Source organism: Mauremys reevesii, linkage group 2 (assembly GCF_016161935.1).
Source record: "Mauremys reevesii isolate NIE-2019 linkage group 2, ASM1616193v1, whole genome shotgun sequence".
NCBI lineage: Eukaryota > Metazoa > Chordata > Testudines > Geoemydidae > Mauremys > Mauremys reevesii.
The window spans coordinates 240,250,902-240,322,990 of record NC_052624.1 but is presented as its reverse complement, the minus strand read 5'-3'; the positions used below and the strand labels follow the sequence as shown (position 1 = coordinate 240,322,990).

The 72,089-nt window shown below is 42.5% G+C and overlaps 1 protein-coding gene across 2 annotated transcripts; it reads right to left on the bottom strand.

Annotated features, from left to right (window-relative positions):
• Positions 1 to 35,098: 35,098 nt before the first annotated feature.
• On the bottom strand, positions 35,099 to 56,564 carry LOC120399209 (carbonic anhydrase 2-like). Of its 2 annotated transcripts, none has more exons than XM_039527242.1 (7): positions 56,391 to 56,564; positions 55,144 to 55,341; positions 41,450 to 41,568; positions 40,758 to 40,850; positions 39,368 to 39,430; positions 38,437 to 38,592; positions 35,099 to 35,950 (listed from the first exon to the last, which is right to left on the bottom strand). In XM_039527242.1, the coding sequence occupies exons 1-7, from the start codon at positions 56,422 to 56,424 to the stop codon at positions 35,831 to 35,833; spliced, it is 783 nt and encodes a 260-aa protein (XP_039383176.1). In that variant the 5' UTR covers positions 56,425 to 56,564; the 3' UTR covers positions 35,099 to 35,830. The 2 variants fall into 2 exon arrangements, with proteins under 2 accessions (XP_039383176.1, XP_039383177.1); XM_039527243.1 differs by lacking the exon at positions 56,391 to 56,564 and adding an exon at positions 55,478 to 55,832.
• Between the last annotated feature and the right edge of the window lie 15,525 nt (positions 56,565 to 72,089).

Sequence of the window (72,089 nt, the reverse complement as noted above, 5' to 3'; positions counted from 1 at the left end):
TCCTTCCACTCATTCAGATGACCTCTTTCCTTGCGTGTAACTTCCATAATATCCGAGAACATTTCATCTCGTGTCTTCTTTTTCCTCCGCCTTACCTGGGCTAGCCTTTGGGATGGAGTAGGGAGGCTTGAAAAATTTGCAGCTGCATGAGGGAGAGAAGTATTTAAAAAGATACATTTTACAGAACAATGGTTATACTCTTTCACAGTGAACAGCACTATTCACCTTACATAGCACATGTGATTTCACTACAAGGTCGCATTTTTCATCTTAATAGTGAGTGCCTGCAGCTCTGGAGTTACAGATCTCACAGACACAGGTCCGGGCATCAGAATTCAGCTTGCATGCGGCCATGGTAAGCCACTGTCTTTCGGCTTCTGCAGTGATTTACCCCTCCCCCCAACGCATGGCTAATACCATGCAAGCTCACTGCTAATCACCACCCTTCCCCCGCCCCCCAATGCGGGGCTAGTAGCTGGGAAGATCACCGCTGACGGAACGCGAAAAAGATCATCGGCATTTCACTCCTCCTCTCCCCCCGCTTGGCTACGTGCAGGAAAGGATTTTTTTTTAAGCTGCTGCAGTCCACAAACCCAGTAGGAAAATGGCCATCCCCCTTACTTAAATTCCTGATTTTCAACCAGGTTACCCTGAACGATATCACTTTGCTGAGGATAACACAGCGAGATAAAGAATGGCTGCTTCTTGAATGCCAGCAATCACCGGGACCATACGCAGCTATGCTTTGCCATGCAATGATACCTGATTACTTGTGTAAGCAGAGTCAGGATGAGATCTACCCTGACATCTGGTGGTACATTATGAGGAGTGGGCAAAGGAATTTTAGGAATGTGCATTTGCATTGGAAAACCCACTCCACTTAGCATAACACACAGCAGCATGGGATGGTTATTTTCACACTGTGGAATCCCCAATTTCTTTGTTATTGGGGCAGGAAGGGAAAAAAGGGGCTGTTACCTTAATTATGTGAATGAGGAACTATGAGACTGCTTTATGACAGAAATGACTCAACCTACATTAAATAGTACTTGCTAGCCAAGGGACATGGGTTCCAAAACCCAGTGAAGGGAGAGAGGGTGGGGACTGGTGTGTGTACCTGATGGTATGGGCCCCTTTTGAGGGCCTGGAACACCAATTGCACTTCCTCCTCTCTCCACTGTTAAAGAGCAGAGCTAATTTTGAATCCTTTAGGAGTCTATCTAGAGGTTGCTGACCTGAATTCACATTGGGCCATGTGGCACTGGGGCTCTCCTACTACAAGTTGAAATCACTAAGAGCTGAAGTCACTAAAAGAACTAAGCTTACTGAGTGCTGTGTTAAGTAGTGGGAGAGCCTGAAGATCTATCACCAAGCAGCTGGCAGAGTGGAGCAGTCTGCAGCATGTTGGAGCAGCCCATGGAACAGTGAGCAGTGTGGAGCGGTTTGTGGGGGACGGCTGACGTGGTTCACGGGTCTGCTGGAGGAGCAGCACAGCTGGTGGTGTGGAGCCAGTCCTGGTGAAGGCTGCAGCAGAACTCCACGGAGAAGCGGGGCAGTCGGCCCTGGCCCACGTAAGGTGTCCCTTAGCACCCTGTGTGTGCGACCCCTCCCCCCATTTCCACCTGGCGGGGGGGGGGAACTCTGCAGATAAACTTTTGAACTCTGGGGTGGCACTGACCAGAGACTGAGACTTTTGGGTTGTTGGACTTTGGGGTGATTGGACTTAAGACCCTAAGGACAGTGCCAAATGTACTTGGAGGGGGGTTTTGCTTCTGGTTTGTTCCTCCTTTATTAAAAGGATTTTGCTACACTCAGACTTCGTGCTTGCGAGTGGGGAAGTATTGCCTCCTGGAGGCGCCCGGGGGGGTGGTAGGTAATTGTCCCAGGTCACTGGGTGGGGGCTCGAGCCGGTTTTGCATTGCGTTATTGAAACGGAACCCCTGGATACTGAACCCGGCCCTTTTTGCTGCCAACTCAGAGGGGCAGAAGGGTTACACTTGCTACATGCATGGCGTGGTAAAGTGTCCTACCATGGAAGATGGAATAAGGCTGCCTTGCCCAGAAACCTTCTGCAAAGGCTTCTGGAGTACCTCCAGGAGCGCTTCATCGAGATTTCCCTGGAGGATTTCCGCTCAATCCCCAGACATGTTAACAAACTTTTCTAAGTAACTATACTGTCTGCGAATGCATCCCAAGTCCTCAGGGCAAATCAATCATTAAAAGACGCTTGCTTAAAAAACAATGCTTGATATTTGCAAAGGTACACTCACCAGAAGTCCCTTCCATGGCGTCATTGTCTGGGATACTGGCTTGGGAGGGTAATTCCATCAGGGTGAGAAAAAGCTCCTGGCTGTTGGGGCTCACAAATTGCTGTGTGCTCTCTGCAAGCTCGTCGTCCTCTTCCTCCTCCTCATCTTCCCCGTCCGCATAATCCTTAGCCATGGCAGAGATTACAACCCCAACCCCCTACTCCTCTCGTCAGGGAGGAGTACAGAAACCGATTTAAACAGCCATTTAAATTGATATAAAGGGCCTCTTAGTGTGGACGGGTGTGGCGTTAAATCAGTTTTATGCTCCTTAAACCGGTTTAAACGCGTAATGTAGACCAGGCCTTAGTAGCTACATGGGGAACAAGTATTAAATAATGGTCTGTTTAATCTATCTGAGAAAGATGTACATGATCCAGTGGCAGGAAGCTGAATGTAGACAAATTCAGAGTGGAATTTTTTAATGGTGAGAGTAATTAACCACTGGAACAATTTACCAGGGATTATGGTGGATTTTCCATCACTGGCAATGTTTAAATCAAGACTGGATTTCTTTCTAAAAGATATGCTTTATGGGTTAGTTCTAGGGCCTGTGTTACACATCAGGTCAGACTAGATGATCACAGTGGTCCCTTCTGGCCTTAGAATCTACGTATCTATAATATTTGTTTAGGGATGGAAACAAAGGCTGTATACTGTTTCTAGTTCTTTTGTGTCACATAACACTGGACCTTATTTTACTTGTTACATACACATGGCAATAGAGTGTGATATTAAAAAGGTAAAAGTCCAGACCCTCTGTATGTATTATACAGAAACATTTCATGTATTCTGCATTTTGAGACACTTTGAGTGATCATATCCATTGGCTAAGTTGTTTGCTGGCTTTTTCCCTATTGTCACTGTAGATAAGTGGGAGAGGCTGATAGTTATAGTCTATTGAGCTTCCAACCCTCTTGTGCTCATGTGAGTTTGCCAGCCACACAGCTTCCATAGCCAGAACTGGGTGACTTCTAATAAAAAATCTAAACATTCCTTTTATCGAAACCTGAATTTCTGTCCATGGTATCTGAAATTTCTTTTATTTGTTTTCTGCTTGCCCTTCATTGAGACTTTTGTTTCCAAATGTGCTTGACAAAATGTGTCATGAATGATTTTGGAAATCTGTATTTGCCTTAGTATTCATCCTGGAAATGTTTGTATGGCTATTTTGAAAGCTCTTTGTGCCTTTGGAAATTATCCAGTCAGAGAGCAGAACCAATACCATGTGACCTAAGTGACCTGTTGGCGTATGAATAGTGAATTATGAACAGAGAATACTTGAAGCAACGGTGGCAAGCAATATTTTTCTGATTTAGTTATCCTGCATACAATGTTGTCCCCATCAGGGAGCTGAAACAAAGCCACCTGCATTGTTGGCGTGCTGTTTTACTTTGTGAAATAGATTTTAATACTTGGGTTTCTTTCCTGGATCTTCTCTGGATGCTGAGTTTGTAGGCATGATATAGGCAGATTCCCAATTGTGCTAGGCGCTGTACAAATACACATGAAGACTTAGTCTCTGCCTCAAAAGGCTTACACTGTAAGAACAAAGTGCCATCTGAAGGGCATGGAGGTAGGGATGTGACCAAACATTTACATTTTGTATATTCATGTGCACACTTGCAATTATTAGGAAAAAAAAAGTAAACCTAAAAAACTGGATCCTGTATAAGCTGCCCCCCCCCTCTTTTTGGTCATAGTTTTGAGTGTATACATCAGTGTGTCTGGTATTTCTGCTGCTCCAGTCCTAGGGCTGCAGAATGGGCTGCAGGCTTTTATGCTCAGGCTGCTCAGCATGCAAACAGCGATGCCATTCTTTGAATGATTTCTTATTTATTGTTTAGCTTCTGGAAGCTTTTCCAGTGGGTCATGGCCTCACAAAGTTCCCATGTACGCGTACATGATTTACAGCGTTAACCTCTTTGGTTGTCCTTATACTGCAGCTGGTAGGTACAAGCCAGGTCGAGCAACCTCTGTGCATTGTGTAAATAAAACAGAAAAGTTCAGTGACTTACAGTTGTGTTTATAGGCTATTTGGCTCCTATTTAAGTGACGCAATAATCAGTGCTTTCAGACAAGACCGGGTTCAGAAACACTGTTCTTCAGTTATCTTGAAGAATAGCATTTCAATGGATTTATAAGCAGCTGAACTTCTATTACACTTCTTGTTGTATAAACTTCATCCCTGCTGTATAAACTTCTTGTTTATAATAATATGGTTACAGGAGGGTCTCCTTGAACTTCCTTCCTGGGAAAATTCTTTTAACACTGTTGAATTTTTAGGGACAAATTTTCACTGCCTCTCTTTAACTGCACTTGCAAAATCAGGAGCATCTCTGGTTCCATGCGCAGAACAGATAGGTGCATCTACAAAACTCACAGGTCCAAATGCAAAGCAGATAACTGGTAATCACCTAAGGAATCCAGGCAACTGGAAAATGGAGGTACTTGTAAATCTTGTGTGCAGACTGACAGGCTGGCTGAAAAAGTAGGTGTTTTTGCATGCAGTGCTGGGGTAAAGCACAAGCAAAGCAGCAGCCACTTGGAGCCTTGATGTCCAGTACCAGCTCCGAAGCTCAGGTGCAGCCTCTGTTCCTTGTTGTCAGAATGAGAGAGATTTCTGCTGCCAGACACCCTACCTCTTTCCTTGGGATCAAAAAGAGAGGCTCTGATTTAGAGGCAGCAAAGAATCCTGTGGCACCTTATAGACTAACAGACGTTTTGCAGCATGAGCTTTCGTGGGTGAATGCCCACTTCATCGGATGCAGATTTAGAGGACTCCCCTGTAACAGAATCATAGGCACAAGCTTTCATGGGCTACAGCCCACTTCATCAGATGCATAGAATGGAACATATAGTAAGAAGATATATAATATATATACAGAGAACATGAAAAAGTGGAAGTAGCCATAACAACTGTAAAAGGCTAATTAATTAAGATGAGCTATTATCAGCAGGAGGAAAAAAAACTTTTGTAGTGATAATCAAGATGGCCCTTTTTAGACAGTTGACAAGAAGGTGTGAGGATACTTAACATGGGGAAATAGATTCAATATGTGTAATGACCCAGCCACTTCCAGTCTCTATTCAGACCCAAGCTAATAGTATCTAGTTTGCATATTAATTCAAGCTCAGCAGTTTCTCGTTGGAGTATGTTTTTGAAGCTTTTCTGTTGCAAAATTGCCACCTTTAAGTCTGTTACTGAGTGACCAGAGAGGTTGAAGTGTTCTCCTACTGGTTTTTGAATGTTATGATTCCTGATGTCAGATTTGTGTCCATTTATTCAGCCCCCCTGTCCCTCAACCTGAAGCAAATACTCACCAGCAACCACACAACAAAAACACTAACCCAGGAACCTATCCTTGCAACAAAGTCATTTTTATTGTTTGTTGATGTTTTCAGGAGGGGATGGGGATAGGACATGGTTGTCAAGAAACAGTGGAATTTCAAAGAAAAGAAAATGTTCACTTTAACTAAAAATAGTTTTTGTTTTTTTTAAAAAGTTTAAACAAAAAACATCTAGCTCTAAACTGAAACGCAATGCTTTAAATTCCTCATGCAATGTACCAGGAGTAATTTGGTTTTGAAAATGTGTCTGAGGGTGATATTATTTTAAATCAGCTGTTCTAAAATTACATTTTCAGACTCGGCCCTAGACTTTGTGAATTATTCAGCCTCACGCAAGTGATTCACTTGCATTATTTACAGCTCTCTTTTTGGCTATAAAACAGCAAATGACTATCTCCTGGGACTCTGTCCCAAAGCAGTCACTATTCTTACTTCTATTGAGAGCCTTAGCTAAAATAAGGAATGCCACATCTGCAACATATAAATTTATTCTGCAGTCCTCCAAAATAAGACTGGATAAATATGGAAAACCTTTGGGGATGGGATGTGGGAGGTGCAGTGAATGAGGACATGCAGGCAAGTGTCTTTAAAAATACCAGTAGGTCAACAATGTATCTGAGGCAGAAACTTTAGTCAACAGAAGAGTTTATGTAGAACTTTTGGTTTCCTGGCAAGATATAGACTAAATATGTGTATTGTAACCAGTGTTGTAAAGACAGAGAGTTTAATACACTGGTAGGGGCACTATTCTGTCATTGTTTCCTTTTAAATCTAATGCACCTTCTTCAATCCTAAAAATTAACATACGAGGGGATTTGAAGTATGAAATATACCATCTATTAAGACAAATAAACTAAAATTAGTTTATAACAAACTGTTTACAGGATTGTAGGAAACATGAAGTATTGGGAATTAATGGAGAAATGGCGGGGGGGGAAGTGGGAAGAGGAGGGGGTGCACAAGTTAACAGTAATTGTGGAAATTGGTGCATTTTATCACTGTTAGGACAATGTGAAATGGGTTAAATACTGTGTACTGATATGTGCCAACCTCAGGTGCATTTCTATATGACTGGCTTTAACCTTGCTGAAGCAAAAGAGTCTTCAGACTAAAGGTGATATAAGGCAACAGACACTGAACATTTCTCCTCAAAGACTCTGGTAAAGGCCTGGAGTCTCTGAAACATGCTGGTTTATGTACTGCTTTCCCCTCAATGACTGGATGAAATGATACATGCTGCTACTTCCGCGAACATGTTGCTTCTTTCTGCTCAGAACTGATGGATTTGGCTCTTCTGCAAAAAGTGTCCTGGCTACGTTAGAAAGGGATGATTCCCAGGCTGGTGTCTGAATATACATTTAATACTATGGGGGAGAGTTACAGGATTCTTGTGTGCCTGAGAAAGAGTCAGCCAATAGCCTTTCTTCCTAAGTTTTATGGAAGGATCTAGCACATCCGTTGGAAGAAGTGCAAAGGGTGTGGGCAATTGAGGTCAAATTCAGGGGTGATGTATGAAGCTGGGCATCAGCAAGTGAGTGTAAACTACACTGCAAGGGCATTTACTGATAGCCACAGCCCTGAGTGAAGCTAAACCATTCCAGGTATCGCTGCCTTTGGAGAGACAGTCTCCCGAGCACTGTGCTGTACATGGGTGTGGCGGGGCAGAGGAAGGAGGGGAGATGGGGGAGAGTACACCCACTGTATCATTGACCCACTCCCTGCAGCTCACCAGCTGTACAGTCTGGTGCAGAATGGATGTAGGGCTATAACAGTGCACTGCTTCTGGGGCGGAGATACATGTCCCTGCATTCTGCTCTGGGAAGCCATCGTCTGACCTTCACCACACCCCATTCCTCTTTGTAGTGACTTGCACTCTTGGGGATGCATGGAGTTAGCAATCCTCATGCTCCCTCAAACACAGGGACAGGAAATATTCCTGACTTGTGCACATGGTGCATGCATTGGGAACAGGGAAATCCCTTGAGCCCTCCCTTCTACACTGGCAGCTGAAGGGTGGGGTTGTAGCTCCTCCATTATCCACTCGAAAGTTTCACTACTCTTTAGCTGTTGTAACATTTTCAAAATGCATGTTTTCAAAGCATTGTGAAGACGCGAAATCCGCTTTTAATCCCACTTTACCAGTGAACTAATTTTCTCCTTTGGAACATTACATGGTTTGAGAGAGGCCAAAGTTTCCGAACATTGCTCCAGCTTTTCAATGTCTCCATTTGTCCATGCCCCCTTTGAGGCACCTTTAAACTGGCCTGTTTTTATCTAGGAGTGAGGCACCCATAGCTCCCACTGAGTACACTGGGGGGAAGGTGATCAGCACTTCAAGTCAAACCCAAAGTCTCTCAGAGCGAAGCATCCAAACATGAAGATAGCCAGACTCGGTCACCTATTTTGAAAAATTTGGCCTAGATAAATGTACTGTTCCATGTCTAAAACTTGAGTCTTCCAGCTGGTAATACAGTAGGCAAATCACTGTTTTTTAATTAGTGGTCTTACCCAGGGAGATCACTGTGCCTTACTGAGCATTTACTCAGTGACAGAGAAAAAGTTCCCGGGAGGATGATAAGCATTGCCCTCATGGGCATTAAATAATCAGGCAAAATCTTCCAGTGCTGCCAACAAACAGTGGTCTGGGAATTCTCACGTAGGCTGGGGAGAAGACACTTTAACCTAGAGAAGTTCATTTTAATGCAGTTGTGCATTTAGCTCTTGGCACTTGCATTGAAAAGAGTCATTCAATAAATCCTCCCATTTATCAACTGCTTCCTGAAAGAGATCTACACTGGAGCTCAAGTCCACTTGGCTTTACCCTAGTTTACTGCTTGATTCCCTAGATTTTATTCTGAGGAAAAACACAGAGCTAAAAACTACTTTGTAACACACTGAAGCTAACGAAAAGCCAAACTTTAAATACCCAAGGGCCACTGGATAACAAAAGTACCACAAATGTTTTAAAAATGCCTCTGGAGATGTACAAAGTGGGGACAAATATATCTTTTGTGGATCAAAATATTGAAAAATTACATGAATAAGTTGTCATGCTGGCTGGAGGAGCTCACAACTGGGAGTGCCAACCACAGGGAAGACTGTCAAGAAATAGGGCATGAACCCCAAAGTGATTGTGTTCTATACTTAGATTTCACCAACCCAGTAACAAGTGTGAGCTCCTAAAACACTATAGCAGCCTTAATAGGAAGTCTCAGACAGTCCCCTTTGGCATTCCAGTCTACCTGGCCACCCAGTAAGCTGGACTTTGTGATAGATGGTCGCTTTGCAGCAAAAATCCCTACAATATTCAGATTACTCCCAATCCCAAAGGACAGTCACTTCCCCAGGTCAGTTGTACTTGGATCTCAAACTAAAGGCAACGCTTGTAGCCAATCCTGTAACAAGTAACTAAAGGCTTATTAACTAGGAAAAAGAAATGAGCTATTTACATGGTTAAAGCAAATGATCATACACACACAAACGAGGTACAATCTTAGCTTCAAAAGGTAATAGAAGTTCTATAATAAGCTTTTATGTGCTTTAGGGCTAACCCAAGACAAGCAGCTTGGGGATCTCTTGCTTATGTTTAGCTTTGCCCCTCAGGGTCCAGACAGCATAGAGATACCAATTTGTCTTTAATAGGCATTTTTATTCCCTTTCCGTAGCATTCACGCTATGATGGGACACAGGCTTGTGCATGTACGCTCTTCAGAGGCATGAGGGAAGCAATCAACAAAGTTATTCATCCACAATGGCTTGTGTGATGTCTGTAGACCAGTGGCTCTCAAACTATTGTACTGGTGATCCCTTTCACATAGCAAGCCTCTGAGTGCGACCCCCACCCTTATAACTTAAAAATACTTTTTTATATATTTAACACCATTATAAATGCTGGAGGCAAAGCGGGGTTTGGGGTGGAGTTTGTCAGCTCGTGACCCCCCATGTAATAACCTCATGACCCCCTGATGGGTCCTGACCCCCAGCTTGAGAACCTCTGCTATAAACCTTCTCTTTTGTGGTAAACTAGCATTTCACACTTGGTAATGTTTCTCCCCTGATTGTAGGGAATTTGCGAGACTTAACAAATATTTTTATAGTTACAAGGCAATCAAACATTACCTTATAACATGAGATACAGATATTAGAAGTAGGATTAATACATGCAGCATCCTACCAGCATTCCAGAAAGTCTAAACATAAGCTTATGACTCCAGTTTAATTAAGTTTAATAGTACGAACACACAGGAAAGCAAGACAGATTTCCAGCTATGCATTTATTAGTGTTCAGTGAGGTCTAGGGGCTTTGGCATGAGCTGTCATCTGATCTGCCAGTGTCACAGATGTGATTGCAATGCAGTGTTATTCCCATGAGAAAATCAACTCAGGTTGCTAATTGTATTTCAGGGAGTACTTTTATTTCTGATCCTGGAGCAGGGGAGCTACTGTCCAGTGATAGGGGCTTTGGCTGGCATGGCTGCACAAAGAAATAAGGAGGTATAAAGCACCCTCTTAGTCCTTTGTGCTGACTACTCAGGTCAAAGGTAATACCTCATGTAGGAAATCAGCTTCTGCAGGATTGCTATATCCCTTACCTGACCAGGAGGGTGGGGAGAGTTAGAAAGTGGATCTCCAAAAATGCCCCCTCCAATGCACTTGTGAGCATAGTTTCTACACTTGGTCAGGTATTGACTCCCTCCCTGGAGCAGGGAAGGCTGAGGTAACATGGCTAGTGAAGCAGGGGATACTGGGACCCAGTCTAAAAGTAGGGTGACCTCCAGGTTCTGCCCTGAAAGGAGGGCAGCTGTAGATCTGTCACTTGGAAAGGGTGCTGATGGGAGAGACTGAGAGAGTGGCCAAAGGTGTGGTACAGCCCAGAACCATAACAATCTAGATGGATGAATAAATCAATGTTTTTTTAAAAAACAGTAACTGAGCTTTTCACTTGGAAAATAAGTGTTAGCTTTGGTCTTACAAATCTATAGTTACCACTTCTCTGTGCCCCCCCTCCCACCACTGCTCTGTCAGCGGGCTTAGTGATTTCCCCAGGAACTGAAATTAGAGGGGGGTGTTTGAATTTACGGGGACGGGGGATCTTTGGGGGAATGTGGGGAGTTGTTTCCTTCTCTCACAGCACTCGCTGAGCCGCCTTCAACACTATTCCTCCCTCCCCCAGCCATAACTGCTTTCTCTGAGCTGACCCATAAAGTCACTCCCCTCTCTTTCTTCACACCCCTCCTTCCATGACACCAGTATGAAACACGCCAGCTCCTACAGGACAATTTGTGCTTATTCAGATGTGCTTATTTTGATGGTACTAAAAGCAAGATCTGCAGTGTATATACAAATGATACAGGTTTGGGCTATAGCCACTCCCCCGACCCAGACTATGCTGCTTGTCCTCCTGGGCTTTAGACTGTGACTAGCTCAAATGCAGCCATAGGAGAGCTTGGGGAAGGGAACAAGAATTCCTCCCATGTGTGGCTGTGTTAAAGCTATGCACGGTCTAGCTCTGAGTGATGAGGGGAGGGCAGGGGCTGTGCCAGATGCTTCTCCTAGGGGGCAAGTGGACAGGATGTGGCAGGGGCTAAAGACCCACGGGCCCATCCTCTCACCCATCACAGGCACACTGCAAATTAGGCCCCAAGTACAATACAGGAGCGCTGAGAGGAACTATACTTCTGTCAGGTGTCTCTGAGGCACAGTAGCTCCCCTAGAGCAGCATTCTGATACATTGCCCGTTACTCAGGGCTGTGCATAAAGGTACAGTCTAGCTCTTAAACTCTAAGCTCTTTGGTGGAGGGACCCTGGCAAAATGGAAGCCTATTGTAGTATAAATAATATAACTGGCCCTCTTCTTCTCTGCCTTGTTCCTAGTATAGTCACTTATAGCTCAGTAAAATGGTTGTGAAACACCCCCAGATCAGACTAGTTGTTTTTCGTGTGTATGTTACACTCACTCTGCAAAATCCAGCCCAGTACGTTTATTTTGGCCAATGCTGAAATTCGTGTCAATAGTTGCAATCAGAGTGTATTATCTTAATGTGTGGGGTTTTAGTCTAAGTTACATACCAGAGCAGACCTACACTAGCAAAAGAATTCTAATGGAATGTAGGTCAGCAAATACTATTAGCCCCTCTTTTAGTGTTCAGTGTATGGTGTCACCAGCCTTTTATCAGTGTGTTTCCCACATCCGGCTTTTCCTTTTTCCCAGAGCTTAATTTGCAGAAAGCAAGAGATCTGATCTTTGTGCAGTGCCTGCTTGCGTTTGTTCTGCCAGCCCTGCTTCTGCAGCAGTGTCATCATTACATATCTCATTAGGTAGTCAAGGTCAACCCTGCACTAAGATCTGCAATATGTGTCACCCTGTGGGTGGCATAATAAAAAGATCTAATTAATGAAGATTTCTGTAAATCTTTTATGTCCTCAAAGAGATGGGAAGAAGCTTTCTTTGTCTCTTATATAAGGTATTAGGCAATCACAGATTTTTAAGGAGACAGCCAGCACACGAACTAGATGGCATGGGTAATCCCTGGCTGGCATTGAGCCAGCAAAGTCATCTATATGCCATCCAATCTGAGCCTACCCCTGAGGTAGCAGACACATGGGGTCATGCCCAGGGGAGGGAGCATGGTTGAAGCACTGCTGTGCTCTCCTAGTCTTTGGCATAATGGTCCCTGAGTGCATTATCAACTGGTGAATATTAGAGCAGCTCTCAGGCTGCTCTAACTTATGCTGTGGATGAAACATGGTGTTAGGGGAGTACAAAGGTGGTAAGTAGCCAATCTGAACACTCCTAGCCTTTTTGGATCTGTGCCAAATATAGTTTGGACCCATAGATAAGAGCCAATGTCAGTGAGTTTTGCCTGCATAAGAACTTAGTAGTGATTTCAAATTAGTCCAAGGTCAGGACTAGAAATTACTTTGTCATATTGTGCTATCAGTGTTGAAGCAGAACACCCTATGTTGGGGTAGACAACCTATGGCATGCGTGCCGAAGGCGGCACGTGAGGTGATTTTCAGTGGCACTCACATAGCCCGGGTCCTGAGGGGCTCTGCATTTTAATTTAATTTTAAATGACACTTCTTAAACGTTTTAAAAACCTTATTTACTTTACATACAACAATAGTTTAGTTATATATTATAAACTTATTCTAAAAACGTTAAAATGTATTACTGGCACGCGAAACCTTAAATTAGAGTGAATAAATGAAGACTTGGCACACCACTTCTGAAAGGTTGCCGACCCCTGCTCTATGTCATTGTTTGTTTTGTTTTGTGTATGTGGGGCATTCTGCTTTAAAATCCATGGCAAGATATGGCCTATAGCATGGATGTGGAAAGCTCAGGACAAGTGAGATAAGAGGAATTCCTACAGAATAGAAAGGTTTCTTTCCTTCCCCCGACTCCCACCCTTCCAAAGACAATGGATTTACAGGGTCTACATTCTGCCTGATGACATAATGTTAGGGTGATATAACTCTGTCTCTTGTGCATGATTGCTTTAGATTGCAATATGTGAAAAAGATGTTAATTTGATTTAATGTGAAGATGACCCTTGTAAAGAAGTCGCTTAATTTTGAAAACACACTTCATAAACTGGTGACAATCAACATTGACGCTCCAGGGGTCTGAAAGTACAAGTCAAACTGTAAAGGGGACAGAAGACTGTTTTAAAAATTCTAGGGCCTATTTTTATGGGAATGCCAACATATTAGAAATTCCAGGGCAAAATAAAATGAACTACATTCAGCCGTGGATTAGCCACTTGGCCAATGGGGCCCATGCCTAGGGTTCCCGGCTAACTGGGGGACCCTGGAAAAATGGACATCCCCACACCCCGACCTGCTCTGCCTGCCCGGCACTCCTGCCAGGGAGCAGGGTCAGGGCACAGGGGCTTGCCCTGCTCCACCCACCTGGTGCTCCTGTCAGGAAGCAGGGGAGGCCACTGGGCAGGATCACTGGGTGAGCAGAGCAGAACAAGCCCCCATACCCTGACCCCATTTCCCCGGCAGGAGAGTAGGGGATGGGGAGACTGCAGGTGGAAGGGCTAGGGAGGGGCCCCCACTTGCTCTGGCCCAGGGCCTACAAAATGGTAATCATTATAAAGATTTGCAATCATTTCACCCATCCTTTATTTTTCAAAGCTGAAAGCTGCAGTGTACTTGCTTTCATTGTATGCTTATTCCAGTGCTAGGAGTACATATTGCATGCAGATTTACTTAGTGCTTGTAATTATATGTTAAGGTACTGTAGGCAGCATGTGCATGAATAACTTTCTATTATGTGCCAGCTCACAGAAGAAGAATTGCATTGACAATATATATATGAAGTAGACTTAAATAGTGGGGAAATGAAGCTGTCTAATAATTGTCAGTTTTGAAACTGATACGATTCTGTAGGCATGATTCTCCTTGAAATTACAAAAGAATCCCTGTTTCATTTTAAACTCAGATAAGAATGGTATCATTAAAAACAAGGGTCCTCTCTCTTTCTCTTCTGGCTGGCAGAAGTAAATTTGTTCTGATGCGGTTTTGAACAAATAATTCAGTGCCTAATCTCCAGACCCAACTCAGGCCTAGTGGCTTCAGTGACAGTTTTGCCTAAGAAAATACTGCAGGTCTGGTCTCTTTAATGGGCAAGAAGAACAAAACATTAGCATTATCTGACCTGTAATCACTGCAAGAATAGTCTCATGTTGACAAAATTCTCTCCATGGATAAAATGCAGCTCTGGTATAAGAAGGTGAAACTCACTGAAATCACTGGGAGGCAAATTTGTTTATGCCACAAATTGGTTCCAAATGTCCCAAATCACCTGTTTCTAGCTCTGTCTTAAGCATCGATATTGTACCCATGTCTAGGTGTCCTAATCCATCTAACAGATATCTCACATTAAAGCAAAAGAGGCACAAGGTGCAAATCTGGGGATGAAGCCCAACTAAACAGTGGGACTATTATTGTTCTTGTGACTGAGAAGAAATGCTGACATCTGTGCTACCTCCAAGTTTATTTCTTTTGAAATCTGCTGGCTATACATCAGTCAATATAGCAAGTAATCTAAAATAATTGCACTAGCACCTGTGCTAGTGGTGGTGTGATCTTAACCTAATGGGAGAGTATTTTGTAAAAGGTAGAAGAACTGGTTCTAGCAGTTTGTTCTCATGATAATTACCTCATTAATGGCAAGTACAGAACTTTAGGTGCCTATTTTTGTCCTTTTGCAACAAAGTATCAGTTAAACCAATCTGTGCCAACACAATAGACACTTTTGATAACCTCTGCATCAGTGTAGTTCTAAGATTTGGAACTCCAGCTCAGGACTTGGGTTTTATTGAATTAAAACTTTTTCAGAGCTTATGTGGTATGTATGCAGTAAAACTGGCTCTGCAAACAAGTGGCTGAATCAGTAACAATATCAGGCAGTTTGTAAAAGACCTTTTAAAAGAAAGATTTCTTGTACCCTTAACCAAACAGTGGAGTAATTGTGAAGATGACTGAAAGGATGCGAGGCTCCCATGAAAGAGCTTTCTTCACACACTCCCCAACCATGCTCAACTGCACAGAAAGTAACTGACTCCCCACCACAGCCTGCTGATACATTTAAAACAAAATTTGAATGTTAATGTTAAGCCAGTGTAGGGCTAGTGAAAAGATACCAGAATGAAGTCTTCTGGATATCTCCAGGAAGATTCCACTAGCAATGCAAGTCTCAGGGAAAAGGTCATTGTACCTCAGTTCTGTCCTGGTTGGCCATCTCTGGAAGTGAGGGTATAGTTCAGCCTCCATACTCATTCAGGGCCTGGTCCAAAGTCCATTGATGTCAATGAAAGACCTTTTTGACTTCAATGGGCTTTGGATAAGAACCTCTACTTTTGTCCTGTTTGTGGAGTTGCCAGCAAAGTAATCAGCCACTGCTAAATGGGATGGTGGAAACTTGTCCATGGGGCCGGCCTAGGGCAGGGCAAACTGGGTCCTTGCCCAGGGCGCCATAGCCAGGTGGGCACCCCGGGCTTCCCCTTGCTGCTTGTGGGGTGCAGCCTGATGTGGCAGGAACACCTACTTCCCTGCTCCTGAGAGCAGAGGCTCCCTGCTCACCACTCCACATGGTATCCCTCCCAGCCTGGCTCCTAGTCCCGCCTCCGCACTCTGCGACTGCAAACCGGCTCTCCTCCTTCCTCCGCCCCCAACTGTCCCAGACCTGCCATTTCCATGGGAGGCCTGAATGAAAGCCATGCCACCTATGGAAGGTGAGTGTGGCATCTCAGCCAGCCAGTGGGAGCTGGAAGTTGCCAGCCTCCTCCAAGACCAGGTTAGGAGGGGGAAGGGAAGGGAAGGGACTGAGAACTAAAACTGCAGGGCAAAGAAGAGACCAGTAAGTCTGAGGGGGTCCTGATCCCGTGCCCCAAATGCCAGCGCCCCCAGCTCCCAGGGGATCCCTCCATGCCCACATAGCTCCCAAGAGGCCCCTCCCTCTGCCCCACGGGTCCCAGTTCTCAGTTCCCATTCTCCTCAGTTCTTTGAGGTCCCCCTCCTGCATGCTGCGCTCTGACCCCACATTTCTCCATGTTCCCCAGATCTCAGGGCCTCTCCCTCTTTTTACTCATCCCAAAGGGAGATGTTAGTGCAGGAGGGGTTAGGGATATTTTGGAAGTGAACCTTCCACCATCACCACTCACCCTAGCTACCTTCAGTGCACTGGAGCATTTTAACCTCTTCCACCCCCAATAATCCACTTTCCTGGGACTGTAGGGCGGGGGCGGGGGGGGGGCACGTGAATACTGAGGATGCTCAGTATTAGGGTGGGGAGAGATCTGCCCTTCTGGAGCCCCCATATCACTATCCTCCCTCTCCCTCTCCCTCCCCTGGTATTCCCACACCAATATGATTCTATCTATATACCTCTGGTTCCCTCCCCCCTTTCTGGGGCTCTCAGATCACCACACGCCCCTGCCACCACAGCCCTCTGATGCCCTCCTGTCATTGCGCCTCCCCTTGGGCTGCTGACCCTCTGGGGCTCTGGCAGAGGATCTGGATGCCATGCTGAGTGGGGAGGTGCAGGAGAGGTACCTCTGCCCCAGTGCCTACTCACCCTGTCAGATTGCGGCAGACTGCTTGCTACATTATTTTGGCTGTCCTGCTCAACGAGTAGATGAGAGTTCCCTGTAGCATTGGCTGGGGGAGTCAAAGTGACTGCTGTGGGGTTCCCTATGATGCCCACCACATGACATCCAGATGTGAGTCACTGCAGGGCAAGACCAGTCCTACAGGTGGGTGACGTGGTCAGAGGGGTGCTGTGGTTAAGAGGCAAGAAGCAGAGTGGGCCTGGAGTGTGAGGTCATGGACAGAAGTTTGGGGTAATGGAGGGAGGGGGGAGAGACAGCAGGGGCGGGATGACAGGGGTGGGGTGGGAAGCCTTGGAAGGCTGCTGGGGCCAGGAGCGCCAAAATACAAGTTTGCCCAAGGTGCTATTTTCCCTAAAGCCAGCCCTGCTTGTCCACTAGGATTAAGTTCACTACTTCATTTCATGTAGGCCCCCAAAGAACCATGAGGTGAATAGAATTCTGGCTAATGTAGACTATTTGCATATAAATTACATTTTCCACCTGGGATGTATAGTTTGTCTTGCATAGACCTCGGCAAATAATTCAAAAGAAATAATTTATCTGATGACTGTAGTCTCTTTTCTGATTTGTGAATTACTGGGGTATCTGAAAACCACTTATGATTTTCACAAATATTTTCATATGTGTGTAAGCAGGGTCTGTATTAATGCTTCCCTGATCGCTAGCTGGGAGGGGAAGAGACTATGGGTGTGTTTATGTAAATACAGTTTGTTCCTGCTTTGTTTACATATTCATAATTTACAGCTGTGTCAAAGGATCAATTTTGGCTGGTGTTGGGTACAAATAACCATAGTATTGAATGCAGGGGTAGTGAAATATGGTTACTAGTGTTGTAATTATTGTAAGATAACAGGAAAGCAGGACTGTGCTTAACCTGTCCCAAGTGAGGAGGGAGAGGGGGCCACCGTCAGTTGAAAGAACCTCACTAAGCAGGGCCTTGAATGTCAGAGCCCTGTGAAAGTGAGGGGATGGGTATTGTTATTTAGGGGATTGCCTGGTTTAACCTGTTCCTTGCCACTGCTCAAAGAATAGAGCTAAATAGGCTTCATTAGGACCCTTTTTGTTATGTTAAAAGTCTACTCAGTGCTGAAATCAGTTGTGGTAGGACTATGTTTTTGCCTTGCCTGCTAAGAGCTGAAAATTATAAAGAGACTGATGTGTAGAAGTCAGAGCAGAGAGGTAGGTGGCAGCAGAAGGAGACTGACAGCTAGCTGGTGAACAAGTGGCTGGTGTGGCAGAGAGGTGCAATGAGCAGTTAGCAGGGTGGCTGGTGGAGAGGTGCAGCAAGAGCAGTGAGCATGTAGCCAGCAGGAGCAGCCAGTGAATGGCCAGCAGGGTGGCTGGCAAAGAGGGGCACAAGCAAGTGGCACAAGCAAGATACCTCTTTACCCCACCTTGTGGGGGAGGTGAACTCTGCAGATGCACCTTTGAACTCTGGGTCTGCACTGACCAAGGACAGCAACTGTGAGTGAGGTGCAGAGGAGGGTTGGGCATGTGAAAAGGACTTTTGGGTTGCTGGACTTAAGAACCTGAGGGGAAAATGACACTGCCCAACTTACTTGGGGGTCAGTCTTTTACTCATGGTTTATGTTTATGAATCCTGTTTGCAGTGGTTTCCCGAATTAATGCCGAGTTACTTCCTTCCTTTAATTAAAAGTTTATTTTCTACACTCCGACTCTGTGCTTGGGAGTGGGGAAGTATTGCTTCTCAGAGGTGCCCTGGGTTGTGTGTAAATTTCCCAGGTTACTGGGTGGGGGCTCAAACCGGTTCAGTGTTGATCAATGGAAAGGAACCCCTAGATATTGAACCTGGCCCTGATTGCTGCTGGCTCCACCTGGCAGAAAGGTTACCTCTGAAATTATCTGCAGCACAATTTCTGCAAGTAATTCTCAAGCTATGTATTCATCATGTAAAGATTCAGTATCTGAAATTCAAATATTGTGGGTTAATTCTGATTGGACACACAGGGCAGCAGGTGGAGCTTGAAGAAATTCATCATAGAATTAAGGAACTAGCTGAAGCAAACTTGGAACTGTTTCCAATTATCTTTGAGAACTCATGGAGAATGGGTGAGGCCCCAGAGCACTGAAGAAGGGCAAACATAATACCTATCTTTAAAAAAATGAAGCAAAAAGGACCCAGGGTCTTATAGACTAGTCAGTGTAACGTCAGTACCTGGAAAGATACTGGAACAAGTTATTAAACAATAAATTTGTAAGCAACTAGAGGATAACAGAGTGATACGGAATAGCCTGAATGGATTTGTTAAAAACAAATCCTGCCCAACCAAACTAATTTCCTTCTTCAACAGGATTACTGGCCTAGTGAATGGGGGGAAACAGTAGATATGATGTATATTGATTTTAGTAAGGTTTCTGAGCGAGGGGAATGTGATCTTGATGAAATTACTATAAGATGGTTGCACAACTGGTTGAAAGACTGTACTCAGAGTAGTTATCAATGGTTTGCTGTCAGACTGGAAAGGTGTGTCTTGTGGTATCCAGAAGGTGTCAGCCCAGGGTCAAGCACTAATAAATAGTTTCATTAAAGATTTGAATAATGGTGTGGTGAGTATGCTTATAAAATTTTCAGAGCTAGGAGGGATTGCAAGCATTAGAATTCCAAATGACCTTGATCAATTCTCCAGTTTGTCTGAAGTCAGCAAGATGAAGGTCAATAAAGACAAGTGCAAAGTACTACACTTAGGAAGGAAAAATCAAATGCACATCTACAAAATGAGGAATAACTGGCTAAGTGTTAGTACTGCTGAAAAGGATCAGTTATCATAGATCACAAATTGAACTTGCATCCACAATGTGATGCAGTTGCAAAAAAGATCATCATCATTCTGGGGTGTATTAACAGCAGTATTGTATGTAAGACACTGGAGGTAGTTGTCCTGCTCTACTCGGCACTGGTGAGGCTTCAGCTTGGATACTGTGTCCATTTCTGGGCACAACACTTTAGGAAAGATGTGAACAAACTGGAGAGACTCCAGAGAAGAGCAGCAAACATGATAAAAGGTTTAGAAAACCTGACCTATGAGAAAAGATTTAAAAAACTGAACATTTAGTCTTCAGAAAAGAATATTTGGGTGGGGGGGACCTGATAAGTCTTCAAATATGTTAAAGCCTGTTAAGAGGATGGTGATCAATTTTTCTACATGCCCACTGAAAGTAGGACAAGAAATAATGGGCTTAATATGCAGCAAAGAAGATTTAGGTTAGTTATTAGGGTAAATTTTCCAATTATAACTGCAGTTAGACTCTGGAATAGTCTTCCAGGGGAAGCTGTGCAATTCCCATCACTGGAGTTTTTTAAGAACCGTGTGGACAAACACCTGTCAGAGATGGTCTAGGTTTACTTGGCCCTGCCTCAGCACAGGGGATTGCACTTGATGACTTCCTGAGGTCCCTTCCAACCCTACATTTCTATGATAGCTCCCATTATGATGCTTTGTAGTGTGAACCAAAGTCAAATAGCAAGCTATGTATAAATCCTATTTGACTACGCCAATGTGATGCTTTGGGGGTTTACCCAGACCAGTAGGGGGTTCTGTCACTGCCTGCTCTGTAACCTTGGGTAATTAGGTGCTGTGCTGCTTTGGCTCAGACCCGTGACACCAGCCACCTGCTCACAGCACAATGGTCTCAGCCTGGATTCCACCAGCCTGGTTTACTCCTTGCAAGGCGACAGCCCTTCCCCCAAAACCATTTCACCTGTGGTGTCCAGTCCCTCTCACTGGATACTCACAAGTTATTAAGTTCAATGCCTCCAAAGAGACAGAGCACACACCAGTCTGTTAGTTTAGCTGAGGACTTCACCCTTCAGTTTAATACACTGCACTGAAATGGTTTTGTAATAAAACAAAAATAAGTTTATTAACAAAGAAAAGATATTTAAGTGATAAGTAAGTAAGCATAGAAGACAGATATGGTGACTTGTAAAACAAAACACATTTTCTAGTGACTAACTTAACTTCAGCAAATTACAATCTTTGTCTAAGCAGGTTTCCCACCTACAGTCACAGTCCCACTTGGTTTTCAGGCCAAGAGGATCCACTTTTCATGAACCCAAAGGGCACTGCTCCCTCTTTGCCTCCTGGGGGATGGATGCCAAAATGGCTTTCTGTTTCTGCTTATAGTTCTCAAGGCCTATTGTCTCTGTTTCAAAAGCCAGGAAGTCTTCCTGGGGGTGTAGGCTCCATCCCCTGTCATGATAATTAAAACAGTCTTCCCTCACACATTTAACTTGATGGCTTTGTTTACCTTATATGTAAATGTACTGTAATTGTCGTCAGAGGTATTACCCGGCTCAATTTACATTGGAGATATAGGAAAACAGGCAAAATAACATTCCTTTGTTTAGGATAGGCTAAGCTTATGCACTACTTGCAAAACTCGATTTTAAGAACAGATTTCCAGCATACCTCTATAATTCTTTATACACCACCTATACATACCTCCCACAATAATCTTAATGACCAGCTAGTTACTGGTTTGTATAGGATGCCTTACATGACACATTTTAGATAGAGTATGACAGCGTTGGGAGAAGTTTGTTAGGCCTGATGTGAGTTATGATATAATGTTCCCTCTGCCAGTTGGCAGTGAGGGACTCCCTGGGTCACACACATGCTATTGTTTTTTGTTCCGACTAATTCTTAGAATCAGGTTTCTGGTATATTTATTAGTTCAACATAAATGAAAATATTCTCTATTTGCTTCTTATTGATAAACCTGGCCACAGCCACAAGCAGAGACAACTTAACATGGTCTTACATAGCATGGCAAATCCTTTATTATAAGCTGATATTTATAACAGAAAGTGAAGTTTAAAATTAGGATACAAATACTTGACAATCTCCCCTAAAATTTATAACATTTTCTACCCTGTTGTCCAAACTGCTTAAAGGAACGTTTACAATATTTTAGCATAAGGCAGAACTAATAGGACAAAAATTTTAAAAGAATCTCATTTGTTAATACATATTCCTGCTAAATTCATAAACAAATGTGAAGTGATAAATCACAGACAATTCTGTTAATTAGGAGTTACAGCATTGCTGAAAAAAAATGAACACTTTACGTTAGCCGCCTGTACTTAACTGTCTCAATATACAGGGAGCCACCTCACGTGTAATGTACCAGTGTATGGCACTCTATATCAAAAATGTATGCAAAGTGAAGAAATACTTTCCTGTCTGTGGCATAACATTTTTTGTCCAGTCACCAGAGCAATGGGTATCTTTGCAAAAATGTGAATTGTTATCTAAGACAAATAAACCCCAATTTTATTTCAGCAACAAAGTCTACTTTACTTGGAGCAAATGATGATAAAGTCTACTTTCTTCTTGCTCCTTGAGAAGCAGGTCTAAGTGCCATACAATGGACCAAATTATTTTTGCATTTACACCAGTCAGAGTAAATCTGTAATAACTATATTGACTTCAGTGAAGTTATTTCAAATTTACTCTAACTAGAATAACTAAGAGCAGAAGCCTGGATCATTCCACACAAAATCACTCCATGATCTCTGCACATAGAGGAGACTCTCTGTGACTGGATTTCCTTGCCTTCCACTTGGGAAGAGAGGTTCAGATGTCTTTGCAGTATCACCCCAGCTCCTCCAGATGAAGAAGGCTGTGTTGGTCTGTGTGGGTCAGGCATCTACACTGGAGAGGGATTGTAGACTGGGTGGGCTGAGTAGAAGAATGGAGAGGTAGGTCATATGGGGTGAGTGGGACTGTGGGAGAAGCACTCACAGTTCCTTCTCTGATTCTGTGGAGCTGAGGTGGAATACAGAGTCTCGGGGCAGTCTAGGGACATTCATAGTTAGGAATCAGCCTTGACCGCACAACTTCTACCAGGAGTTAGAACTGCCACAGAGGCACAGGCCTCTTATGGCTCTCTGGGTATCTGCAAGATCTGGGGGTGCCTCTGACAGCCTTTTCAAACCACGCCCACTGACAAGACAGTATAGGTGGATCTCCATGAGGGGATTGTTTGGATATTACCTCCTCAGAGCCTCCCTCCTGTGGTTTTGAATCATAAGAGGGCCATAAGAGGTTTTGTATCATATTTATGATAAGGTTGACCCTGCGCAGAGAACCCTAAGGGGGTAAGGTGCTGAAAGCAGAAACATTGATTGTGGGTGTGCCTGTTGCTATATATGGTAGAGTGCAGTCTCTGTCCTGGGGTGCAGAATGGGGTTTGATGGGGCAGAGCATTCAGAGGAGGGATGATGTGGGGCTGATGGGTATGTGTAGCAACAAATCCACCTGCCAACCTTCTTCAGCAGAAACATCATTTAAAAAGGCATCTTTCAAGTACTGATGTGGGCCCTGATCCTACAAACACCTGTGAGTTACTTTCTGCACAGCAGTTGTCCCATTGTCACACATGAGTAAGTGTGTGCTATGAAGGGCCTTAGGCTTCTTTATTTGTTCTAAGCACAATAATAGAAATCTCTTCTTTCATTCTTCTTTCTTCTAATATCTTTTTATTAAACTTTGAAATGAAAAAATCTCAAGGCACCGAAATCTTAGATATTTCACATTCTCAAGCTGTGTCATGTATTTAGATTTGCTAAAAGGCAAAAGGAAGTAAATAAAGAGAAATGCCAGCAGGCCGGGCTTTTATCTGCTTAGCTTCCCTTGGGACTAAGTATTTATGGAGGAGTTACAAATCCCTGGAATTAAGGGTTGATAGTGGAAACATTGCAGACACTTAACCCTAGCTCACTGTGCTTCCTCTGCATGCCCTTCTCCCGCTGGGCTTGCTGCATCAGGTTTCACTTCCATCTTCAGCTACTCCAAGACATTTTAAGGTGTCGAGGCTGCTGATATTTTCAGCCCCTTAAGTCTGTGGAGACATTGACTCATATACCTGATGATGTATACAGCTTTACGCACACATGGTGAAAGACCCTACACTGTAAAACTGACTGCTTAGCTGTGAGGCTGGACAAGATGTGCCACTGACTGGCTGTAATCCTGACTCCCCTGACACTGTTTAAAAAGGCCAAGAGTCAGCCTTCTATCAGGAGCCTCTATTTCTCTTTCAATCAGTGGCTCATCCTTTAGTCTGGGACTAAGGTTGGTCTCATGGCTAGCACATAGGACTTGGCCTCCAGAAATCTGGATTTTATTATTGGCTCTGCCACAGACATTCCTGTGTGACTTTGGGCAGGTCACTAATATGTCTCTGCTTCAGTTTCCTCATCTGTAAAATGGCATTTTATTTATTGTTTGCATACCTTTGAGTCATTGTGGTGCTGTTTTCTCAAATTAATGTTGTTACCCCTCCTGTTAATAAAACTTTTATTTTAGTTATACCAGACTCAGTGTTTGTGCGTGGGGAAGTATTGCTTGTCAGAGGCACTCAGAGAAGTATTTGGGTCAGGGCTAGAGCTGGATATGTTTTGTAATGTTAAGAGGAACCCCCAGGTATTGAACCCTGCTCTTCTTGCTGCTGACACCACCTGCCAGAAAGGTTATATATTTGGGCAACATCACACATTAAAAAGAAATCCTTACATAGTAACACCATGAATTACTAAAACTGAAAGAATTTTAAACATCTAATTCACTTTCAATTATTTGTGCTGGTTTTTTATTTCCTTTTATTGGTGTATTACTTTTTTTCACTTCACTCAGTTTGGACACTGTAAATAACTTGGGCCCCGATCCTGCAATGTGGGATGTGTGGGCAGACCCCAGTGTCTCTCTGGAGAGCCTTTGAAGTCAGCTGGACTCCATGCAGGCCTAAGGGTCTGTGTACATCACATTGTAGAACTAGAGTCTGGGTGAGTTTCACTTTGTGTCTAATCAGTTCCTAGCTGTTTTCTCTTTCGCGATCTCATGCCTTATAAAACCTTGTTTTTATAAAATCCTAAATATATGTGCCATTTTCCACCTATGCACTGCTATCTTAAATTCAGACTCAGACAGCCTGCCTGCTTTCATAGACTTCAGATGAGACTTGCTGTCTTACCTAATCAAATTTTCAGTCTGTGAATTTTCTGAGGGTCTTGTTTCATTAGATCTGCAATCATTGGTAATGCACTGAGTAGGAGTGATGGCTGTCAGCTACTACAGCACTACTTCTGACTTAGTCCATTATCTTTCCTGTGCAAACAGCTTCAGCCGAGCCCTCAGAATAAGGTTTTTGTGCCATGGTAAGAAGCTATGTTTCCTGTAAAGAATCAGAGACAAGTTTATATTTTCTGAAATGCACAATATCTTGCTGGAGCACTCAGAATTGTGACTTACATTCATATTTTGTCTTTGCTATTAAAAATTAAAATTGTGGAGGGCACTTTTGGTCAAAGTGCAAAATGTCTACTACAAAGTTATAATAAGCACAACTACTGCTTGATGAAAATGTTACATATCTCTTGACTTCCTATGGATTATTAATTTTTACGGTCTTAAGGTTTATTGGCTTTTTCCTCTATGTCTAGGCTAAATAATAGTTACATGAGGAGGTTGTGAAAGCTAGGACTATAACAATGTTTAAAAGGGGACTGGATAAATTCATGGTGGCTAAGTCCATAAATGGCTATTAGCCAGGATGGGTAAGAATGGTGTCCCTAGCCTCTGTTCGTCAGAGGATGGAGATGGATGGCAGGAGAGAGATCACTTGATCATTGCCTGTTAGGTTCACTCCCTCAGGGGCACCTGGCATTGGCCACTGTCGGTAGACAGATACTGGGCTAGATGGACCTTTGGTCTGACCCGGTACGGCCTTTCTTATGTTCTTATGTTCTTATGTTCTTATGATAAGAACATCGACGTGTTTAAGACACAATGATTGTATCAGAAAGCATAGCATGTAGAAGGACAGGGTTAAAAAACAGACAAGCTAATAAATCACATTTGAGTAAGTCAGATGAATAGGAAGTGGCAGAACAGGCCTGCCAGATCAAGGCTGACAGATATTAGTCCAGGCAGACAGGTGTGAGACAAAAATCTAGTCAAACATTATTAATTTATTATATTATTTTATTACTTTAGGTGCTTTACAAAGCAGGGAGTTATTACATAGAGATGATAATTCCTTAGTATAAAAATCACCCTTACATCCCACAGTCTTAGGAATTTTGCCCGCTATGCTATTTCTCTTAGAGTATGTCTACACTACGGGATTATTCCAATTTTACAGAAACCGGTATGTGGTATTTATATAAAGTCGAGTGCATGCGGCCATACTAAGCACATTAATTCGGTGGTGTGCGTCCATGTACCGAGGCTAGCGTCAATTTCCGAAGCGTTGCACTGTGGGTAGCTATCCCATAGTTCCTGCAGTCTCCCCTACCCATTGGAATTCTGGGTTGAGATCATAATGCATGAGGGGGCAAAAACAGTGTCACGGGTGATTCTGGGTAAATGTCGTCACTCAATCCTTCCTCTGTGAAAGCAACGGCAGACAATCATTTCGCGCCCTTTTTCCCTGGATAGCCCTGGCAGACACCATAGCATGGCAACCATGGAGCCCGTTTAGCCTTTTTTCACTCTCACCGTATGTGTACTGGATGCTGCTGACAGACGCGGTACTGCAGTGCTACATAGCAGCATTCATTTGCCTTTGCAAGGTAGCAGAGACGGTTACCAGCCCTATTGCACTGTCTGCTGCTTTGGAAATTGGCGATGATGGTTACCAGCCCTATTGTACCGTCTGCTGCTGTCATGGGTGCTCCTGGCTGGCCTCACTGAAGTTGTCTGGGGGCGCATGGACAAAAATGGGAATGACTCCCCAGGTCATTCCCTTCTTTACGTTTTGTCTAAAAGTAGAGTCAGTCCTGCCTAGAATATGGGGCAAGCCTACTAAAGAACCAGAGAGGACAGCCACTCCGGGTCAGAGACCCAGACATCCCGCAGAAATGATGAGCTGCATGCCATTCTAGGGGTGCCCCTGCAACAACCCCACCCGTTGCTTCCCTCCTCCCCCACCCCTCCTGGGCTACTGTGGCAGTTATCCCCCCATTTGTGTGATGAAGTAATAAAGAATGCATGAATAAGAAACAATGACTTTTTAGTGAGATAAAATGAGGGGAGGCAACCTCTAGCTGCTATGATAGTCCAGGCAGGACAGAATCTCTATTAGCCATTAAAGGGTGTGGGGGAGAGGAGCGCAGCATCCAGCTGCTATGATATTCCAGGCAGGACTGAATCTCCAGGAGACAAAGCTTAAAGAAGGGAATGACCAGGAATCATTCCCATTTTTGCCCAGCTGACCTCACCGAGGCCAGCCTGGAGCACTCACGGGATGATGAGGACGGTTACCAAGCCTATTGCACCATCTACCATCGGGGAGGGGAGGGGATGCTGCTTTCAGCGCTGCAGCACCGCGTCTACCAGCAGCACCAGTAGACATACGGTGACATTGAAATTGCAGCCACACTAACCCTAATCCGAAATGGCAATACTGATTTCAGCGCTACTCCCCTCGTCGGGGAGGATTACAGATACCGGTATTAAGAGCCCTTTATATCGATATAAAGGGCTCCGTTGTGTGGACGGGTGCCGGGTTAATTCGGTTTAACGCTGCTAAATTCGGTATAAACGCGTAGTGTAGACCAGGCCTTAAAGGCAAAGAAATTTTCATAGACTACTTTCTTCCTGGCTGTAATGTAGATAATTATTTGGTCCTAGTACAATCCCTAATGAAATAGGAATGAATTTTCAAGTGGGAATGAGCTGTCCTTCCTATTCTCTGGGGATTTTCCATGGACTGGGTAACTGTATGGAAATAAGGTGAAATCCATGGAAACTAAGGGCTGGATCCCTCAGACATTTAACAAGCATGAGTAACTTTATTCAAATGTGTAGCTCCATCAGCTCAGATCATTCCCTCCTGTGATAGCACCCACAGGAGCAGACTCTGGAGAGGAAATTATCTGTAGAGAGCCCTTAATGGAGTTTCTCCCTGATTGTTCTACTGGAGTTAGGGCTAACCATAGCCCCTATGCCTCTGCATAGGCTGTGGGGCTGGACCCCAAACATGAAGGCTCTTTTGGCAGTCGGGATCTTCCCCATGGAGGCTCTGTGCCTCTGCACTGGCTTCATGATAAAGATAGGCTGGGTGGGACTGTGCTGGTTCAGGGAATCTCTGTCATAGGCAGGGGATGATCTGTCCTTCCTCTGCTTACTGCCCCAGTACGTCATTGCTCCTTCCCCCTAGCTGAATCCGTAAACCTGTGCAGCCCCCTTATGGGATCTGTGTGTGTTTGAGGGTGGTGGGGACAATGCTACAATGGTGATTATCTCGCTATTCCACTCTGCGTGGAAGTGGACAGATCCATGTGTAGATTAGAGGGAAGACCTAGGGGGTGGAAAATCCAGCCCATTTAAATTAATTAATGGGATTACTCATATGAGTGATTACTCACAGCCATAAATGTTTGCAGGATCAGGCCCCAATTTTATATATTTCTTCCCCCACAACGCTGTCTCCAGAGACAGACATAAGGTTTGGTTAGATTAGGAAATGCAGCAAGTAGAACATGATATTTAAGAAGGAGGCACAGCGGGGGCAGTTGTATTCATTCTGGGATTATAGCATCAGTTAGTTACATCTGTTGGTTTTATAATTTGCTGAATGATTGTCTTATTTTACTGTGTTTTTTGAAAACCATTTAAAGTGCTTTGAATTCAAATATGTAGTTTGCAATGATTTTCATTCCCAGTTGTTCAGTACTTAATGCATTATAGTTCCAGAAAGAGTAGAAGGAAATGACGTATTTCATGCTCCTTAAGGTTGAACCGCAAGATGCTGTGCTTTCAAATCTGTTCCAGGATCACAAAAACCGTGTTTACATGTCTTCATTCACGCCTCATTTTTCTGTTGTCTGCACAATGCTGCTCTTGTTTTCTTATTCCTCCTGTGGGCATGGTGCTTACTGGCCATGGTAAAATGAGGTATTTTCAGGAGGAAAAATTCAATATCTTCCACTGTTGTGTGCAGTGTTATAGCTGTGTTGGTCCCAAGATATTAGAGACACAAGGAGGGTGAGGTAATATCTTTTACTGGGCCAACACAATAGCTCAAACTTGTCACTTTCACCAACAGAGGTTGGTCCAATACTACCTCACTCACCTTTTCTCTCTTCAGGAGGAGGCACCTAGCTGTTCTAAGAGGAAATCACACATATTGTTTAAAATGTTATTTTGATTGAATACTATTACCAAGGTGGTGATGAGAAGCATCATCCAAATCACAACACTCACCAGAGCATTACCAAATGCAGGCAACATTTGATTATGATCCCATCACAAGGCCCAAATCCTTCCCCATGCACCAAACCCCAGTGGACTTACCCCCACAGCAGAATTTTACAGTCCCTGGATACTGGTGATGTCATCAGACTCATTAAAGCCCCATCTCAAACAAGCAAAGCATGGAATCAACATGACTTTTGCCATCTGTTCTGATCACTGTGTTTGTGTATTGTAGCCCTTCCTTCTCTATTGAGATGATAAGGTGACTGTCTTTTACCATGTGTTTGTTGATGCTTAGTACAATGGAGGTGCTACTCTAGTCCCAGTTCAAGCTTCTAGGGTGGGATTTTCAAAAGTGCTTAATTGACTCAGAAACACAAGTCCCATTGAAAACCAATGGGACTGCTTCTCTCAAAGCAAATAGACCTGGTCTACACTTAAAATTTAGGTCAACATAGTACAGCACTCAGGATGGAGTGGGTGTGGATTTTACACACCCCTCAGAGCCGTAGCTATGCTGACCTAACTGTGGTGTAGATGCTGCTTGGTCGATGGCGGAATACTTCTGTTGACCTATCTACTGTCACTCGGGGAAGGGGTGTACCAACAGCAATGAAAAAATACACCTTTCCGTTGGTTTAGGCCGTATCTTCATTATAGGGTTATGCTACCATTGTTATGGCACCATAGCTATACTGATACAGTCCCTGCAATGTAGAGATGGCCTTGGTTATTTAGCCCCTCCCTCAGCACTACTGTAATACAAATAAGTAATAATAGTGTAATCTGGAAAACCAGGCAAGAATTTATCACCATGGCGCTCCTGACCCCCATTATGCTGCCTTTGCCCCATTTTGGTGGAACAAAGGAGTCATGAAGCTTTCTTACAGTGGATTCTCCCAGCAAGAGGGAGCCAGTATAACTGCATTCCCAGCCACCCTCCATGTGCTGAGGGAGGAAGGAGACATGACTGGAGCATGCTGCCATCCAATTATTATATTGCAGTAAAACGGGCTAGAACTACATCCAACACTTTCCTAATGTTAGTTTTTCATTACAGCAATTGCCAGGAAACATTGTCTGATTGTCTGACTGGTTGTATTTTGGGGAAAGAAAGTGGTCCATGTGATTGTGAGTGGATGGGACGATAATCCAGGAAAATATCTCTGTGAAGATGTTGGTCACATTTTGAGTCACCAGCTAGTTGCTTCTGTGCCCCTAAATTTAAAATGGCGGCTGCTGCTTGTTAACTGCTTTTCTTTGAAGTGACAGAAAATCCTACTCCTCTCAATTTCTTGAGGGTCAATCCCCTGCTGCAAAGTCTCCAGTCTCTGACTTCATATAGGGCACTAATACATAATCCAGTCCGACGAGGATTATCTCTGATCACATTCTACCCATTCATAGCATTTCAGTACAAATCCTGTGCTTGGAAACTAAGGAGAAATCACAAAACGTTCCAATACCTTGGCCTGAACGGCCAGTGTGAGACAGGATATCAAGCTGTGCAAAAAGGACAGATCACAGATGAAGATTTGTTTATCAGCAACAGCTAATTCATTTCACTAGTACTGAAGTTGCATACTTGGCAGTAATGACGCACACGTTTTACACTGCATGAAATGTTATCTTTTGGGCAGCCAGATATCTTTAGTCTAATACAAAGTGGGTCATGACCCTGACCCCATTTTAAAGGGGTCACCAGGGCTGGCATTAACCTTGTTGAAAGCCCGAGTCCTACTGCGCGGGGCCAAAGCCGAAGCCTGACTGCTACAGCTCTGGGCGGTGGGGCTTGGGGCTGAAGCCCATGGGCTTTGCCACCCCCTCCCCACCTCCGAGTGGCGGGGCTCGGGCAGGTTCAGGCTTTGGTCCCCCATCCTGGGGTCGTGTAGTAACTTTTGTTGTCAGAAGGGGGTCGCGGTGCAAAGAAGTTTGAGAACCCCTGGTCTAATAGATACCAGAAACCAATTTTTCTGGTCATACTGAGTCATGTTGTGATACATGTAGGCATTGCTTTTCCCTCTGCTGGAAGAGACTTGTGAAATATAATTATAACCTCATCACATAAATCAACAAGGAAGGAGAACATAGGTCATGAAGCAGAGCCCTACTGTTCCACTCACATTCATCGCCAACAAAATTACCATTGCAGATACAGCCCATGAATACCAGGAAAATCATTTATTTTATGTTTGTCTTTTTGAGTTGGCCTCAGCACAAATAACTTCCTTAAAATGGCTGTAGTTGTGCAATAGTTAAGCTATACAGTACACCCGTAGGGGGAACCAGCATGTTGGTTTATGCTGTGAATTCTTGTTTCTTTTTTAGTTTGTCCTCAGTTATGGGAAAGCAAGACAGTCTGAAGAACTATGACTGTAAATAACCAACCAGTGGCAATGCTCCTAGGTGGGCTATAACAGTTCCATACTGGAAACTGTTGCCAGTCTGTTAATAGCAACCATCACTGAGTTCTCTCTCACTGCCAGGCTGCGTAGCCAATCCTCTGTATTTTTGATGAGGGCAAATATGTGGCATTGGCAATGTACATGCCCACACAAACAGAAATGTAAATATATGGGTGATGATGGATTTCTTTACTAACTGGGGTTTATCGTTTATTGAGTATCCAAAAATGCACTAGGTGTTCCATAGAGTAAGTAGAAAGACATAGTCCCTACCCCAATTTTAGAAATAATGCAATGTGTGGGAGTAACAAACAATAGGGAAGGGTTAGGATGGGGTATGCGTATTGAACCTGCAGCACTGAGGCCATGCAGTTACTCTGTACACGCATGTGTATATCCTGATGGCTCAATGCAACTTTTTAAATGATTAATTATTATTAACACACTCTCAGAGAATGAGGCTCCACTTCAAACCTTAGTGCCTGCATTACAATCCTTAAAGCAGGCTTTGCATCAGCTATTCCTTGTGGCATCAGCCATACCTCATTCAGGCATGTCACCTGGCCAGTTTACACCAGTGGCACATTTCAGTCATTGTCTTGTTTTTCTGGCTGTTACATCCTCTTATATTCCCCATCACCTCATCAGAGTTTCATATGGCTCATTCCAACCACACATGTCCTGAATATGATTAATACAGATTGTACTTTGCTGGATAGTTTAACCCAGAAATGTAAGTTTCTGTCTATCTTAGGACTTTATACTGACACCCATCACTGTAGTTTCTGAGCACCCATCTTTATCTTTAACATGGTTATTGGCCTAGTGAATAAAGGGGAAGCAGTAGACGTGATGTATTTTGAGTTTAGTAACAGTTTTTGGCAGTTCCCCCATTACATTGTCATGAGCAAACAAGGGAAATGTGGTCTTGATGAAATGACTATAGAGGTGGGTGCAGACAGGGCTGTCCCTAGGCGGGGAGCGGACCCCAGGACATTAGAAACTTGGCGCCTGTCTGCAGGGGGGTTCTCACCACACAGCATCACCTAGGCCCTGCCCCCTCCACCCTCTCCCTCACCTGCACTGCGCCCTAGCTCCTTCCCCCTCCCCCACAGCGCCTCCTGACACTGCGAAATATCGGCCCCACAACAAGTGGTAGGAGCTGGGAGGGAGGGGGAACTGCTGATCGGTGGGGCCTGCCAGTGGGCAGGAGGCGCTGGGGGGAGGGAGATGTTCTGGCAGTGGGGTTCCTTCTCACCTCCCCGTTCACCTGCCCACCTGCCACTTGCCTCCCCATTCACTTCCTCACTCCACTCACCCACCCACCTCCTGCCTCACTTCCCTGCCTGCGGGGCCCCCTAAAGTGCAGGGCCCGGGGTGGTGCCTGGATTTGCTGTACCCAAGGGACAGCTCCAGGTGCAGAACTGGTTGACAGACCATACTCAGAGTAGTTATCAATAGCTTGCTGTCAAACTGTGAGGGCATATCTAGTGGAATTTGGCAGGGGTCAGTCCTAGATACAGTACAAGTCGATATTTTCATTAATTAGTTGGCTAACGGAGTGGAGAGTATGCTTTATAAAATTTACAGATAACAGGCTGGGAGGGGTTGCAAGCATTTTGGCGGATTGTTTTGAATTCTAATCCTATCTTGACAAATTAGAGAATTGGTTTGAATGCAACAAGATGAAATTTAATACAGATAAGTGCAAAGTACTACTCAGGTAGGAAAAACTAAAGGCTAATATCTTTCTGAGTGTATTAACAGAAGTGTTGTATATAAGAAATGGGAGGTAATTATCCCAGCCTACTCGACACTCGGGAGTCCTCATCTGGAGTACTGTGTCCAATAATGGGCACCACACTTTAAGAAAACCTGGGACAAATTGGAGAGAATCTAGAGGAGAGCAACAAAAAATATAAAAAGCTTTAGAAAACCTGACCCTATGTAGAAAGGTTAAAAAAAATGGGCACGTTTAGTCTTGAGAAAAGAAGGCTGAAGGGAGACCTGATAAGAGTTTCCAAATATGTTATGGTCTGTTACAATGAGGATGGTGATCAATTGTTCTCTGTTTCCGCTGAAGGTAGGACCAGAAGTAATGGGCTTGATGTGCATCAAGGGAGATTTAGGTTACATATTAGGAAAAGCTTTCTCACTGTAAAGGTAGCTAAGGTCTGGAATAAGCTTCCACAGGAGCTTCTGGATTCCTCTTCACTGCCGTTTCAGAGCAGGATGGGAAAACACCCAACAGGGCTGGTGTCTGTTTACTTGACCCTGTCTGCATGCAGTGGGGTGGACTTGATGACCTCTCAAGGTCCCTTCCAAGCCCTACATTTCTATGGTTCTATAAAATCCATAGTTATAGAGGAGTCCCTGGAGGATTTCATTGTATCTATGGCACTTCTCTTTTTGAGGTAAGTGTTCTACTTGGGATAGAGTTTGTATTTTCTTATATGTTGGGTAACATTTTTACAAGTGCCAGTGATTTAGGAACATAAGTTCCATTTAGGGTATTAGGCTCCAAAGTGCCTAAAAGCCAGATTTTCAAAGGTATTTAGGTGCCCAAAGATGCAGATAGGCACCTAGTTGGATTTTCAAAAAAGCTTCTAAACAGATTAGACCCCTAATTCCCAATGATTTGGGAAGAAGAGATTTGCATTCATATGCTGGCAAGGCCTTTCTGAAAAGGAAGGTTTTGCAGGGTTTCCTAAAATGGCCATATTCTGAATTCTCCTAATCTCCTCTGAAAGTCCCTTCCACAGCTGGATCCCCTCACCTGAGGGTGTGTTATCCACAGCTTGCACACATTTCACTCTGGGCTTTCAGCTTTGCATTTGACCCATAGGACCACAACTGTCGCAGTGATTCAGTGATCAAAATTTGGTATCTAATATAGCTGGGACTTTGAAAATTAGCACCAGAGATTTAAACTGGTATCAAAAGCTGACTGGGAGCCAGGAGAAGGGCTTGAGCACAGACAGCCTGAGCCATGGAGAAGGCAGGCAGTCACCTTCTGTACCTGCTGGAGCCTGTGTGTTGTCTTCACATTCAGCTTCAGCCACAAGTGCTGGAACTAGGGGTGCTACCGCAACCCCTGGTTTGAAGTGGTTTTCATCATAGACAGGATTTCAATGGCTCTCAGCACCCCCACTATGTACATTGTTACAGCACCCCCAGCTTCAGCATCATTATCTTTGAATCTGTTGCACGTTTTAATGAAAACACCAGGGGTCAGCTGATGTAGGTTCCAGGGCAGTCAGTGGAAGCTGCTGGGTGCTCAGCATGCCTGAAAATCAAGCCATTTAGACAGAGGCCTTCCTAAGGCCCTAGGAACCTAACTTGGTCTTCAGTATGATTTTGTTCTCCTTTCTATTATGTGAATGGTTTTGCTGATCCTCAGGGGTGGTTGCTTAAGGCTAATACTGTATGTTAAAGATAGTTGCCTTCTTTTTGCTACCAGGGACTGCATAAGGCAATCACCCTCTTACCAAAACTGGTCCACATTTCAGCTTCTGTTTCCTTAAACTCTGCCACAAAACCTGTGAGACTGGTCCCTGTGTATTATATGTTTCTAATTAATATTTATTAATGTACTATGTGTATAATTATATATATATATACACACACACACACAAATGCAGAAAACTCCCTGCCCCATTTTCCTGGATTGAATAAGACTCTGGAAACAGAACTATAATTATAGGGATTTTTTTATTAGAGAATTTATCTAAAATACAATATTCATTTCTTTTTTAAATTATGACATATATTATTTTAATGGAAAGATAGTCTGTATTATATCTATGGTAATAAGTTTTATAGATATTTAATTTAAGACATTTTGTAATTTAAAAAACCAACACACTAACATTAAGACATAATGGAGGTCGATGATACCATGGCTAAAAATGTAAAACAATTTAAAAAATATTTACACTTCAGTTTCTTAAAATCTAAGACATTTAATCATCAATATTAATTTGCCTTTCACTATGTTGACATAACTTAATCTCTTAAATCACATTTAAAATGTCCAAATTATTCTGTATTCCTGTGCTTCCAAAAAAGCTTCACATTACTGAGTACAGTTAGTTATATGTACTATCACCTGTAAATGAGGTTACTTAAAATGGCTTATTATGCTGTTATTATGTGCTTTGCCAAACAGCCAAAGTGTCAGTCACAGCATTTATCATCAAACATCACACAGATTTCCCCCTTCCCCACACATTAGGACCCTTTTTCTCTTGGTCTAGGGTCTTTCACATTTCATTAGCCAGAACTTCAGATGCTGAATGGAAGAAGTGAGAGATCTAGGAGAAGAAATGTTGCCAGTGCACAGCTGGCAAAGGTTTGATTTGTGCTTAGCAGAAGGGACCCCTCCCTCAAAAACACAGCAATTTCTTATGAGCTCAGTGCTTAGCTTATTGGAATGAAGCTCTAACTTCTCTGCCCTTCAGAGGCTGGCATGGACGCCAGTTGTCCATCATATGGTACGGGGTCTCATTCTCAGCACTGAAGCAAAGGCCACGGAGTTTGCACAGCTGGAGAAAAAAGAAAGGAGCAACATTAATCTTCAGATGCATCCTCATGCCTCCAGAAATCTATTTATGGTATATACTGTGAGCCAGAGACAGTGCAAATCTTAGGGTATGGGGAAAGGTGACTTAAAGACATCTCTAAATGATCACTCCCCTTGTTGTTTTGCTGGCCAAGGAACTCAGCGCAAGGTGTTTTACCCAAACTCTCTCCTGCCCCGACACATCCTTTTTGGCCCTCGACATGCCCCCTGTGCTGGTAGAGCTGGGAAAGAGTGGTATAGAACCATCTTCGGGCAGTTTTCTGGACCTTTTGAATCACAGGAACCTCACAAAGTGGGTCAGAGCTGGCTCTATATTTGTTCCAGGTCTATAGGTTAATTGAACAGTTGACTATTTTGAAAGCTGAAACTCTTTTGACAGTTTGATTTTTAAATAACATTTACTTGACCCCTTTCTCATACTGGTGTAATTCAGAAATTACTTCAACAGAAGTCAGTGAAGCTATCCTGGGGTTAAACTGGTGTGAGGGGAGAATAGGTCTCAATTTCCATTGGAAAGTACAGTAAGAAGGTGAAGGTCTATCCTAAAGCATGATCTGCAATTCCATAGCCCTCTAAAATAGAACCATCTCTGTATTTAATTGTGCCATAATATTCTTCTGTTCCAAAGGTGCCTTGGGACAGCCAGGACCTGAAATAGTTGAAGTAAATGTGCGGTTTCTCAAGCAGTAGGACATTTACCCTATACAGTGTTTATTCATGTACTTCCATTAAAAACAAGCCATGTTGTGCCACCTTTGAGGTACCTGCTAGAATAATCAACACACAGGAGACTCTTTAGAAGTGGTCCATAGGGAGCTATTTGCCTGTGTGTGATTTTTACACATACTTTAGCTAATTCAGAACTAATTGCAAAACCCAGCACTCCAGGACACCATGTGGATTTGTCACAGGCACTCAGCTATTCATGCTGCTTTCTCATGTGTGACACAGGTCAGACAAATATAATTCAATGCAAGTGACCAGCAGGTTAGAAATAGTCCTCATTTTAGTTAACTGATTCGGGACACCATGTCTGAGAACACACAGCAATAGAAATTGCTGACAGAAGTATGCAAGGGGGCTGCAGCATTTTGTAACATGCAGAATGGTTCTGTGACACAAAATCATGCTACACTCTGATTGACAAAGAGCTGTCTTACGAGAGGCCTTTAACTTTAGTGAGAGACATGGTACGTGGCTCAGAATGCTGCAACCCTATGTGTTCCAATAATCAGTAATTCAGTATAGCAATTCTTATGGACTTGCTATCCTAAATTTCCTCCTCCCCTCCTGACAAATATTCAAAAACTACCTATCTTTAGAAAAGCAGTTGCCAACTGGGAATGTTTTCACTGGCCTTCCATTCACAACAGATGCTAAATTTTAGGATTTCCTTTTTCCCCAAACTGTTTTATGGTTTCTTGATTTGTTCAGCATTTAGGAATGACAAAATACATGATCTGTGCAGCTTTGGTCTTGAGTAGTTGGTTTAGAAAGGTGCAATGTGATAAACAGATTTGCGATGGGAAGAGATGGGGGATGGCTTTCCTAAGGGAAAAACACTCATTTATTTTGAGTATTTCCCCTCCCCTCTCTCCCATGTTGTAAGGCTACATTCATGTCCCCTTGATCATCAGTAATAGTTCCTGTGGCTTTAAACAAAGATGTCGCGCTTAAGACACACTCCAAAGCATCTTAGTAGTAGTAATAGATTCTGTAGTTTAATGAACATTTCCAATAGTTCATCCTCTTCCTTTCCCCTGCACTTTTATTAAATTATGCCCAGCACCAGATCACAGCTTCTTTTCATCTCAACTCAATAAAGAAACACAATTATTTTATTATTGTTAGAGCAATAGCCATTGGTAAAATTGATTTAAACCTTTGAGGGTAAACTAAAGCCCTTCAGATATGGCTTATATTTATAGACTCAAAGGTCCTATTTTTATCTTCTTAGCTAAACCACTGCAGACCTGAGGATGAAATTTGAATCTACATAATTTCATTAAGGAATGGTGCACAGAACTAATGCCCAGAGACACACAACTTGTCAGTGTGCTCTACTCTGCTAGAGCATTTGCCAGTGTCATCAAGCTGCACAATATAAGAGTTTCTTGAGATAAAATGCAAACTTCTGGAAGCTGCAAATTTTCTGCATTCCAAATAATGGCATTTCTACTTGACTCCTGTCCTGAGTAGCAGCAAAGTCCACTTCAACACACATATGAACACAGTTACCAAAGGGGGAAAAAATAACCATTTCAGATATGCGTATTGAACCAATGATTCATGATGCTATCTTCTCTTTCACAAAGCTTTGCAATCGGACTCTATTCTGTTCCAGTAATGTAAGCTGCAGCTTCAGCAGAAGATGCCACTGAAGTCTAAACCAAGGCAAATGAGAGTATTTTCATATAGAAAAATGACCTTTAGCTACTGAAGATTTACCTGTTCTGAACTGACACTGATGGGTTCTCTCAGAACATGCCAGATAACGCATTCGAGTAGAGGGGGAGTGGTCAGCGAACCTTGGTAAGTCCAGTAATCCAGGGATGTGGGAAGCAGATTCTTGGGATCAAAGTTTGTGAAGGAAGCTTGCTTGCCCTATAAAGATAGAACAGCCTGTTAAAACTGTGGTGTAAGACTAGTTGGAAAATACACCTTGCTTGCATTAGTGGAGCTAGTTAAGGGAGGTTTGATATTTCTGGCCAAGTGCGTCCCCTGCTTGAGAGAGAGAGAGAGAGAGAGATGGATGCTAATTCTGCACAGTACTGAGACCCTCCTACAATTTGCTGAAGTCTGTTGGGGTTAAAGTTGCTCAGCACCTTCCAGGATCAAGCCCTCAATCCTTGTTTCAAATGTCTAAAGTTATTGCCTCTTCCTCCACAAACATCCACAATCTATGTCCCATACACAGATGGCAAAAGAGACACCACAAATATAAAAATTTGTGGGTCTGGTTCTGCTATGTGATGTTAATGGCCAAACTCTCATTGACTTCAGTCATCAGTATAACACATCTGATTTACACCAGGGATGAACCTGGCCCAGTATAACTACTATGGACTCCACTGCAATTGAAAGCCAGAAGCACACAATCATAATGGTCTGAAATCATTATTTACAGAAATTCTTTCCAATTGCTGGATGACCTACAATGCTGCATATCTTCTATTAGCCTAATTTTAAAAAAAATATTTGAGCTCTCATCAGGGTAGGGATTACAAAGGCATCAGTGCTGATGACATGGAGAACTGTTCTACTCTAGTACTTGCATATAGAAAGCAGAAGTAAGGAACTTCAATTTTGCACTTTTGAAGAAGACGACTATAGAAAACAGCTGTGCTTGTTGTCAGTTGGTATAGAGATCATATACTACCTTGGTTTGAATGGAGTCCAGTGCATCAATAATTTTCTGTATCCCAGGCCTGTCACTTCCCACCTGTAATGCAAACCATATGAAAAGAAAGTAAGTAGGTGTATATGTGGTGGCTCAGATTTACCACTATAGTTGACTGAAGACACATTTTAAATTACATCATCACAGCACCAATTAGTTTCATAGAGATTTCTCATAATGCTGAATGACGAAAGTAGCTGTTCCCTCACATTGTAAAGCATATGAAGTTTGCCAGTCAGCACAAATGGCTTGTGCTGACTAATCTTCAGAAGTCAAGGATTGTGGGACAGAAAAATGATTTTCTTTTTAAAGTATGTGGATGTATTATTGAACTTTAACTGTTCATTTCTCAGAAGTCAAATTTAAACTCCCAACAAAACCAACATGACCAGAATAGAGGGAGAACAATAGAGACAAATCATCTTCTTTAGCTGATGGTGTATTTCTCAACCTTTATATTAAGCAAAGCAAAGCAAATTAATCTAGCACAAAACATCCTGCCATTGAGGAGTGACAAAGGAAAGGGAAAATAGAGGTTATTTATGCCTGGTTTACACACAGTTTTTATACCGTGTGATTTTTTTTAATGGCATAGTTATATCAATACCAATCCTAGTGTGGACACAATTATATTGGTATGAACAGCCATAGATCAATATATATTACTGCTCTTCCCATACAGAAGGACTTATTGAGTATAAACACCTTTATACCACTATAACTCTGGGAGACATACTTCTTTAACTCTACGGTATTTCTAAAGCAGTACAACTTCTGGGTGTAGATAAGGCCTTAGATCAGTGGTCCCCAACGTGGTGATTGAGGGCAACTTGGCGCCCACCAAGGCATTTATGTGCGCCCACCTAGTGCCCAGCAGGGGAGAGAAGCCATGGCACCGCGCCTGCTGGGGACAGAGAACTACGGGGCTGCAGGCTGCGAGTGCCAGTGTTCTCTGTCCTCCCAGCTTTTCTCTGGCTTCTCTCTGCACTGCCCAGAACTGGCGCCAAAAAAACCCAAAACCCAAAAACAAAACAAAAAACCCCAAACCACTCCAACTCCGCAGAATGGATGGAATGCCGCCCTGTAGCATGTGCTGCCTCAGGCACGTGCTTGCTCCACTGGTGCCTGGAGCCAGCCCTGTATGTGAGTAATTGTTGGCGCCCACCACACTCTTCTGAAAACATGAATGTGCTACTGGCCACAAAAAGGTTGGGGACCACTGCCTTAGATTGTAATCTTTTTGGGGTGGGGGAATGTTTTAGTTCTGTGTTTGTACGGGACCTACCATGATGGAGCATCTAGGCACTACTGCAATACAAACAATACATTACAATAATAATAATAATAATAAGGTGATTGTTCAACTAACCTGCAGAAAAACGCCTACCACAGTCAAGCCATCAGGATGCTTCACAGCTTCACCAAATCTACCATATTTTGTGTTCCAGTGAACCAAGTGAAGCTAGGATCAAGGAGACAAGAGAGATTTATAAACAGCACCTTCCATCTACCAGAGCATCTCAACTAATAGATGACCATTTACTAAACATTAACACAGATGATGTTTTACTGCTGAAACTTGCAAAGTTTTGCATACAGCTATGAAATTGTTGCATCATTGATTTGCTTTTATGTCTCTTGTAGAAATTTGTGCAATAGATATTTATAATTATAAGAAGTGCTTCTCATACTTATTTTCAAAAACATTTCTAAATGCCAAGTATGGGCCATATCTTGCAGTCCTTATTCTGGTAAAACTCCAGTTGACTTCAGCGGGAATTTTGCTGAAGCAACAACTGCAGGGTTTGGCCTAATTATTTTAAATCTAAGTATTCTGGTTTTTTAAAAGGATTCTCTAAATCAGTGTTTCTCAAACTGGGGTCGCCGCTTGTGTAGTTGAGAGAACTATTGTAGACCAGCAGCCGACATTTGAACCACCATGTTTTCTTACCAGCTAGAACTCCCAGCATTGCTGCCACTGGGGGAGTTGCACTGATGGGAAATTTTAAGAAAAAATGCCTAATGTGTACAGTCCCCTATAAGAAAAAAAGCCGGTCCTACCTCGGCATCATATTGCACTCCATCCACAGTGTGCTCAGAACCTTGGCCTTCACAGGAGCCCCAGTGAATATGAAACTGAATCAGTCTGTAGGTTCCCTCAAGCGCTCCGCCTCTCAGCACTGCAAACCAAACAGTCTCCATTAGTATTTGCCTCACCTCCTTTGTTATGGAGCCTTATTCTAAAACAGAACACTGAACTCAGGGCTTCTAAAGGCAGGTCTACACTACAAACTTGTATTGGCACAGCTGCACCAATGCAGCTGCGCTGCTGTAGCGCTTCTGATGAAGATGCTCTAAGTAGCTATGTTGATTTTTCAACCCCCTGAGCAAAATAGTTATTATGAAGTAAGTGTGTACTGTAGACCTAGCCTAAGTGAGACTGCATTTTTGTTGCTCTGCATACTACCATGCTACTCTGGATTACTTTTTACAATACAATGCTAATACTAGCCCTAGTCTATACCAGACATCTAAAAACTTAAATGCCTTTCATGTATGAGATTCATCGGCAATTAACCAGCCATGCTAATAATACAAGGTGATTGGATTTAGGAAAGGTTTGTGAGAAACTTTTCTGTCATGATATAAATAAAAAATTCTAGAAAGACGAATAGCCAAAATTCTAGGGCCATATAGAAATGTTCCACCAAAGTGCTCTTAAACACCTAAACCTGTTTGCTTTACTCATGCAAATTGCCCTTTCATTTTATGTCACCTATTTAGGCCTTAATCCTGCAAAGGTCATGGTGCACAGCAGGGAGCCCAACGTTGCTATGCTTCAGTGTAAGTATAAGTAAAGCCCAGCCACAGGCACAGGTGAGGTTAAATGCTAGGCATAGCCTTCCTCACTAAAGTGAGGTAAATCTCAAGCCTCTCTCTTGATCCCCCCAAAATATTGGTAAAATAGGGAGTGGAACGTGAGTCGGGTCTGAGGAAACATAGGTTTGGAAGTGAGGCACCTATTTGGTATTACTCTTGCTACTACAGTAACTAGCTCCTAGTGTAACCAGAGCACTCAGTAGCATTCTCAGTTATGTAGGATTGGACTCCCTGAATTCCCTATCCTGCTCATTAATTTTTAGCTTGTGTTTATACTCCGAACAGCCCACCCTTGTGAGATGCAGGATAAAGCCCTGAGCCTGGAAAATGCTCAGGGCAGGTAAACTATGTCTTCATGTGCAGCACCAAGCCCAAAACAGGTAATAAGTAATCCTACTGAAGTCAGTGGAGCAAATCGTGTGGGTAAACAGAGAAAGCTTTAGGCCAAATTGTTCTTCTGCAGAGCATTTAGGCCTCACAATCTAATTGTTTGTTTAAGCTGGTATTATCTGAAAAGCAAAGGTATTTTAGGAATAAAATTTAAGATGATATAGACCCTAAAACCCAGTTTTGTACTTGCAAAGTGACAGAAAAGTGCTATGTTACCGTAAAAGTGCCTGGATGATGCATCACGAACAAAATAGGTCAATGGAATAAAGATGCTTTTCTCTGTTTGCAAACAGTCCATACATATAACTGTTCCAGTGTGTGCATGTGTGAGAGTATGTAAATTGAGTGCCGATTAAAATAGGCCACTATCTGTTCAGTTTTGGCTAACTTTGACTATATGCAAGTACAGACTAAAATAGCCATTGACAATTGGGGAGAGGGGAAATTACAATGGTGTGAAGGGAATGACTCAAGACTTTAGTCACAAGAAAATGCAATTTAAGATATACACAACAACCTTAGCTTCCATTGTCAAGTTTACAGCTTTGTAGGTATAATATAAGATTTGAAAAACTTAAGTGCAATATGCATAATATACCCTTTGGGCTAGAGTCACAAAAGGAGTTAGGTACCTACAGTGGTAGTTAGGTGCCTACATCCCCAAATCAGGCCCCATTGGCAATCACAAAAGCCCCACTCTACTGCCACTGAACCTGTAGGTGCTTAAACTGGTGTGGCACCAAATTTTATGCCTCTAGACAAATGCACTACTGCTCTACTCTAGGAGTCTGGATGCCTAAGCCTTCATGTGATGCACAAACCAGGGGAAGATAGGCATTCCTCTGCCTAACTCACCTGCGGGGCCCAATCTAGTAAGTGTGGTCAGAGGCTACTTACTGATTGGGCCCCAGATGCGAGCTCACACAAAAAAGCTGTGGGAGATCCTTCATAACTTTTAGCTTAGGGTACTCACCTGGGCTGTAGAAGACAGCCAGTTTAAGCCCCCTTTGAACTAGGAGGAGACAGGATGAGAAGAGGGATCTATTACTTCTTAGGCATATGGCCTAACCACTGGGCTATGGGACATTCTGATATGGGGAGGCACCCTCATTCTCTCCTGTTAAAGCTGTTCCACTGTTCAAATAATTAAAGGGGCATTGGCATCTGGGTGTCTCATGTGAGTGCTCTAACCACCATGATATAGAGTCATTCTCACACTTGCTCATGCTCTCTCTCTCGCCCAATGAATATTTAATTATTTAGCCACTGTGGAACAGCTTCAACAAGAGAGACTTAAGGTACCCCATATCAGAATATCCCATAGCCCAGTGGCTAGGGAGCTCATCTGAGAGGTGGTAGATTTCTGTTCACATCCTTTCTTTCCCCCATAGTGGAGAGGGGAGACATGAACTGAGAAGTCTTCTACATCCTATGTGAGTTATGAGGGAGCCCTTTTCATCTTTCTCTTCCTTCCTCTCCCTCCCCCGCCCCCCTGAGATCCTTGCCAAACAGCATAGCTGTCTAACTCCGGGAAAGGGTTTACAGCTGAGAACCCCAAGCCAAGGGTGGTGCTATCCTGTAGCCTGGTCTAATGTGCCAAATTCCCTGAGAGAAACTGGGCTTATGATACTATCCTTACTTGGCCATTTCCCATTGGCTAGCTTAGGCAGGGAGCTGGCTTTTGTGAATCCCATTTTTAGGCATCTGTCTCTCTTCATTCATTGTATAGGGAGCCCTAACTCAGGCTTTGTGATTCCCAGTGATTTTCTAGGCACCTGAAATTAGACAAGGAAACACTGAGCATCATCACAACTAAGTTGCTTTAGGAATCTAGCCTGATGTTCCTTCTTTGGCAACTAAATTCAAACCACAGAACTCCCGCCACACATTTCTCTTTGTGACTCAATAGTCTATTTTGGTCATTGTATTTTCAAACATATTAGTTAATGCTGAACAGATCATGCATCTTTCTACCTATTGCCAAACTACAAGGTGAGTGTATATAATGTGTGAAGACAAGTGGATCTCTGCCTATGGTAGCTAGACATGTATAAATTTTATACTAAATAGACATTTTTAAAAGCCATCAAATTATGAAGGATGATTGTTTCAAACAGAGCACTATAAGTTAGGACACTTTAAGTAAAAATAGTTGTTGTGAATGTGTTTCTTTTCTAAATGAAATAACTGTTTGCGTTTTTAAAAATATTGCTAAAACCAATTAGTCCATATTATTGCCAAGATTCATTTTAAGAAAGAGGGAACTGCTCTAAGTTATAGAAATACATCTCAATATCATACTTTCTTTTTCTTTGGCTAACAGAGTAGCTGCTCATTACAGATATAAAAGGACTAATATTTACTCCATTCTTGAATCCCATATAACATTTGACATAGTTGTGGCAGGTTGACCTGCTGCTAGTAATCAATGGAAGGTGTGCTGAGAAGCAGAACCATACATTATTCTTAAATCCACCTGCAGTGTGGTTTCTTTAGGAATATTGTTAGGATTTTATAAAATTCACAAGGTGGACAAAAATCTCCTGAAAGTTTTTATTTACTTTTTCTTATTCTGTGGTTCTCAAATCCAGTGCTAGCTTATTTTGAGTCACAGGATTCAAAAGACAGGAGCAGATCATTCAACAAAAATAATAATTAGATTAGTGTGAACAAACATCAATTCAGCAGGCTTAATTAAAAAACAGCCCTCTCGTGCATATTAAGCAGTTTTTAATTTTTGTTACCACTTATCAGTGATGCCAAAGAACTGAAGTTTAAAATAAATCTGACATGCAAAACATACATGTTAGAAATTCATTTTTATCCAGAAAGACCTTTTTTAATCCTTAATGTTATCAGCTATAAACCTTCCCACAATTTAATAGCTGCCTGAAGAACTGCAAGAGCATTTATACTGTGAACTTTCCCTCTTGCTTGCTTCATCTATTTCACTTGCAACTAAAAACACTGTGAAGTCCAACCTTCTTGACTCCTTTCCTGAATGCTAGGGAAGTTTAAATCCAGTTCTGAATTTCCTGGCTTTAACCTATTTCTTCTTGAAACTGATTTTATTTTAAATCTATCTGCAAAAGATCCAGGCAAATATGTTTCCATCTGCCCTGAGGCAAAATTACAAGAAGTAGCTGTGGCACACAGAAGGGAAGAGTGACTGTGCAGGAACAGTACCTCCCCACTGCATACCAACCTGCAGCCCTTCCATGGGTGCACAACACAAGCACAAGTAAATGTGAGCAGAAGAAAATTGCTAGCTGAGTGTGGGATGAAAAAGTAAACAGCCAATCTCTGTCACATGTTCCTTTCTCAAAGCAGCATGTTATATACAGCAGTAACTCTTATTCTGTGGCTAAGGCTCATGTGACAGATGATGGGCTACAAATGTGATTTTTTTTCTGATGATGATGATGAATACCCCAAGCAGTTACATAGAAGTTAGCATCAGAAGATCTCAAAACACTTTACAAAGGAGCTAAGAGTGCTTTGACTTGTAGGAAAGTTTAATAATCAAATCCTACTCACCTTACCCATGTGAAAAATCCCATTGATGTCACTGGGATTCCCTGCATGAATAGATTAAACTGGATTTGGCCCTAACATTTCCTGGTGAGATTGTAGAGTGTGTAGAACTAAAAGGATATTTTGTTGATTAAGAGATATCTACACAGTCAAAGGTATCTGGTTACATGGGCCAGGCCATTCCACTGTAAAAGAAGTTTTACTGAGCAGTTACCTCTCCCATTTATTTCAGAGTATTAGTAATTTAGACCTAAACTGTGTGGGTAGCATGGATGTTATTTAGAGACGAGTCGGGTCCTTTATGTTAAGCTTTGCAGGGATACTGTGGCATTACTGCTGGGATTCCAAACACTGATGGGATGTACTCACTATAAAGAGCAAGCCCTAATTTATCTTATTCAGGGAAAGGCTTTTCTTGGAAAGAATCCAAATGGCTAAACTGCAAGATTCCTTCATGAAATAATTCAGACATTGAATGAAATCTTCCACTTACACAAATCAAATTGATAGGAAATAAACTATTCTAAGGCTTGTTAATCTGAATAAATGCAGAATAAGGAAATACTCCTCAAATGGAAATGAGTAAAAATGGAACATTTTCCTATAGCTGAAAAAATAGTCATCCAAGCAAGTTGGAAGTCCACTGCTCAAAATCTATGGAATTTAATGCTAATTCAGAGTCCTCTCAAATAAAAACCCCAGCATTCACAGAACACCAATTTTTAGCCTTTCAAGATAACCTTCCCCCATACAACCTGCCTTTCCCTTTTGAAAGCAATGATTTTATAGAATGTGGATATAGAAGAGATATACATTGTGTGTGTTTAATATGTAAATATATGCACAGTGTGTGTGTATGTGTGTGTATGTATGTATATATATATATATAATAAACACTGCCATATAGACAAATGTATATATGATAGAAAAAAGGCTGAGGAGATAAAATAAATAATATTACTCAAAACATGCCATACTTGAACACACTGTACTGTTAATGGATGGGGAGTACACTAAAGAACATGCTCAGGGATTCTGAGTACTTATGTAGGGGGTGGGCTTCCCCAGCTGATATACTGAAGAGTTCAGCCAGGGTGAGTCATACTTTCTGTAAGGCTGCCAATACACAGGACAGAATGTCACTTTTGGGGAGATGTTCCCCTTTTATTTTATCTCTCCCAAGCATCCGTTCTAGGAGAATATATCAAAATAAGCAGAGAGTAAGGCAGGACCAATGGTTCTGAATGGACGAGTTTACCTTGTGATGCAGTAAGTTGTGGGAAACCTCTGCAGTAGTTTTCTTTTGGTGAAACTTATGTGACAGTTACTGCTGATAAACAACCTCATCTGACTCTAATAGAAGCCATTTGGGAAGCCTGAGAGGGTAGAAGGTGTTTTGAGGAGATAACATAAAAGAATTAAACACTCTGAATATGCACAAACTGTATATTGGCAGCGTGACAGTGACCGTGACTCACCCTGACTGAACTTTTAGATACGGCCAGAGTGTCAGCTAAGGATAGCTTGCCCTGTTTAAGGATATAAGGCTACTCCCCGTGCATGCTGACCAGAGTACTCTTCATGCCATTAGTAATTAATGCAATTATATTTTTATATTTATATATAAAACATATATAATATAAAAACATAATTGCGTTAACTACTTAATGGCATTATATATCTATATATCTATATAATGTATATATGTGTGCATATATAAGTACATACATACACCCATGCTTATACAGGTACACAGACACCTCCCTACAGATGCACAATGAACTCATGGCATAAGGAAAAATCTGAAGAACATTTTCACCCAGTAGTCTTGAGTCCTTAAGTAGCGGTGGGCTGTCCCTAGTTAACACACAGGCCATACCGAAAAGTTCAGTCCGGGTGAGTCACAGTCATTGTCAAGCTGCCAACATATATATAGTATGTGCAAATATGGCAAATAACGAGAAGTGTTTCATTTCTTTTATCTTATCTCCCAAAACCACACTTTCTACTCTATCAGGCTCCCCAAATGGCTTCTAACTAGGGTTGCCAACCCTCCAGGATTGCCCTGGAGTCTCCAGGAATTAAAAATTAAAATTTCATTAAAGATTATATCATGCGATGAAACCTCCAGGAATACGTCCAACCAAAATTGGCAATCCTACTTCTAACAGAGTCAGAAAAGGTTGTTTTCAATGGGTACAGTTAAACAAATTTCCCTATAGTGAAACCATTTGCAGATACAACTTATGCATATTAAACATAATGTATGTCAGAAATCCCTATTAATCATGAATAAAAATGTGAGTAAAGTGCATTGCTGTTAACATAGGAGGGGAACAGATCAGGAACACCAAACCTCTGTGGGTGAAATTCACCAGGGCACGAGGCCCACTGCAGCACTTAAGTCCTACATTATCCCTTAGCAAGGAATTTCTATGGGTTTTAAATGGTCAGACCCTGTGTGCACCCTCTGCACTGGGGTGAATTTCATCCTGTATGAGCTGTCCTTGGATTGATAATTGCCATATTGTAAGAATGAAGATGATTTTAAATTATATTGTGGTAACAATATGTCACTTTCTCTCCTGGCAGCTGTATCTATGGAACAATTCTAGAAACTGTTACTAAAAAGTGTATTGTGTATTGCAAAATATTACAATAGTACCAACAGGTGCTCATTTTCCTTGCCATCTGATGAATGATGAACTGAGACATAGGAAGGCAGGGTCCCTTACCCCAAAGAGCTTACAAGTCTTTTACACCTGCCAGTAAATGAACCAATGAAAGAGGCTGAGGAAAGTGATACATCAGACAAACAGAAAAGACAGAGATGACTGTATGCAGTGTTGTTGTAGCTGCGTTGGTCCCAGGATATTAGATAGACAAGACCCGTCAATCCCCAGCAGAGGAAGAAATTAGAAGAGAAGGTGGGGCTGGATAGGACACACACTACGCAAGCAGCCAACCAACATCACCAGACAGGCATTGCGGTGGAACCCCCAAGGCAAGCGGAAAAGACACCGTCCAAGAAACACCTGGCAACGCGACCTTCAGGTTGATAGCACAAAAATGGGCTATACCTGGAAACAGCTAGAGCAAATGGCCCAGGATAGAGAACTCTGGAGATCTGTGGTTGGCAGCCCATACCCCGACTGGGGTGACGGGCATGAGAGAGAGAGAAGGTGGATTAGGTAATATCTTTTACTGGACCAACTTCTGCTGGTGAGAGAGACAAGCTTTCAAGCTTACACAAAGAAGAAGAAGAAGAAGAGCTCTGTGTAAGTTCAAAAGCTTGTCTCTCTCACCAACAGAATATGGGGATGATTGGCACATATCTCGTTAGCTGTATATTTTAAAAATAAGTGCTGGCCAACTTAGCTGTGATTAGTTGACTAATTTCTTCCGTTGTTACAGTAGAAGCGACTCTTAAGGAGGGAGTTGAATGAAGTGAGGAGAGTTTCCTCGCACTCTATGTGCCCATTCCAAAATTGATTTATGGCCAGAAGATTTATAGTTTAAAACATAACTGAAAGGCATAATACAATGGCTGCCTTGGACTATGATAACAGTGAGAAAGTTCTGACTTGCACAGGTATGTCCTGAAGCACAGAGGTTAGCCTCTCCATTTCTTTAGCCACAGGAGTTCTATACAGTCAGTTCCCCTCATGATTCAAAATATTGGTTTAGACATACAGTAATGTAATGATTTAGAATTCTGGATATATACATGTAACATTGGGCAATAGCTAATGTTATACCATCAGTGTTCGTGGGCCTAAAAATAGACCTCCCGTGTCAAAGGCTGTGTTCAGAATGTCTTATCTTGAAGACTGCAGACCTATATGTTTTCTCCCTAAACTGATCATTGCTTCAGCGGGAAATGGAAAAATCCAACAGCGACACAACTTTCAGTGTAACTCACTGCAAACCAAGCAGTGCCCACACGCTCTCTCCTAGGATAACAAATATTCCTTGGTCTGTTTACACTGAGTCATAATTAAAGAAATGTGTGTGAATGGCCCCCGAGGCACCTCCATTCTTTTCCATTATAGAAAGAATCACTTGAAAAATATATACTTGCTTAAAATTACTGAGGAGAGTCTTCCATGCAGCACTAGTGTCAAAGTTGGCCCTATATTTTGACCTCCCAGGGATGGCAGAGTAACTTTAAGGTTTTATTGTGATTGTATTTCCATAAAAATGTCTAATTTACATGAGTTTGTAGCTTGACTTTGAATATTTTCTCTATCTTAAAAGCAATTATAAAAAAAGAAGAAAAGAAATGACTAATAAAGAGCTGGCCATAAGGAGAAATTACCAGGCTATTTACTATTAGCTGTAGAGCTTTAAATCAGACTTTCCATTTATATTGTATCATCTTTATAGCTAAAAAATAGATCAGTTTATACTATGATTATAAAACAAATTCATTATTGACAGGATTCTTTGCTGCTGTAAGCATGAGATCTGCTATAGGGCATGGTGCTCACTACTGTGAGCAGCGTCATTGAAATTAAAGCCCTGTGTGTATTGTGAAAACATTTCTGAGAAATTTTATATAAATCAGGTTATAAGCAGGCTACAGGTTTTCTTGACACTTTTAGCTGTCCAGACACAAGTCAGTTGTCAGCTTTGGTTAGTCGCTGTTTCTTACTATCATTTAGCAATAGTGAAAGTGTAACTATTTCCTCACAACAGGATTTAAAGTGCCTGTAACTTTAAATATTTTCTTTGCTACAAATGCAGTAAGGACAAATCCCAAGAATAAGGTTCATTTATTATGATATTTTTGGGCCTGATCCTGCAAACACTAAATACTGATTGTAATGCTTACTACCCTGAGCAGTTCCATTGATGTAGTTGCATTTCTGAGATATCAGAATGGATACACTGTAGTCTTTGATTCAGTCCCTATGGTATTTGTAGCAAAGAGACTTATTTGCCCTTATTTAAAGTGTCAGACATTTTAAATGCCATTGCTAGGAAATACTCACACTTTCATTATTACTAAAAGACCACAGAGTATGTCTATACAGGACTTTGGAGCAAGTGAGAGCAAGCCTCCCAGCCCGGGACGACGTACTCGGGTTAGCAGGGCTCACATTAGCACTCTCTGTATAGCTGTATGGACAGCGCTCTGAAGTTGCAGCCCGAGGTTTGAAGCCCAGGAAAGGGTGGGTGAGCTTCAGAGCCTGAGCTCCTAGCCCAAGTCGCAGCTTCAAACAGGGTCTACACAGCTATTTTTAGAGTGCTAGCGTGAGCCCCGCTGACAGAAGTCTGTTGACCCAGGCTGGGAAGCTCACTCCTGCCTCCTCCAAAATGATGTGCTGACATGGAGAAGCCAAATGAAAAGTTCAACCACAAGAATTGAAGTGGATGAAGAGAAGATAAAAATAATTGAAGGAGGAGTTTGTATCCTGCTTGGTACAAACAGTTTCAGAAAGCTTTCCGTAAAATTGCAAACAAAACAAAATACATAAAATGTCCATACTAAGGGAAAATCATGGCCTTTCAAAATAGAAAAATGCTTGAGTAAAATAAATGTCACTATTGATTTGTGGGCATTTCATTACTTACAGCATTTCTAAGGCTGAACTAGTAACCGTAAAATATTAAGGACACACTTTAAAAAGCCCAGGGCCTAATCCTGCCCATCTAATTCATACCGGTAGTCCCAAGAACTTCAGAAGAACTACACTTGTGAGTAAGAGCTGCAGGATTGGGCTGAAAGCTTTTATAAAACATTTTTTCAAAAAAGGTTACTCTCAATACTTAGTGGTTTCTAAAAATTTAAATTTCTAAAGCTATCACAAACCTTTTTCTATCATGATTAGTTTAGCCATCTTAAAACATTACTATACAAAGGAGTTTTTTAGAATATTGAACATGCTTGGGATATTGGAATAATGAAAATAGAAACTGAATCAAGAATTATGCACATATAAGCTCCTGTTATTAGTAAAGAGCAAATTTTCTAAAAGAGCAGACTGAAGACTTTTTTCCTTATGACAATAGAGTATTTGTAAAAAAACACATGGAATTGGTTTTATTTTAAAGAGATTTAAACATTCATTTTGCACGTTTATTACATTGACCAATACCTGGGTGCCTCAGCAAGGGAGAGGGATGATTTTTAAGTAATTTTTTTTGTATTAGTGTTTAAGAACTTGACTAGTCATGCAGAAGACACATGCAATGCATTATATAACAAATATATATGGAAACTTTTCTTTTCTAGGGGCTATGTCTTATATCAAGTATCTAGATATGCTGATCTCTAATTTCTATTTATTTTAATGATTTTATTAATAATGACCACATTAAATATTGTCTGAATCAGAGAACTGTATAATGGTCACAATGATGCAATTCCAAAAGATTTTATCCAAAAACATGCTTTTTGCTCTTGCACCTATTTTTACTGAGACATTAGAACACCCGGTGCCTGTAATTTCTGGGACACGGCCTGATTCTGTAAACAATAAGGCCCTGATCCTGCAAACACATAAGTACATGCATAACCTTAGTCACAAGAGTAGTGCTGTTGACTTCAATGGGATTAGTCACATGAGTAAAGCTATGCACATGCTTAAGTGTTTGTAGGATCTAGACCAATGGGACTACTTCTTTGCATAAAATTACTTGTATGTAAAATTAGTCACAAATCAGGGCTTTACTTATTACATCATGGTGTGCTTACTACATTAAATAGTCCCACAAGCATAAATGGGACTTCTCATGGGACTGAGCACTACACCCTTTGGTAAGTATTTGCAGGATCAGGTCCTTAATTTTTAATGTAAAAAGGGATAGCAGATAAAATAAATTCTTAAAATTTCTGCTTGTGCTTGCTACATTATGTTTAACCAGGAACTTGGTAAAGAAATAATCCTGCTCAGCATCAGAATGTTGTATATAGGAAGTGCATGAAATGTAACCAAGTCATAAGCAGCTTTTGTTGTGTTGTAAAACTAGGCTAGTAAAACTAGGCTAACTAGTTAAATGCATGCAAATGAATCAACTAAGTGTGCACCCAGCTAGATTTTTATGTATGGTGATTTTCAAAAGACTATCAGAGATTGCAGAATCAACCTTCAAGTGAATTTATATAGATATCTGTATAATGTTTTCTTCTTTTTTTTTCCAGTCCAGTGCTTGATGAGTTGTAGAGCTACTGTATTTTTTCACTCTCATCCCCTCCTCCTCCCACTCTCTGCAAGCTGTAGCTGTGCGTGAATCATTCTCACGGAATAGAGATGTTCAATTTCTGTGCTTTTTTTTTCATTAGGAGCTGTTCTTCCAAAGGATATTTATGAAAACTTTTATATATCCTGGCAGTTTTCTGTTTCTGAGTTACTGAATTTAAATGAAGTTTCACAACATCTTCACACACACACACACACGTGCGCGCAAAGGGAGAAGGATGGGGCCCTAGTAAACCATCAGAAAGCAAATCTGCTTTTTGTAATTTATCATCATGTTTCCCACTTCTCATGACATAGTTAAAATTCACTAAAGGTTTGAACCTGCATGGTGCTGAGCAATGTCAATTCCAATCAACTTTAACAGGACTTAAGAGTTCTCAGCACAAAATTGGGCACTAGAAAACTGTGTGAGTCAGAATCACCTTTTGAAACAAAACAGATATTCATGCTACAGTGGATGTTCTGACTGAATTGTATATCCTTGCCTATACATTTGTGAAACATTTAGCTATCCATTTAGTTCCATTTACTCTAATGGCAGGTAGGAACATATGTTGTTGAGTTTTCATTACAGTTTTGAACAGCTACAATACTGCCTAGCTTCTCTCTCTCACACACACAAAAAAGATGGTGTAGGCACTGATAATTTGTTTTCAGCACCATCCCCTAAATGACATTGCCAAGGAACTGCTTAGGAAAAATAGGGCACTTGCTCAAGCAAGTTAAATCAGGCAATGTCTAGAGAAGGCAGCTACTCTCTCTACAGAGGGATTGTTTTCCTCTTTCTAAATTAAAAATAGAGGCACATTCATTGTACAAGGGTGGTGATTTCTGCAAATCCCACCAGCTGAGAAATTATAGTTAGGGAGCAAGCCTGCAAAACCCTTGCTCATATAAGTAGCCCAGACTCATGCAAATACTCTCATCCACTTCAATGGAACTACTTCTGTGAGTAAGGTTTGTGGATAGAGGTTTGCAGGATCAGGCCCTTGTCAGTACAGTACAATGAACAGGCTCCTGAAATACCGCAGAATAGCCAGCTCTCAGTGAACTGTGTGGGAACATGCTACATGTATTGCCATCTTTATCTAGAAAGCCCCGAGTCAGGGAATGCCAGGGCTGATGCTGATTTAAATTAGAGAATATCAAACTCATTTCTTGACTGTTCCAGTACTGACCTGGAGAGATGCCCCCATTTTTCTGCTTTACAATTGTTGGCAGCAAAAATATAAAACTGAAGAAGCTATTTCCAAATCATTTCAAGTTACTAATTTTAGTTGTTTTGCTATTCTGTTGTCCTTTTCTTCCTGCAGTGCATCCTGCAGTTTACTGTAACCATTTGGCAGGTATCACTCAAAGCTAATATTTTTCAGGTGGAGAAATACACTTTGTCATCCCTGGTCAATTACCTTACTTCTGTCTATTGTGCATTTGAGGCATGATCCAAATCCTACTGAATTCACTGAATAGATTCCCTTTGACTTCAGTGGCCTTTGGATCAGGGTAGGTAGGACAAGTCAGAAAACATCAACTTTCTTTTAATTAGAGCAAAGGATGTCTAAATGGACTGAATGAATCTTCATGGGTTGAATCCTGACCCCATGAGACAAAAACTCCCATTGACTTCAGTGGGAGCAGGATTTCACCACAAAGTTTTAGTAGGAGAAAAGTGTTAAAATCCTCTCTCCTCTTCCCAGTCTGTCCAATTTCAATCCCTTACAGGAGCCCCTGGAAGTGAGGACTCACCTGATTTGTCAGCAGAGTCGTCAAACTCCACATTGAAAGAGTGCCCATTGTTGACGATGTTTTTAGCTGTGGAGGGGTCATAACTGAAATGCAGAGGCTTCAGAGAAAAGTCGTACTGAGCGGACTCGGTGTTAATATCAATAGGGGACTGATGCTCTCCGTTGGCAATGGGGAAATTCTCATGCCAATGGGCAGGTCCTGCAGGAGAAAGCACACACAGATCCAGTGTGAAAAAGACGCAGGCAAGGCACAGAGGGTGGAAATAATTTATAACAAATGCAATAGAGGAGTGCATTTGAGGCTTTAACTCTTGCGTCAACATTTAACGATGCACCTGTCTTCGCCAGCTCTGGTCCTTGCCGCATAAACCCACAGATCCTGAGAACTGGCCATTCGCGTTAGAGAGGCGCTGGTCTCAAGCGCATTAAATGAGAGAACTCAGGAGACGCGGATGCAGGCGGGCCCGATCCTGCACTGACTGCCCGCCCAGCCCCTCACGGCATTTAGCAGGGGTTGGGATGTGCAGAGGACAGAGGTCGGACCTCTCCCCCAGCCAACATCTGGTTTGAAGAGCTACAGTATATTGCTGTCACGAGTTTTGTAAGAGCGTAGAAACCAGAAGATGCTCCAGCCTCCCCCACCTAGCCCAGATCTGTTAGAGAAACTTCATCACAAATGACAGAGCCACCCTCGGCTGAACTGTCCAGCGGTTCGGGGAAATAGCTCGTGGGGCTGGAAAATGAAGATCGCCCCGGGACCGCGCACCTGCGTGGCAAAGCCTCTGCCAGGAACTGCATTTCCAGGGGGACAGTGATTGCACGTCATCAGACCCACCCCCACCCCAGCTAGAGCAATCGGGGCTCCTAGGAGCTGGCTTCCGATCTCGCTCTCCCCACTCGCCCCGGGGTAAATCCGGAGGCGCTCCCATGGGCTTCAGCGGGGTAGATCGCGCTGGGGCCGGTCCCTCCACCTCCGCAGCGCCCCTAGCCGGCTGCGCCCCGGTGCCAGAGGCAATGCGATCCCTGTGCCAGCCGCAGCAGCGCCCGGCTCCAGGCAGGGCATGCCCCGGACAGCCCCGGACAGCGGAGCCGGCGCTGCCAAGGGGCAAAGAGCAGCGGGGCAGGCTGAGCCGCCCCGCCCGTCCACGGGTGGCTGCGGCAGGTGCCGGCGGAGCAGCCAGGAGCCGGCCGGGGACCCCCGGGGGATGGAGCCCGGCGCGCTGCAGCCTCCGGCGCGGGCTCGCTCACCGTTGTGGCTGGCGTAACCCCAGTGACGGGACATGGTCTCGCTCTCCTGGCCCGGCCGGCTCCTGCAGGACGGTGGCCCCGGCTCGCCGTCAGGGGCTTTTATAGGCTCCTGCCAACTCCATGCCCCCGTCTGAGGCCGGCGGGGGGAGGAGGGCGACTCCTGCTCCGGCTCAGCCCGCGCAGGGGGCGGGGAGAGGCAGCGAGCCCTTTATAACCTGCCGTCGCCATCCTCCGTCCCGCCGCCGCCGCAGCGCGGCCCGGGACCGGCACAGCCGCCGCCGGGCTGGGCACAGCCCATCCCCCTGCTGGCCGGGACCCCCGCGGGGCGGCCGGGACGCGCGAGCCAGCGCTGTCCTCACCCGCCCTGGGGATGCGAACGGGAGCGACTCTCGCCGCGGCCGCCCTCCGCGAGAGCACCGGGCCGGCCCCTCACCTGCAGCGCGGGTGCGCACGCGGCCCTGCCCGCTGCCCTCGCCTCAGCGCGGGCCCCGCGGTGACCTTGGGACATGAGCGCGGGGCGAGCTCCGCTGCAGCAGGGCGGGGGGGTGTGGAGCTGGAGCTGGAGCTGGAGCCGCTGCCTGCGGAAAGCTGCTGGGGAAGGGGGATAGTTAAGTTGCTGCTGCTCCCTGTCGGGAGCTGAGGGAAACGGTGCTGCAATCAGGGCGTTTATTCCTGGCGAGAGACGTTTAATCCTCTCAGAGTTTTCCAGAGGTGCCAACATTTGAAAGCAATTACTGGGGATTTGGAGGGGGGATTTATAATAGTCTCAACCAATTTATTAGAGGGAAACAATTGTAACATTGAAGAAGGGAGGGGGATGGGCCCGCCTGAGTAGGGACATTAATCACTACTAGTATTTCATGGTGTGTTTCTATGATCACATCCAGAGAATGGTGGACTGCGTGACTTCCCCTGAAGCGGGGCTGCACTGTTTACATTTACAACATCTCCTAGTCTTATGTTCATATTTGACAATTAACATTTGGTATATACTCGGGGTGAATCAATTACCAGCCGAAACTAACAGCCCAGGACTGGTAAACCAATCCAATGAGCATGTGAAAATAAACCTAAAGTGGTAGAAAATAATACATGGCTTGGGTGTTTCTACATTGCCCAGCCCCACAGTAGTTAATTGCTGGGCTTGAAGGACCCAATCCTGCAAACCCTTACAGAAATGAAGCAGTTAACTTCACGGGAGTGGCCCCATTGTACCCGAAGGCTGTGATACTGCTTGTGTGTGTAATGTAACTATTTGCATATGGGTTTGCAAGACAGGACCCAACAGAAACATTTTTAATATCCTGTTGGTTTGGTCAGTTTTGCATCAGAAGGGCACTGCTATCCCATTGTCATCATCAAACAAGTTATACAACAACATGCAATGAAGAGTATTAGTTTTGCTCTTGGAGCCAAATTCATTAGTTACTCCAGTGGTTCTCAAACTTTTGTATTGGTGACCCCTTTCACACAGCAAGCCTGAGTGCAACCCCCCTCATTAAAAAAACGTTTTTATATTTAGCACTATTATAAATGCTGGAGGTGAAGCAGGGTTTGTTTGAGACCCCTGCCCTGAGTTACTCAGTTGTAACAACATTACATTAGTCCACTGTGGAATAACAACAACACAGGAAGGATATGATTTATTGAACCTAATAAAATTTGCCCCATGAAGTCTTTCTGTGTAAAAGGGGAAGAGTGTGTGCATATATTTACTGTTTTACTGTATTTACTGTTACTAATAGCAAAATGAACCAGCTAGGAAATTGCTTGGAAGAAATAAAGACATTTCTTAGGCTTCTTGGAGGATTATCAGAAAATACTTGAAAGATTGTTACTGATTTAAAAAAATGCATGTTCTTTCACACTTGTCTGATTCCATTTAAGTAGAAGTAGAGACCCCCAAAGCAGAAATGGGAAATCAAAGCAATACACATAGTGGTAATTTGGAAGTGGCTGTAATGAATGTTACGTGCAATACAATTGGCAATTTGCTGGGCAGAAATCCACTGGGAAATCCCACACTTGTTCATTACTCCCCCCCCCTTCTTTTAGTAATCACTTTTTGTGATCTAGTATTTTTGCTCTCCATGAATATTGACACTCTCTCACACAAACTTACATATTTAGACACAGACATCACATATACAGACACACAGCCATGTGCACGCATGCACCAACCATTCAAAAAAATAACAGAAAGGCATTCACTTTATGTTGTGGGCTTCCTGCACAAGGCAGGACTAGGATGTCTAGATATTTCATATGACTTCTTTTGTTACTCAGAGTTGAAAAAGAAACTGGAGCCTGATCCTGCCATCTTTTCACATGAAAACTTCCATTGATTTCAAAGGGAGTTCCACATCCAGAACAAGTACCACTTCAGGCACTATAATGTTGGGCATGGCAGGCAGGCTTCCTCAAGGATCTTGTTGGCAGGCCTACCAGGGCAAATGAAATGAGTCAGTAGCAGTACTAGGGGACTAGGATTTATTATTTCCTTTATCATCTGGTTCTGCAATTTATCAGATGGTTATTGCTACCTTATATCATGTAGGTGCACACACACAGGATCCACATTCCTTACAAAGTAAAGCATGAGAGTGCTCTACATCATCTTGCACGATTGTGACCCCCTCGTGCAATGGCTACTCCAGATCATGAATAGCCCACTGGCTCTGCCTTTGAGGGGCCTGGGTATAGAGTCTATAGCCCCAATTGACCTGTACTCCAGCTGCATAAAGCTTGAATTCTTAGGCTCTATGTGGGTTCAGTGAATTTCACTCATCAGTAATTCTATTGAAGTCAGTAGAGAGATGCCCATGCATAAGGCCTACTTACATCTGTAGAATGTGCAGTAGGTTCTCAAATACTGTGAGGATGGAGGCAATATAAGTCAGTAGATTAGATAGTAAAGGAATGTAGCCATGTGATTACTCACAGCTCCTACCTTAATGGTTCCAATAAAAAGTGCAATAAACTTCAGAATTAAAATAGCATCAGTGTGAGCAGATTTCTCCATTTTTGTCATTGCTGGCAAGAGTGTACAAAAATTATCACATACATTTGTTCTTTTTAGTAGGGCAGCTCCCAGCTATTGTAATGAAAGTCGTAGGTAAGTTATGTAACTAGATGTGTTTGTCTATGCATGTTTTTCCTCTCCCTTTTTTTGGATTATATTGGGCCTAAGGATTTTTCCAATATGTGTTGCTGAGTTTGATTGCATCAATACAAATACAGATACAAGCCTCATCAACCTCACATGGTTACAGTAGGAGCAAACTGTTCTCCCACAGCAGGTGAAATTCACTCCTGTGCCAAGAGCCAGCACAAGCCTTCTGCATCTCTTGCTTCTCATTTAAGCCCTATTTTGAAGAGTTACAGGCAGCACAGGCTTTGTTGCTGGTCCTCTGCACGGGGATGAATTTTACTTTGCATGTCTGTAGTTTCACAAGTGTCCAGTTGTTTTAGCTTTATTATAAATGTTGAATTCTCCAGTAGTATCATAATTGTGCATGGCGGTTTACAGAAGTACTTTCAGTCTAGGACCCCATCCAACTCCCATTGTAGTCAATTTCAAAATTCCCACTGACTTCACTGGGAGTATAAACAGTGCCTTACATGAGACAAACACAAACACAAGTGAACAAAGGTAACAACAAATGAAGACACTATAACTCATATAATGGTGCAAATCAAGCTTCTGACTTGTGGATCTGAACCAGCATGCAGAAACCTGATTTGCAATATAATCCAGGCGAGCTGTGCTCTGTGTCACCTTTCTGCTCCTCTGATCCTGGGACCAACTCTGGAGCAAGTTAGAGCTGCCTAATGGCTGCTCTAAATTATACCAGCAGGATTGATCCATTCTGGCTATACTTACTCCTGCCATTAGCCATGCCCCAAGCTGCTCCTTTATCCTGGGGTGTAGGGGAGCAGGTAGAGTGGCATACAGCCTATGTCAGGTAAATTCTCCACTGGACAGAATGCTGACAACCCAGGCTTTTTAAAGAGTCTAGCTATTTGCTTACTGTCTGTCTCCAACTCCAAAGGGAGCTGAGTATTTCCTCATATTTCATGCCCAGATGTGACAGAAGGATCCAGAAGTTTAAAAATAAAACTTTGAAGGAACTTGGGGAGTTCAATTAGATACACTTTCATTTAGTGGGTGTATTCATAATGACTGCATCTGGGTCAGGCTGGTTCTGAGTGTATATCCACCAAGCAAATCTGGTAACATATGGTGTTTTTCCCTCTGCATTTAGTGTTTGCTCCTACTCCTATCAAAGTCAAGTGAATTTTTGCCATTGGTTTCAGTGGGAGCAGGCTGGAGACCTGGACTGTAAAAAGAACAACAACAAAACCTTTTAGTATTACTAATAATGTGCAGTGCTAGAGTACTTACAAGCATTGACAAACTAAGTGAGGTGGGAAAGGAATAAGTAAGGATCATAGACTCATAGACTTTAAGGTCAGAAGGGACCATTATGATCATCTAATCTGACCTCCTGCACAATGCAGGCCACACCCTGGCTGTGTTTTGGCTGTCTCTGGAATATTTTTAGGACAAAAATGAAGCAAAGTATTATTTAAGTCATCCCTTACATTAAAAATAAATTAACAACATCACCTGGACATTATGTACTGAATGCAACCAATAATAATAACACTGTGTCTTTTCCTAGCTAAAATTGCAGGGGGACTTTAGGTAGGTAGAATGTAATTATCTGAGCTGAAATTTGATTAGGAAAATGGGGTTAATGCCCATACTCTCATAAGAAACATCATAAGATCTTTAATGCCATAAATGATCTGGACCTAGGAGTTACATCCCAGCTGAAACCTGTCCCTTCCTAGGACATTGGTTCAGCACTGGTCCAGAGGATAGTGCACCACTGTCTTCACCAACCAATAACATTTCAAGCAGTTTGCAATCCAACTATGGACCCCACCCATTCTGCTTAATTTAAGAGCTCTGGAATGATAACAGCACAGGTAAAAATGACTGCAAGACATACTTGCACAAAAATCCAAAAAAGGTTTGAATCTTATCCTTAAAAAATAACATGGTAGAATCAATTCATGCAACCAACATCATGCAAGAAACACAATAGCCAAAAAAGAGACCAATACATTTTTTAAAAGTGTTCAAAATAAAAAAATGGGGAAAATGGGGACAGCCAATCTGAATGCTATGGTACAGAACAGCAGAATGAAAGTCTAGAAAAGACAGCTTGACAAGTGAGAGCATATTCCTTACTATTTAACCCTAATCAAGCAAATGTTTCCTCCACTTGAGTAAATGTCTGCAGGTGAATATCCCCACCAAGTTCAAAGAACAGCTTATTCATGCCATCTGCTGTGGTTGGAGTAAATTAACTACATCACCTGCACTTCAGTAAAACAACATTTATTCTTTTCCTTAGCGTCATTTACAACTAACAACAGTCAAACTTGTTTTGCCACTAGCTAACTAAAGATTGAATTTTGCTAAACAGACTGGAAGTATCAAAGCAGTAAGGTTGTTTATTCTTCCAGTTTATAAAATGCACCTTGAGGCACATGTCCATGCATTACAAAATTCAATATGATCAGACATTGCTAATAATAAGAAAAGTGGTAAACTCTGCTTTGTTTCCTGAATATTTAAAATATAGGCATTGAGGGTGAAAGTCAGTGTATATGGCCAACAGTATATGAGAGATTTAATCCAAGAGGTGAGGCTGTAAGGGGAGGGAGTGCAGATGGAGAGGGTGCATGCGGGGGATCTTACGCCCCTTATTTGCCATCATGTAGAGCGAGTCTGTAATAGCTTTGAATAGACTGGCATAGAAGAGGCTGTTTGGGTAGGTCAAGACCAGAAGCATGAGTTCTAGAGAGCAGAGCAGAGCCTTCTGGTTCAGAGGGGCTTGCAATGAGCACAGGCTGACATAGTGCCATGGTGCCATTACAGCTCCAGGACTTGCCCATAGGTTAGGAGTTGATTTCTATTCCCAACCACTCCTGTGGTGTTCCATGCATAAAACCTCATGCAGTGGAGGGGGTGAATTTCACTCTTAAGGAGCACTAATGACTGAGTGTGCAAATCTTGATAGTGTCACATCATGAGGCTATAAATCTTTAAGTCACTGTTTGTTTCCCACCTAAGTTTCACTCTGAGTTCTGAGTTCAAAGTCTCAAGGCAAAATTCAGTCCAAATGGCCAAGTTTAAATTGGCTTTACATCAAATCCATTGGAAACCACCCACACTTATCATATCATTTTCATTCAGACTACAATGCCTGATCTGAACCATAAACTTTAGGGACCGTTGGAAACAGATATGGGTCCAAGCTTTACAACTCAGTGCTACCAGGCCTCAGCAGGTGACAGCTGAGGATGCCAAATTCAAGACAGACTGCTGAGAAATAGGGAAGACTCACCCCAAACTGGTGATTATTCTATCATTAGATTGTACCAAACCACTAACAAAAGTGAACTGTCTCACCACACTGGTTAACAAGAAGTCAAAAAGGCATTCCAGCCCTTGGTTCTCCACCCAGATACTGGACTTTATGATGAGCGGTTACTGAAAAACAGTTTAGTCAGTTATAGGGTCCGTCTAATCCCAAGGGACCTGCCACTTAACCAGAGCAATATATAACTCAGATCTTACCCAATACTCATGCTGATACCAGTCCTTTAGTAACTAAACTAAACAGGTGAATATTAAACTAAAGGTTTAATAATAAAAGAAAAGAAGAAGAGATTTATTAATGGTTAATGGATCATGGACATACAAATGATTGTAAAGTCCTTATATTAGGTTTGAAGCAGTGATGGAATAAACTGCTAGCCTGCAAAAGTCTCTCTGAAATTACCCAAAGAGATTGGGGGCCATCAGTCCTTGTTCAAAGCTTCCTTATTAGAAATCTAGTTCAGAGAAATGAAGCAGGAAATGAAGAAAAAACAGAGATGTCTCAGGTGCCTGTTTATAGCCTCTGCCATTTGCATGGAATGTTACTGTCTCAGACAAAGAGACAGGCCAGGTGCATGGAAAATTAGTGGCCCAAGATGGAGTCCGGGGTCCCATGAGCATATCACATATCCTTACATGGTTTGGTGACTCACAGAGGCAGTCTATGTCCATATTCTTTCTGAGGTGTCCACAGGAAAGGTTTACTGGGTGGGATGAATTTCTTCAATGGTCCATTGTGATCTGAATGTCCTTAATAGGCCATCAATACATAGCTCTCTGGCCCTAATGTAAATGCTATTGAGGGGGAGGGTGTTACTCAGGCCTACAACACATGTGTAAGATACCAGTACACAGCCAATATTCATAACTTCAGATACAAAGATGATACACACATATAAACAGAATAATCATACTTGGCAATTCATAACTTTTCTATTGAGACCGTACATGATATACTTTGTATAAGAATTGTTGCAATTATGTAACAGTGGTAAATGGTCATATTCAATCATACAGCATCACACTCAGGCCTATATATAAATTAGTCCAAGTTCATGTGAAAGGTTTGTGAACTTTTTACTAAACCTGGGGTGGGTTTTGAGACTGTAAGGTGATTTTTACAAACATTTCATAAAGCTGTACTCACGTCCCTACATAGCTTGGCAAAAGAATTGCTGTCTCCAGCTAATGCAATCTGTTCTTCATTTCATGTTCCCCCAGGCAAGTAATCTAAGCAGCCGTCTCACAGAAACCCTATTGATTAGCCTGTTTAGCCTCCTGCCTAGTAATATAATTATTATAGGAATTGTGAAGTCTGTTTTCTTACATTTGCTGTTGGATTACTACTGCATGACAGCTTCCACATTCCCAACAAATCCTTTAAGAGGCTGAATCATTGGACTAGCCACCTCAGCTTTTCAAGAAAAATAATATAGGCACAGGCCATAACAACAGATAATAAAGTGATCTTCAGTCACTCTTTAGGGACTAATCTGTCTCTGTCATTCTCTCGCTCCTATTTTTGCTGTTTGCTGTCTCTCATTCCTAGGCAACATAGTATCATTATTATTTGCCTAGTGTCAACATTGTGTTTGGTGCATTATACACAGAAAAGAATACAAGGTGCCTGCCCCAAAGAGAATACAGTACATATAAGGGGATGGAAGGCAACAATAATCAGTGTGCCTGAATGGTAGAGTTAAGTATGTCAGGTTAATTTCCTATTTTTGATTAGATCTGCCCCCCCCTTTACCCACTCCCCAACTATCACTTTTTAATTTGCCAAGTGAATTTAATTTTCCATTTTACACTGTTGGTTTCCCTTTTTGTGCTGCATTCAGCCCAGACAATGAAAATAGGCTCATCAGTGTCACTTTCTCCGTCTCCTGCCGAGGAGGATGTTTCAGTTTCAATATTTGGTTTCTGCATGGAAGTGTTGTTTAAAAAATAAATTGAGTCTACTGACATTTTTTAAAGGAAGCTTATCTATTGATGTTTGCTTTGGTTAACAATTTATATTTACATAGCCAAAGTTTTAAACCTAAATTGGTGATGCTCCTTTAAAGTAACTGCACACAAGTCTCAGAACACAAACAGTTTAGTTCCACAACTGCTATCCAGCCCACAAATGTTTTCCTCACTATCTGGAGTCTAAGAAAACTGTAGGACCAGATCTTTAGGTCTGGCCAAATACTTCTCAGTGCAGACCCTGATGGATGGAGACAAAGATGATTTATGCCACCTTTGTGATTTTTTAACCTTGGGGGCAGTTGATTTCTTGTTCAAGGCCTGACATAAATTAGAGCAGTCTCGGGGTTGCTCTAACCTATGCCATCTGCAATGGCTCCCTAGGGGTCATTCTGTTAGCCCAGGATTTCTGGAGCACAAGTTGCTCCAGCAACTCCCATTTGTGCCTTAATATATCTCCAGAATGTCCTCTACACTGGGAAGCTGCTGGTGGGATAACAGGAGACAAGATTTAGAGCATTGGTCCCCAACCTTTTTGTGACCAGTAGCACATTCATGTTTTCAGAACAGCGTGGCAGGCGCCAACAATTTTTCAAGGCTTATTTTGTATTTGTACATTAAATAATACAAAAAAATATTTAATATTAGCTAATATATGAATCCAGAGAGAGGAGAGAAACCGGAGAAAAGCCGCGAGGACAGAGAACACCGGTGCCCGCAGCCCTGGAGTACTCTGTCCCCAGCAGGTGCGGGGCCCCAGATTCTCTTCTTGCTGGGCACTAGGTGGGCCCCGCACCTGCCGGGGACCAAGAATACCAGTGTCTGCAGCCCCAGAGTTCTCTGTCCCCGGCAGGTGTGGGGCTGCGGCTTCTCTCCGGATTAAGCCGTGGCCCCGCACCTACCAGGGACCAAGAACACCGGTGCCCACAGTCTGCAGCCCCAGAGTTCTCTGTCCCTGGCAGGCGTGGGGCTGCAGCTTCTCTCCCCTGCTGGGAACTAGGCAGGTCCCGCACCTGCCGGGAACAGAGAACACCATGCCCGCAGTCTGAGTTCTCTGTCCCTGGCAGGTTCCCTGCTGGGCACTAGGCGGGCACACATAAGTGCCCTGGCAGGCGCCATGGCACCCACGGGCACCACGTTGGGGACCACTGATTTAGAGCTATCTATGTCAACTTTCTGCCTTTTCCCGATGCCAGTTTTTCCTATACTTTTGAAAGCTGAGTCCCCTTTAAGGAAAATTAAACCAATCAAGTGCTGCCTCCTTTAGTCTCATCATGTGATATTAAAGGCCTCCTGCTACACTCCACTCCTGTCTACCCCAGTCCTTCATATCCTCTTCCACTGCAGAAAACTGCTGCAGCTCTTCATAATATACTTTCTACTTGCTCATATGCTTTGATGAACAGTGAAACAACTAACCATCAACATTATTAAAATAGCATCATTGGCACCTAAGTCAATATCTCATATTCAAATGAATGGGATAGTTTGCTATTATTTCAGGCTCTCTGCAAACTCAGGCAGACATCACATAGCATTTGTTACACTTGTTCTATGTTTTCAAGTTTTTCTTCACAACAATAACAGATAGAGCCTTACTTTAAAAACATGAAAGCTTGAACTCTAATGAACAAGTGAGAAATCTATCTGTGATCCTCACACCAGGGGGGCATGCCCCACTCTTTGGAAAACACTATCCTATGCAATATGAACAGAGTGGGGTTGAGGATTTGGCACTTCATAGATTAGTTAGCGCTAGAGCTGGGTTGGTCTGATTTGATCTAATTGAATCTAATCTAAATCTAAGTCTGAATCTAAAGATAACCTGATCTAATCTGCATACTTCTAATACACCCATCACTGTAGTATCTAGATGCCAGATTTTGGCATTCCCCTAATATCGTCCAGAGCTTTTTGGATCCAGATTTTTTGTTCAGACACAACTATTATTTTCATCTATTATGTGGTATTTACAACATTTCTCACATGTGGAGCTTGAAGAGTTGCTATTTAGTAAGTATTAATAGCCATCAATCCTCTTAAAGATTCTGAAAGGATTACTATTATCTCAGGATTTATATATGTAACTGATCTGAGAACACAGATCATTGCAAAAAGTCCTGCAAAATTTACCAATAGCTGTACATTGTGCACCAAATTGTTTGCAATGCCAGATAACAAATGCAGCTAAATCATGTACAGCTGCCACCCATTCTGGATCAGAGCATTCAGAAAATTATTTTGTTCTTTACATTCTTTTTTCTATAATGGACTGTTCAGGATACAAACTGCTTCCCACAGCCAGTCTTGAGACCTGTACTGCTTATGTGAATGGAACTAATATTGAATTCAGAATGTTAGATAGCTGCAGCCCTCTGTGCAGACTGAGTCACTAATATTAATACATTACTTAAACAGGTGGGTTCACTACAATCTTTTCATCTCAGATTCCTTCTATACCTCTCCTTGTTACCTTCTTTCCCCTTGCCCTGTCTCCCTTCTCTTTCCATTTAGCTTAACCCCGCCTAACTAGACCAACCAACCCAACAATAAATAAATACAATAAATAAACTATCACAGCACTAGCATTATGTTTGCCAGCAGCACTTTGTTCATGCTGCTTATATGTTCTTCCCTTTCCCTCACCCTGGGTCTGTTTTGTCTATTAAGATTGTAAACTCTTTAGGGTAGGGACTGTCTGCTACCCTATGTTTGTACCATAACTAGCACACATTGTTAGTTGACCCTTAGGCACTACCATAATAAACATCATTATTATTAATAATGATTATTATTATTAATAATCATTGTTAATAATAACAATAAGAGCAACAAGGAAATGTAATTGACAATATTCTTGGGAGTAAGTTGTATGTCATCCAGGGCTCACTGTGCAATTCCAAGACTTACTTCAGAACTACTTCTTTCTAGGTTACTATTGAAATCTCAAGCTACTCCAGCTAGAGATTATGTTCACTTTGGTTCAATGAACATATTACCAGCGTTTAACAAATACAAATAAATAATAATGAATTTGCAACATGTTGCAATTCACTGAGATTGCCACATTTCAAGATCTGAATAGTGCTGTATACATTTCAAATTTAGATCTAAAACTGTAAAGTTGTAGATCTAAATTTAAAATGAGATTCAAGACTAAAACTTTGAATTTTCTGTTAGATCACCACGTAACTTTAACCATTTCTCTGTGCCTTTTACTAACAAACTCTGAAAAATGGTCTTCTCTGCTTACCTCAGCAAAAGCTTCTCTTAAAGTAACATCTGTCTCCTCTTTTAGGACAATACCAGGTAGCATCATTTTTAATCCCCTTTCTACCCCAGGACTATGGCCGTGTCTTGACAGGAGCTAAAGCAGTGAGATCAGTTAGCTCAGTAATGAGATATTTTCCCCTATCCCTCTAGGGCACTGGTTAAAAATCCAGCTCAGATGAGTAGTGACTGAACTATATTAACATTTGATGAGTTGATCTTAGTCCAGTTCTTGGTAATCACATGTCCACCTAAGCACAACTGACATCTTAGCTAGCAGGAGAACCAATCACTGAACTGTGCATGGAGCCTAAATTACCACCTAAGCATTGTGCTTGGTCAAGACTGAGACAGCAGACTGCAGGGACACTTGCCTCATCACTGCCTATGTGCTAGACCTGTTCTAAATACAGCATGCTACTATTTCTGTGATAGCATTATGACATCCCGGGGTGCAGTCCAGACCAGTGAATGGCTGTGTTACCACTTGCCGAACAACCTGGGGAGTCTTACAATGCTTTGCTGCGATAACTCCTAACTGGGGCTCCTCACAAGCAGCCAGACACCATGCAGGTCACACCCAGAGTATCTGTGTATAGTTACAGCCCTGGTCCTGCAGCTCTGACCCCAGCCGCCTGTCACCAAACACTTGCCCCATTCTGGCCTCCATCAGCCTTGGTTACTACTTGCAGGGTGAGCCCAACACACTCCCAGTCCTAGATTCCCTCCACCCCACCAAATGTATGTTCTGCATTGTCCACCCATCTTCTGGGCAGCCCAGATATATCAGGTCTGTTGCTCCTCTAAGGGGATCAATATACAGCAGGCTGCTACTTGAAATGGAGTTACCCAGACAATTCACAACACTGGGTTAGTTTTAATTCAAGAATAAAACAAGTTTATTTAACTACAAGGAGATATGTTTTAAGTGACTACAAGTATAAGGCACTAAAGTCAGAAATGGTTACAAGAGATAAAAAGCTTTTTAAATTTAACAAACTGGACTTGGTTCATGGTGAAGTCATTTACCACAGGTTTCCATCTCATTGCTGACCAGTTTTAGGTCAGGATCTGTTCTCAAAGCCCATAGAGACTTTCTTTTATCTTCTTAGGTGGAAAAGAGAGAGATGTATAGGGGAAGATGTATATTGGGATGTTTTTGCCCCTCACTTTTATTGTTCAGTTACCCTTTGAAATGCATTTTACCAAGGGTCACAATTAGCTAAAGTTCATTCAAGAAGTAAACAAGGTGACATGGTGTCTGGCAGTGAAAGAGGATGCATGGTTTCTTCTCACCTTTGTTTGCTGAAATGTAGATCTTCCTTGTCACCTGTCTTCCCTTTGCTATCTGAGGACCTTGTTTCCAATTTATATGTAAATCAAGGTAAACCCACATTGCTTAGTTTAGGACCTGTTTGACCAATCCTGCCTGATCGGGGCTACATGGATTTGAAAGTGTGCTATCAACATCATTCAAAGGGATCTCGTAACTTTATATAATGCCGCTACACACATTTCATCAAGTATCAGAGGGGTAGCCGTGTTAGTCTGGATCTGTAAAAAGCAACAGAGAGTCCTGTGGCACCTTTAAGACTAACAGTTAGTCTTAAAGGTGCCACAGGACTCTCTGTTGCTTTTTACATTTCATCATGATATTACTTATCAGTGAGTTATTAGTTTTCAAATGATACCTCACAAGGCATATTTTGTACAAAGCTTATTAGAATGGTGTGTAGCGTGTGAATACAGGGGTGCATTACCTCACAAGTGTCAATCCTACATAAACACTAAATTGTCTTTTATTTAAACTCCACCATTACATGAAGAAGAGTTTATATTGCACAAGTAGAACATGATTTCACTAACCTAATTAAGGAGGGATCAACAGTCCTTAATGAAAGACAAACACAAGAAGACCAAGTATCCTTTACTGTTAATCCTTTTATAAATAAACTTTATTGTGTGTGCAGGATTTGGCTCTGTAACAAACAAAACATTGGTTATAATACTTCTAATAGCAGAGACAGATTTAACATCTGAGGTTGAAACATCATCATGTTGACAGAGTATCTATCTGTCAACACTTCTTTTATATTACTATTTGTAGGGGGTGTGTGGCATTTCTATTCCTTTGGACTCAGCTAGGTCAATTAGATATAATCATTAACAAAATGGGTACAGATGATTAAGGTAGCAACATTCGCACATTAGATTTTACATCTTATTTCTAGCTCCAGACTATAATCCTGTTAATTTCTGAGTGACTAGCACTTTCGAGGATTTATCCTACTAACCATAAACTAGCTTCAAGTTCTCTCACAGTTCCCAATCACATGCTCTCCTAAATCTTGTCTCTCTCTCTAGGTCTCCTGCTCCTATGTTTTAGTTATCCTAAATCAAGTCTTTTTGAAGCCAAGTTCCTCAGAGTAACAAAGACTTTCCTGCAGCCTGTTGGTTTCTGTCTAGGTCCCATTGTCATTTCCAGGTCCATCAGTTTATCAGCCCAGGCTTTCTGGATGTCCTGCCCTGTGTTCTCTCTTCATGCTACAAGCTAGCAGACATAGCTCTTCCTGCAGGAATCAAGTCACTTCTCTGAATTCTCCCTGAAGCCAATTATTGTCTTCCTTCCTTAGGAAATCCCTCCACCCCAAGGAGTGAATAATCCCTACAGCCCCTTTGTCTCAATAGTCTCCTTCTAATCACAAACTTTTTGTATTTAAGATTTCTCAGCTGCTCTATCCTAGGATTTGATAAACACCCGATTAACATCAGCTTATGCTTTTTTCTTTTAATTTATCATAACTTCCCAGCTGTTTTACAGCCTCATTACTAGAAGTGTTTTTGAAGCTAGGAAGGATTTTTAAAATGTAAAGGGAGAAATGAGGCACAAACACCTACTGGCTTCTGAACTCCCTCCTTTAAAGAGAGATGCTCTTTCATAAGGCAAGAAAAGCAAATAAATTCACTCTTCCCAAGAGCCAATCCTGCTTTCAATTCCGTTATGCCCAAATTTAGACATCCCCACTCAGGCAAACAAAACCTTTAAAATTATAGTTTTTAAATACTGCACCTTATTCTTTTCTCCTTTATGTTGGTGTAAATCAGGAGTAACTGACAAAATCAGTGGAATTATACTGGTGTAAAACTAGTGTAAGGAAGATGGACTCAAACCCAATGGAAATACTCTGGTGTAAAACCAGTGTAAGTGCAAGCTCGGGTGGATGGGCCTTGGATCCAATCCAGTCAATTGTCTCCTCAGCTAACCAAAGAGCCCCTTCCCCCTTCTTAAAATGCTCCTGGCGCTCCTGACTCATTGCTCTGACAATGCTACCATCTGCTCCCCTCTCTGATGTACATTGACCCCAACGTTTATCCTTGGACCTAATCATCATGATCCATGTGCCTCTTCCCAGGTCAGGGTCTGAATCCATGGATTAATCCATTACTAGTGAGAGCACAATCAAATCAATTGTGTTGCTCTGAATTAAACTGGGTCACCCTGGATTTACAATGATCTAATCAGAATCTGGCCCAAAGAAGTGACTGGTGTAAATCAATGGAGAGTTTGGCTCCTGCTTAGACAAGGACAAGAAAAATCAATGATAGAGGAAGGTCAACCTATCATAGTGAAGCAGAAAGAATGTATGTATGGGGGGAAGGTAAGAGAGAGTGGGGCTGCAAAACTGATCAAATAAATCATCATATTATACAAAGATATACATTAAATACAATGAAGGAGAATATGTACATAGCCCCCACCCTGAAGTTGTATAGCCATGCAGCAATTTTTTTCTCATGACATGAAAACAACAGCCACTCAAACAACCTTAGGCTGCAATATAACCTTCACTCATATTCTTTCTGCCTGAGAGACACCATTGAATGAAACGAGCAGTGGAACATTTTCCCACTGGCTGCACTGAGGTAACATGAGGACAAGCTCTCTGATCATTGTGAATATTAGTGAAGAGGTCCCAATGAGCAATGTGGGGTGAATGCACTTC

Bases quoted from the DNA above. Each gene is read 5' to 3' on its own strand.
- LOC120399209 (XM_039527242.1), bottom strand. From the start codon at position 56,424: ATGTCCCGTCACTGGGGTTACGCCAGCCACAACG. The intron at 38,593-39,367 runs GTAGTATATGAT...CTATCTTTATAG, and splicing joins TGGACTCCATTCAAACCAAG to GGCAAGCAAGCTTCCTTCAC. The intron at 35,951-38,436 runs GTAAATCTTCAG...TTTTTTCTCCAG, and splicing joins TCAGTGTCAGTTCAGAACAG to CTGTGCAAACTCCGTGGCCT.